Source organism: Marmota monax, unplaced genomic scaffold, assembly GCF_021218885.2.
Source record: "Marmota monax isolate L192 unplaced genomic scaffold, Marmota_monax_Labrador192_F-V1.1 WCK01_AAM20220418_F8-fsc00017, whole genome shotgun sequence".
NCBI lineage: Eukaryota > Metazoa > Chordata > Mammalia > Rodentia > Sciuridae > Marmota > Marmota monax.
Genome location: NW_026695241.1, coordinates 2,781,452 through 2,842,399, shown reverse-complemented (window position 1 = coordinate 2,842,399; position 60,948 = coordinate 2,781,452). Strand labels below are relative to the sequence as shown.

The following is a 60,948-nucleotide window of genomic DNA, read 5'->3' as shown; positions in this document are numbered from 1 at the left end:
TGAACTCGGGTCACTCTCATGCCAACCCCTAGGCACTTGCTGTGGCTCACACATTCCCCCAAATACCCACCTCAACCCACAGACTTGGCATAGGGAGGATCGTTTGTTGATTGAAAAACAAAGGCCCTTTGCCTGCCAGGGAGGGGACACTGGCAAGTGGGTGCAGTGTGGTGCAGGGTCCCCAAGTCTGAGAGGGCGAGGAGGGATCTCCAGGACGTGATGGAGCACAGGAGTCCCAAAAGCCCACAGTGGCGCTCACTGGGCACCCTTGGGACATAGTGACCATAGGGACTGAGTTAGAATGTGCCTGGGGCCTCCAGCCCAAGGAGGTTCAGCCTCAGGCCATGGTTGAGTGCTGCAGGCAGCAGGAAGACCCTTTATTTACCAGAAGGGTTAACAATCTTTGCCAAGAAGATCATGGAAGGTGTGAGTTTCTCATAGACCATCAACATGAAGGGTCTGTTCAACTTGACATTTTGTGGAGTCTCCATGGGCAGTGTCTGCGCTCCAGAGCCTGCAGCCCCTTCTGTCCCCTTCTCATCCATCTTCAGCTCAGCCTTGTGCACAGCCTGTGGGAATCAAAAGCAAGGTCAGTGCCTGCCAAGACACTCAGAGGCCATGATGGGCAGAAGCAAGAGACCAGAGAGGGAGACAACTTAGCCAAAGTTACTCAGCACAGCTGAAATGTGCCAAGGTTCCCGGCTTTTCTGCTGTCATTGTGGAATGATATTTGACAAACAGATGCAGCCTGAAGATGGTGTATATGTGTGTCGGTGGGGGGGGGGGGGTCAGTGATAACAGGGAGACAAGGGGCTAATTACCCTTCCCATAAATTTCAGGGGACCTTCAATCATGATGGTGGCAGAAAGGGTCTATGGAGTCTTAGCTCAACCTGATGGATGATTGAGAGGGAGCCAGATTCCAGATTAGCCTCTGGAGATGTCTCAGCCCCAGATCTACCCCAGTGGCCTCAGCATCTAAGACCAGGTGACAGGTTCTGGAGAATGGATGGTCCCTTGTGAGACACTGACAAACTTCTTTCTTGTCTACAAAATTCCAACAGTTTTCCTTGCAGGAAACTGGCCAGTATCCTCTGCTAGCGTCAGGGGTACCTGGATACCTCACTAGAGAAGAGAAAGGAGCCGTGGAACTCAGTGAAGGCCCGTGGGAAGGGGAAGCCGGCGGCCTTCAACATTTGGGAACTCTCCAAACTAAAGTAGAAAAACTAACAGCTAGAAAATTCTATCGGCTACGTGTTTCTTTCTTTTTGCTAGCTGGAAGATAAAGCTGGATCTGTCTTCGGATTCAAAACGGTTGGCTCAGCTTGGTCACCCATATTGCTCCGGCAGTGGCTGGAGCCTCCCTTCACCCACAGGTACCAGCCCTCACCTGCTGCCTTTGGCCACGCCCCTCCCTCCCATGGACCATCCCCCACACTCTTCTCCCACTCTGAAATCCTTCCCCTTGCCGTGCCCTTTTCACCCCAAAGTAGGTCTGCTGGACAATACACAGGACATTCAGTCAATTTTGAATTCAAGATAAGTCATGAATACATTTAACCAAAAATATGTCTCATGCAATAATTTTTATGCTAAAAAAAACCCATTATTTATCTGAATATCGAATTTAACTGAGTGTCTCCTATTGTCCCTGCTAAATCTGGTGCCCCACCTGCCCCGTGCTCTAGGCCTGGTAAATATTCCAGGACCTCATCAGTTTGTGGCATTGAATCAGCTTTCAACATAGCACCAAGAGAGTGGCAGTTCCAGTGCTAAAGACTGGAATCAAAGGCTTGAGGAGGCCTTAGGGGTTTCCCTGGACCACAGAGCTGGTCGGAGGAGAGCCAGACTCCAGCCCGGCCGGTGTGGCAGGTGGCAAGGCTGCTTCCTCCCTGGCCTGGCCCCTGTGCGGTGCCTCTGCCAGGCAGTGTGGCGCGCCCTCTGCTGGAGGGCAGCGGCAGGGCAGCCTTACCTCGCTCACTTTGAGGCTGCGGTAGGGGGATATTCGGGTGAGGTCACCGTTCTCCTCAAAGATTTTACTGATGCCCAGTTGGGAGAGAGTGTTCTTCAGGTTATAGGTACCAGAGATGTGGAGCCTGGGCACGAACACATTGACAACCCTGGGGAGGTAAAAGTGACAGGCGTGAGCAGGAAAGTCCTACTTGGGCAAAAAGAAAGATGACAGTCATCGCACACAGGACCAGGTCCTCTCTTCTTCTCTGCCTGCCCTCTGTCCCTCCCCCTGGAATCTCGTTCAGTCCTAGGACCTGGAATACCAAGAGCTGGCCAGACGACTCCCAAGTCTACCTTTCCACTCATTCATTCATTCATTCAATCATCCAGCAAATACTTATTAAGTGCCTGCTGAATACCAGATGCTGTTCTAGGTGCTTGAGATGAACCTGTGAACAGAACAGGCAAAGATCCCTGCCCCTGACCCGTGTTCCAGCAGGGAGGACAGATCATGGAATGGACACAGCGAAAAGCACTGAGGGCATATTCGCAAATGCGGGAGGCGGCAAGTGCTACAGGAAAAAAATGAAATATAAACCAAATTTCAGGGATGCTGGGCAAATCTTGAAGGAGGCAGGGACCCAGTCGAATGGGCCTTTTTGCTGAAGGGAACCTGGAAACCCAGTAGAGTTTCCACTGGAGGAGTGACGTGGTCCCTTCAGGGTTTAGAGGGACCCTCCGTCCACTCCATTAAGAGCACCCTCGTGGTATTGGGGTGGGGGTGAGTGAGGAGGTGATGCGAGGTGACCCCCCTCCATGGCAGTCAGGTGTTGGGGTCACAGTGGTGGAGGCGAGAGGCCAGGTTCCAGAGTCAGTTTACAGCAGGGCCAGCCGAGATTCCTGACAGGCTGATGGAAGGGCTCAGGGGAAGCCATAGATGGAGGACGACTCCCGGGATTTAAATTGGGCGGGTCATCCTGGGAAGGCCCTGCAGCGGGGCTCAGTACGGCAGTCTAGACGGGGCAGGCTAAGATCCTATTAGACTCCCCCGGAAAGTGGGGGGATGCTGGGGAAACAGGCAGAGTCAGGACCCTGGAGTTCAGGTGAGAGATCTGGCACCCTGGGCCTGGGGGTGGGGGGATGGTGCTGAAGCCCAGGGCGCTGCTCGCTGAGGGGGAAATCCCAACAGGAATGGGCGGAGGCCGGAGGCCATGGCGCTGAGTCCAGCACAGGAGAGGAGGAGGAGGAGCCCACGGGGAGGCAGAGCTGGTGCCGTGGGAGGAGCCCACGGGAGACAGAGCTGGTGCCGTGGGAGGAGTCAACGGGAGACAGAGCTGGTGCCGTGGGAGGAGTCAACGGGAGACAGAGCTGGTGCCGTGGGAGGAGCCAACGGGAGACAGAGCTGGTGCCGTGGGAGGAGTCAACGGGAGACAGAGCTGGTGCCGTGGGAGGAGCCCACGGGGAGACAGAGCTGTGCTGTGGGAGGAGCCCACGGGGAGACAGAGGTAGTGCTGTGGTGGGAGGAGCCAACGGGAGACAGAGCTGGTGCCGTGGGAGGAGCCCACGGGAGACAGAGCTGTGCCGTGGGAGGAGCCCACGGGGAGACAGAGCTGGTGCCGTGGGAGGAGCCCACGGGGAGACAGAGCTGTGCCGTGGGAGGAGCCCACGGGGAGACAGAGCTGTGCCGTGGGAGGAGCCCACGGGGAGACAGAGCTGTGCCGTGGGAGGAGCCAATGGGAGACAGAGCTGGTGCCGTGGGAGGAGCCCACGGGAGACAGAGGTAGTGCCGTGGGAGGAGCCACGGGGAGACAGAGCTGTGCCGTGGGAGGAGCCCACGGGAGACAGAGCTAGTGCCGTGGGAGGAGCCCACGGGAGACAGAGCTGTGCCGTGGGAGGAGCCCACGGGGAGACAGAGGTAGTGCTGTGGTGGGAGGAGCCAACGGGAGACAGAGCTGGTGCCGTGGGAGGAGCCTACGGGGAGACAGAGCTGTGCCGTGGGAGGAGCCCACGGGAGACAGAGCTGTGCCGTGGGAGGAGCCCACGGGGAGACAGAGCTGTGCCGTGGGAGGAGCCCACGGGAGACAGAGCTGTGCCGTGGGAGGAGCCCACGGGGAGACAGAGGTAGTGCCGTGGGAGGAGCCCACGGGGAGACAGAGGTAGTGCCGTGGGAGGAGCCCACGGGGAGACAGAGGTAGTGCCGTGGGAGGAGCCCACGGGGAGACAGAGCTGTGCCGTGGGAGGAGCCCACGGGGAGACAGAGGTAGTGCCGTGGGAGGAGCCCACGGGAGACAGAGCTGGTGCCGTGGGAGGAGCCCACGGGGAGACAGAGCTGTGCCGTGGGAGGAGCCCACGGGGAGACAGAGCTGTGCCGTGGGAGGAGCCCACGGGGAGACAGAGCTGGTGCCGTGGGAGGAGCCCACGGGGAGACAGAGGTAGTGCTGTGGGAGGAGCCCACGGGGAGACAGAGGTAGTGCCGTGGGAGGAGCCCACGGGGACACAGAGGTAGTGCTGTGGGAGGAGCCCACGGGGAGACAGAGCTGGTGCCGTGGGAGGAGCCCACGGGGAGACAGAGCTGGTGCCGTGGGAGGAGCCCACGGGGAGACAGAGGTAGTGCTGTGGTAGTGCTGTGGCGTTTTTGGCAAGTGGGGAAGGAGGAGCCCCAAACTGACCCTGGACCCCCCAACATGGGCACCCTGAGTAATGATGAGAAGGAGCTGTGAGGATGAAAGGATAGGAGATGGGGACAGTGACTCGAGGGGACAGTGACTCGTGGCAAAGCTTCAGGCTTTTACCTGCAGAGGGGAGATCAGAGTGGAGTGATACCTAACAGGGAAACAACAGCATTTGGGGCTCCCTGCAGGCCAGCGCCAGGGTGACAGGCCCGCCTCACACCTGCTCTGTGTTTCCTGCACAGAAGCCACTCTGTGAGCTGTGAGCCATCCCTGGGCCCCTGATCCAAAAACTAATGGCATCTGGACCTCTGATGGAGATAACTCAGTAGGGATCAGAAGCGTTGGCTGCTGCAGAGAAGCAAGGAGAGAGTTTCCAGGGCGACATCACTGAGCAGTCAGAGGACACAGGATCCCAGGTGCTAGTGGGGAGATCAGCTTTAGTGACTTCCAAGTGAAGCCAGAAAACGTGAACCAATGCTGGAAGGTAAAATGAGATTTTTAGTCTGGGGTGAGACTCTCAAATTGTATTATAAGTAAAAAGGGCAAATTCAAAGCCCCAGCAGCTCTGTGCCTAGTGAAGTTGAAGCTTTGTTTCCCCTGGGAAAACAAAAACTGAGTTTTTGCTCTGGGGAGTCAGAGCAGCAGGATTTGTAGGCTAAACTCCAACCTGTAATTTGTGGGTGTATTTTAGTTGTGCATCTGTTGATGTGGTTACTTCTCTTTTGGAGAAAGGGGTGTTTTTTTTTCCCTTTGGCCTCTCTTAGGCTGTCCAGTCTGGAGGGGACTTCAGACAAAACTCACTGGAATAGCCCACCTGCTCTCTGCTCCTGTAGAGGACAACCAGAGGTCTGGGCTGCTCCTGCCTGCACTTTAAGATAACCCGACAACCTGACAGCCAGACTGAAAGAGTTCAGAAGGTAGGAACACTGCCTGTCGGGTTCTGATGACATGCAATCCCCCCTGGGGACCTCAGGCAAGTCCCCTAGCTGATAAGAAGCTCTGGGGTTTCCTATGGAGGAGGGGGCATTACTGCCACTGGTCATTCCAGGCCACAGAGCTTAGGAGGCAGGATGTATCTGGTGAAAGGGATCCTCCTCTCATGGCCTTCTGCCAGGGAGGTCCCATCTCAAGTCATGGGGATGCTGGGAACAGTCTCATGGGGTGGGGGAGGCAGACCAGGTCCTAGGATATGGAGGGGGGCCCTGGAAGAGACCCTGAGGGCAGGGTGCACATGGATTTCATGAGAAGTTATTTAAGTTATTCCTGTCCGGTGAGGAGCTTTGTTTCCCCTGTCCCCAGGCCTCTGAGAAGGCTGGTGCCAACCTGCAGGAAATCTCAAAACATCTTTCCCACACCTGGGCAGGAATCAAAGGGAGGGCTGTGGGCCTCATTCTGAAGGCAGAGACATGGCAACAGTTTCCAGGAGCCTCTGTGTGCAGTTAGGGGTAGCTCAATGGTCACAGTACACAAGCTGCAGAGGGCCAGGGAGAGGGAACTTGCAGTCCCAGTGCTAGCACCAGAATGGCAGCCCTGTGAGAAATTGTCACCAATAACTTGGAGATGCTCTGGGGCATCAGCAAAACTGTAGTGGACCCAGCCACTGTGCTTTCAACACCGATGGCAATAGGACCACAGTCTCTGTCACAAAGCCAGAAAGTACGGGTGAACTGAGGGCCAAGGGCCTGACATTCTTCCCATATCTCACCTCCTTTCACTTTCCACACCTCTCAGGCCCCTAGAGAGGCCCCCAAGACACCCCTGTGAACTCTACAACTCTGTGGGGCACAGGCTGGAAGCTGCCCATCCCTTTGGGGCACCCCGTGTTAACAGAAGCCTGCATTTTACGTCAGGGGGTGAGCTGCCATGCGGGCTTCCCCCTGAGGATGGAGACCACGCTGCAGGACACCTGTCATTCAGTAATCCTGGGGTTCCAAGGATCTGCTGAGAGTTTTAGAGCCCTCCTCTTCAACCAATCAGAAGGAAGGGGAAAGAAGTCACATTGGTGCATGGCCTCTTCGAAGGTCCTACAAGGCTGGCACTGCTAAGGCCAAATCACAGAAGAGAACCCAGGCCTCACCCAAACCCCTATTTTTTCTCCAGCTCCCACAGCAGGGAGGAAAGGCAGGGGTGGCAGAGCCCTCCTGGGGTGACCTGCCACTCAGCTCCACCTCCCCCAACACTGGCGTGATCAGAAGCATCTGGAGCCAGAATTTCCCTGTCAGGAGCTTTCAGGTAACTAGATAGCAAAGCTGTGTTCTGCAGTTCCTTAAGGGCGCCTTGCCCCATGGATGCCCAGTCCACCCTAGCATCGTCTCTTTCTCTCTTGGTGCCTCCTCCTGGTGCCCAGTTCCCACAATCATCATAGCAGAGGCTCAGTAAAGACATCCATTGCTTCTCTCCCTTCCACACACAGCCTTAAAGTCTTAGCTCAAATTTCACCTCCCCTGGGAAGCCCTCCCTGACCTCTACCACACTCCCAGTTTTACTGCCTCTCCAAGGTCAAGTGTTTTTATGTTCTTACACTTCTCCAGTCTACCTCCTACCCTAATAGAAGTGTCTCAAAGAGGCCAGAAGAGGGCTTGGCTGTGTGGTAAGAGCTTCATAAATTTGGGATGAAAGAAATAAAGAGTGGGGGGGGGGAGCAAGACACTCCTTACACCAGGCTCCCTCTTTACCTTTTTGACATTAATCTTTTCCATCTGCCAAAAATATTCGCCTGCAAGCCCTCCTCCAATTGCTTCATTTTGCCCTCCTCGGGAAGAACGAAGGTGGCCGTGATGTTCCCACGGTAGGGGATCTCCAGGAGCGTGCAGGACAGCTGGTCGTCATAGCCCACGTCATACATGCCTCCGTGGAACATCATGGGCACCTTCACTGTTTTGCTTTTGTCCACAAAGAAATTTTCCTCTTTAGTTTCTTTTGGATCAAATCTGTGTTGCCACCTGGCTTAGGATTGAAAGGCAAAGTGAGATGAGTGTCCAGAGAGAAAGGAGGCGTCCAGATCCAAATAATCACCAGCCTCTGTCCACGAAGATTCAGAGAAAGAGGTCTGGGTATTCTAGGGCACCAGGGAAGAACTCCAGGAGGCTGCCCTCTTCCTGTGCCCCGGATACTTCCTGTGAGATGGACTCAGGTCCAGTGACATGTTCTCAAAGAAATGAGGATTAGGGATGAGGAGGTGATGAGAGCAGTAAACTGTCCTGAGCAAAGGTTCTCCTAAGGCTGAGAAAGCCTGGAGATCATGTCCCAATGTTGGGGACTGGACTGAATTAGTGTGGCTCTTTGGGAGTGACTTGAATGAAGATGCCTGGCTCTATTTCAAGTCATCCCTGAAAAAGTCACTCTCACCTGGGGCCAAGAAAACTAATGGGACACGCTGCCCTTGGGAGCTGGCTGAAGAGGAATGAACGCTCAATTCTGGGTGTTTGATCTCTCTTTCTTGATCCTGAGGATGCTTTGACCCCATCACACGTAAACTCAGATCTGTGTCTTTTCTAACCTGCTACCCTCACAGATCTCAGAATAGGTCCCTGGGAGCCAATCCCTGGGTTCAAATCCTGGCCTCACTGCTCTAAAAGCATAACCTTGATAAGTGTCTCAATCTCCCTGGGCTTCAGTGTCCTTAATTTGAAGAATAAGGATATTGACAGATACCTCATAGGTTCACTTGGAGACTTGGTGGGATAAAGCAGCCAAGCTCAATAGCTGGATATAGTGATCATTGAGTGGATGGTGGCCACCATCAGCATTATTGGTGTCACTGTTGTTCCTGAGGTGATGTAGGGGATGTAAGCCCTTTGAGAAATCCCAAATTCATTTTTCTTTCCCTCTGGCTTGGACAGACTGTGATTTTGGATTTTCCCCCCTCAGTAACCATCAATTTCCTTGTGAAATTTGGGAGAACTGAACCATGGTATTGACAGCCCTGTAGAGATCTTGTCTAAACTGAGGGGTGTTGGCCTCTGTGATTTTCACCTATTTTGGCCAACCTCTGCGTGTGCACATGGTATGTGAGTGGTCATGTGCAGAGGGGGGAACGAAGGTCTATTTCAGGTTTTCTCTTAGACACGGGGAAGTTAGGCAATCTGATGAGGAGAATAAGGTACCCCCCAAACTCATCATCTCCACCACCAAAACACAATCACCATCCTGGACGAATACTTGGTGTAGTGGAAAAATACCCAGCCCAAGGCCAAGAGAGAGGGGTTCCAATCCTGACTGTCACTGACTGGCTCTGAAACATGGATGAGTAATTAATCTGTCCCTGATTTTCATTTTTTTTCCTCATCTAAGAAATGAAGATGAGAATGTCACTCCAACCACATCAACTAGTGTCATGTTAGGATAATCAGTGATAATGAAAATGGACATATAGAGAACAATTTAGACTTCATGAAGCCCTTTTCACAAACATTTTCACCTCGATTCCCAAACACAACCAGATGGGTTATATGTAAATGGTATTCAATTTAAAGACAAAGAAAATGACTACAATGTTTATGATGACTAGCATCCACTCGATATTCACTATACCACTGAAACTTATCTAACTGCGTCTTTAAAAAGCCCTATATGGTATCTATCAATATCCTCATTCTATGAAGTGAGAGATTCATTACGTAGAAATTCAAGGTCAAGAGCAAGCAAGAGGCCAACCCAGGTTTTTAATCCATGCCTCTTGGCCATCCCCTCCTCTCCACACCAGCATGTCTCAAACCTTACCTTGAAAGTAAATGAAGTTTGCCAGAATCAGCACAGTGCCAGGGTCTATACTGCTGATCAGGTTGTTGATCAACCCCTGGGTTTTCTGACTGACATAGTTGTTGATCTGCTTCTGAGTATATTCCAAGTCCTGGAAGTTGGTGGGCACGGTTTCTGCTTCATACATATTCTTGGTCTCTCTCAGGAAGTTCCGTTGTAGCTTCAGCTTCTGATCCAGGAACAGAACGTTTCCGACCGCCAGCTTGGTGCCCTGCTTCTCCTGGTTCAGCTTGCGGATGAGGTAATAGAACCCCCGGTGAAGGTCTCTGGCGGGCATCTCCCTGAAGCTGAAACCCTGCTTAATCTCTTCCAGGGTGGAGTCCTGGGCGCCCAGGGACAGCATGGAGAAGGCAGTGGAGATGCTCAGTGGGGAGAAGAAGATGTTCTGCCTGGAGCCTCTGGAGGCCAGCTTCTTGAGCAGCTTGAAGCCAAACTCCATGTTGCGCTTTGCCAGCTCATGGGCGATCCTCTTTGCTTTCAACCCTTGGGTCTGGCTCAGCTCTCCATAGCTGAGTCGAGAGACATTGGGCGAGAGAAGCCCTTCTGTGGCGAGGAGGCCAGCCAGAAACAGGGCCAGGCCCAGTGGGAGGTTCATTGTCCTTGGGGATTGTCCTGTTGAGTAGTAGATCTCAGGTTAGCAGAGAAAATCAAAGGAGATCCACTGTCCCACCTTATCCACGTGGAAGACCAGGTGGAAGAAGAAACGCAGTGACTAACAGGGGCTGTATGTAGAGGCTGCTGAGTGCTTTGACATCCAGGATGACATTTATAGCCTCCCTATATCTCCATTTTATAAGTGAGAGACCTGGGTGTTCCCTGGCACTGCACCCTTGCTCTGTCCCTTGTCTTCCTGGTCCTGGGCCCCTCAAGAGTGATAGCTCTTGTTCACTTCCCTCCCCATCTTATGGTAGCAGCGAATCCATTCCTTTGAGGAACATCTACTCTCCACCTCATCATAAGAATGCCCCACAGTGTGGGCATGGGACCCAGAACACGCCATCAAAATTCATCCTTTATGTCACACTGATTAAGAAATCAGAGTGTGACCAAAATCAAATTAATGGGTGTCTTTCCTGGAGAATGCAAATTTCTCTTAATTATGGGGTGACTGGCTTAATGATAAAGCCCCCAAAACTGAATGTGGTCCTGACTTCTACATGGAGAGAAGACAGGGAGAGATGGAAAGAGAGAAATAGACAGTGGCACATCATGACATCTTTGGAGTCCTTGGATCAACCTTTACCGGATGCCCATCCACCTTCATTTTTCTAAGTTATAAGAGCCAATGGATTTTGATTTTAGGGTTGGATGATTTGAGTTGGACTTTTTTTTTTCCTTATAACCAAAAGGAGTGTGACTAATTTGCAGAATTGGTGCTCTTTGTGTAAGATCACGTGACCTCTAGGTGATGGACATCCTCTACAGGAGAAAGAACTCTGCCTCCAGTAAACCTCCTCCCAAGGAAGGGAAGGGGTGGTGGCATGGAGAGGAAAAGCCACATCTTCCTGGCTGCAGGAGGGCTCTCTCATCAAAAGCCTCTCAGCTCTGATACCTCCCAATGGCACTGTGAGCTTTCTGGGGACAAGAATTTTGTTGGATGTTTTCCTTCCATCTATCGCTCTCCTAAGGCTACGGAGAGCCACCAAAGCCTGATGTCTACAACGTGTGTTGATTTTTCTGGTCGAGTACACTGCTTCCATTGGCTTTTACTAATTTACATGGAAAGCGAAGGCAGATCTCTTTGCTGGGTCCTCTGTTACATCACTTACTGTGTAACCCTAACTGACATCTCCAGGAGTCTGTAATCCCCAGGAAAGGATGAGCTCCTCAGCAGGGAAGCTGTCCCTGGTTGCTTCAGACTGGTTTCCCTGGAAGCAGGTGCATGTCAGGGATTGACAGCTGTCTTAGGAGGAGGCTGCAGGAAGTGAGGGGACCAGGACCAGAAAGAGAAGGAGTAGACCCAGGATGCAGACCTGGTAACATCCAGCTCTGCTCCAATCCTCGGGTCAGGATTCTGGAGAGCTCCCTTTTGGAGTGCATCAGACAGCTGGTGACTGTGATCAGTCCCCAGGGTGCAGGACATGGCATATATAATTTCCTGGGACATTAACCACTCTCAACTCCTCCTTCAGGCCGCCCAGGTGCCTCTACTTTTAGCTCCAAGGCAGGACCTGATTGGTGGAGGGCAATCTCCTTATCCTGCTACTGATTGGTCCAGGCGATTGGCCTAATCCAATGAGGGCAAGTTCAGGGAGGGGCATGTGACTCGAGTGGTCCAATGAGGGTGAGCTTTAGAATTGTTTAGTGGTTTGCTGGGAGTGCGCCCTCAGTCTTCCCTGGATGTCCTGGGCTGCAGACTGTGGCAGCTAGGGAAGGGACTCGACACTGCCCCAGGGGGAAGGGAAAACAAGCCAGAGCACAAAGAGGACGTATGGCAGGGCTTTGCAGAGAAACTGGGGCCAGCACCCACCCTCCCTGCACGCTGGCAGTGAGGTTGAGTTACGTGGTCAAGGTCCTGAAGCCAGAAGCATCTTGACAAGTATTATGCGCATATATTTCAATGCCAGAACCATCAAGTGGGGGCTCCATGCTCTGGCCTAACGTCCTCTGGAGTTTGTGGCATTCTGGAAAGAATCTCCTGAGCCCAGGAGTTCTCTAAGCACCTCCCACTCTCCAGGACGATGTTTTGGTAAAAATTAAAAATAATTGGTGATGAGCCCAGACTCCATGGGTGATCTGAAAATAGATTGTAGGTGAGAAATGGGTAGAATCCTTAATTATGCTTCAGATAAACAAAAGAAAATAGATAATGGAAAGGAGCCAATCTCAGGAGTTCCCGGGGCTGAACTGTGTTTTCCAAAGGCTGCCTGGATTAAAAATAGAAATTTCTGTTATTCCCAGTGGATTGCCAGCCATGCCGTGTGCTGTTTCAAGTCCTCTCTACCAGTAGAGAGGCTTGGACATGTCACTCAGTAGCTGGAAGGAGGGTTGCCAGCCACCTGAGGGGCAAAGCCTGGAGCAACAGGGTAGGAGCTGGGCGTGTAAGGCAGGATGGGGCAGGCAGAAAGGCTCGGCGTGACATGAGCTGACTGGCTGTGCAGTGGAACTTCCGTGCTGACCCCCATCAAGTTGTACCTACTACAGTTTCAGAAGTGAGAACTGATCCGAGAATTAAAGTCCAGGCATTGGTCTTCTCCCACATACACATTGGGGCACCAGGCCAATCTCTTTACCCTCTAGGGTGTCTGTAAGTATCTTTGCCTATTAGCTTGAGGGTACTATGGAGTTTGGCCTCTTCCCACTAGACGCTGCTGCTCAGCTGGTTGCCTTACCCCAGGGGACGCAGTGCACTTGCTGGCTGGGTCTCAGCCTCCCTTACCTCTACAAGCCTGTATCCCAGCGGTCTCTGGGCATCCCTTCCAGCAACCCCCAAGTGTGAAGGGCCTGGCCTTGCTCCCCACCAGCCCACACTAGTCCCACTGTGGGCCTTTCCATGTCATCACAGATGCTAAAGTGACCCACATTTGCCAGATGCCTGAGCAGGCTCAATTTTTTGTTCCATCAATTAAAATAGCTGAGCAACTGGTTATTACCCAATGAATTGATAGGTTACTCTCCTACGTTGAGCAATTCTTGGTTGGGTTTTAATTTGGAATGTGTGTGTGTGTGTGTGTGTGTGTGTGTGTTTGGTTGTCACCTGAACTAAATAAAATCAAGAGGAAAAAGAACAAGATAGAAACAGAACCCTGTGGGACACCAAGGGGCACAGAGGGCTACTAAAGTAAGTGTCTCCATTCCCTGACTATTCTACCCCATGTTCCCTATTCATTTAGAAAAATAATTTCCTTCTCCTGTGACTAGATGAAACAGTGTCTCACTGACCCACAAGACAGACCCCACCCAAGTGAGAAGCCATCTGCTCTGGCAGCACAGGTGCTGCAAATCCCCACCCTGCAGAAAGGGGTCCCCATAGGAGGGATGGGGACACCACCCCCACTTCCCTCTGCCCCTCTAAATTCCCCTCTAAATGAGGTATGATAGTGGGCTTAATAATCCATCCCTCAGTGTCCATGGCGGGGGGGTGAGTTTCAGGATCCCCCAAGGACGCCAAAATCCTTGGATGTTTAAGTCCTTCCATAAAACAGCACAGTCCTTCCACGTAGCCTACATGCACCCTCCCAAGTGCTTTAAATCACCTCTACATTTCTGATAATGCCTAATGTGACGTGTTACATAAGTAGTTGTCATACTCTATCGATTAGGGAATAGGCAAGGAAAAAAAAAACTGAACATTTCAGACTTGCCCCAAATATTTTTGATCTGAGATTGGCTGGATCCCTGGGTGTGGCTACAGAGGGGTCACTGGTGAGACTTGTGATTTTACAAAGTGCTTCCTCATTTATCGCCAGCAGGTTGGGGAAACAAGATTGGGGAGCCACCAGGGGACATATTGGCTGCTAAGGTCTGCTCCTGCACAGAGGTGGGACCCCTCACTTCAGGGGAAAGGCCTCCCCTGCCTCCCCCCACCCTTGCTAATGTCTAGTCTCCTACCTCTCTCCTCTGTGATGAAGCTGGCTGGCCAGGAAAAGTTGTGTGACATCCTTCCTCAAGCCAATGGGACAATGTATAGAAAGCTCAGACAAGTTCCCATCCCCAAAGTCTTCAGCCCAACAGAGCGAGCATCAAGCAACCAGAATGTTCCCTTGGACACATCAGTCATTCCTTCCTACACCGAGGAAGGAACCCCAAGCCCTCCGAGACCCCAGCTTATCTCAGACTCTTTCTGGAGTCCCTGATAAAGTGCGTAGAACTTGGGTACACTCATTGTCCTCCCTGGGGCTCAAAGAAGTGAAGGGACTTTCCTAGAGGTGTGCCTTGGCCTCTCAAAATAAGACTGAACCAAAGCCCTGAACTTGAAGAGACATCCCAGGTATGGTCTGTGGTCTACCCATTTTAAAAGATTGAAATTGTTTTAAGATGAAAATTGTTCTACACATTTTAGAGATTAAATAATTATTTTTCAAAGCAAGTTTAGAGCTAAGTAGTGCTACGGTCCCTCCTCTTCCCTCTGTGGGAAGTGGGAGAAGCCCCATAAAAGAATTCTACTGACCATCGCCATATCTTTTATATTCCTTCCTGGGAAACACAGGATGGAGCCTCCCCACTTATTAATTTGCCCCGAGGATTTCTGTCTTTTTAGGAAATACTTTATGTGCTGTCACTGGAGCCAGGTAGTGGGACCCTGTGACAATGCCCAAGGAATGGCCCACATAGATGCTGCAGAATAAGCAAACAGGGAGCTCTCACACCTGAGAAGAGAAGCCCAGACCAGCCCCACAGACTCCTCCAAACCCTCAAGAACTTTCCACCTCTTTGCCTGGCTGGTCCTCCTCCCCTGCAGTGACTTCATTCTAGAATGAGGGAATACAGGGGCTGAAAAGTCTGAGTGGCCATTAACTTCAGGCCCACTTGTGCTATAAAGGGGCAGCCCAGGCCCAGCGTGAACAGAGACTAGCGTCACAGTGTGTTGCAGCCGCGGGTCAGCATGGAATCCAGTTAGTGGAGGCAATTCCTCAAAAACGCTCTAAACAGGCAGCTTAGCCTCACTTTCCATGATCTGGTGGGTTGATGGATACAGCCTGTGTCCTGGGAAGAGCTGAAGGTACACAGACAGCTCACGTACAAGGCTGACCATGGCCAGAGCCAGAGGTCAGAGGTGGACTCCAGTTGGAAGGGCCGCCTCACCTCTCAAGACCACCTCCGTCCTTACACCCCTCAGGCTGTCCCTAGAAGCCCATGGGAATGCATCTGGGCCTCCATGGAGGCTGCCCTGCAAACTCCCCCAGGGGAGTTCCCCAACTGTGGGAATTCCCCTAGAATTTTCTTCAAGACACCCTCCTTGGACAGTACTATCCATCCCCTCAATCTGAGCCAACTTCCTGAGGAATACACAGGAATCCCTGGTTTTTTCCACAGGGAAGGTTTCATACTCACAGCCTCCAGGAGGAATCTGCTGGGCTGGCCAAATGGATCTGCCCTTCTTGCTTTATTATTTATACTTCCATGGCCTCCTGGAAAGATCAAGTGCAGGCCAATAGAATTAGCTGGCCTGAGTGGGCAGGCGGTGGGGTTCCAGGAGCAATGGCCACACCACTTCCCCGGGGGCTTCTCCTCGCACAGGAGGCTGCGACCACGCCCACTGGGCTGGGGCTTTCTGAAGGAGTCCATTCAGGTCTTTTGCAACCACTCTGTTTCCCAACCGCCATCTGGGTCTGGAGACTGGAGTATTCTACAGGTGGAGCAGGCTGTCGTCCTGACAATGACTCTACAACCCCCAGATCACCTTTGTCATCCAGGGAAGTGTGACACCTGGGGGTCCTTCTCCCTCATCCCTCGTTGCTGCTTGTGTGATTTCTCTTGGGCTTCAAACTCTCAGCTCTGTCACTGTAGCTCATGGGGAGTCATTCTGGGAAGAAGGACTGAGGAGCGACGAACAGAGGGTTAGGGGCATGGTTTCCCTCAGGGGCAACAGGAATCCAGGTGCATCAATGCTAGTGATCATTCCAGAAATCCAGGAAGTCTCTGCCTATTGTGTTTTTTGTTGTGCTGAAGTGATGAGGCCACAGTTGGGTTTTGTTTCCTTCCCTGGCTTCTCTGCATTTTCCAACTTGTCCTTAAGGAGCAGGTACTACATAGAGCTAACTTTCAAGCATTTAAAATGAAATGAAATTCTTATGTTTAGTTGTATCGCCTACAGAGGCACATGTGGACGGTGCTAGAACCTCCCAGGCCCACTGATCCTGCGGTGGAATCACAGTGCCTCCGTGGGCCGATTTTCAGTTGTTTTCATAATGAACTCCAGTGAGCAGAGAAACCACTCAGGTTCTCCTGTCCCGGAGCTGTCACAGGACCCAGCACCACGAGGCCCCAGAAGAGGTGTACGCGTGGTTTTCCTCTCTTTGGAATGCTGCTTTTAGCCAACACCTAACTCTCACCCCAAAAGCCATATAGAAAAGGTGATCCAGTGAGGACTTCTTGGAAGGAGGTGGCCCTGGCTCAGGCCATACCTGGTTCAGCTTTGAACCGAAGAACCTGTGACCCAGACCAAAGAGGTTGTGTGCATGAGGGGCTCCAGAGCCCCCAGGATCTGAGAGAGACTGGAGGCCCCTGAGCACCCCTTCCTCACTCAGGGAGCAAGGCTCGCCTGTCACAGTGTGTAGGGGTCACATGTGACCAGACTAGCTGAGCAACCTCAGTGCCCAGGCTGCAGATGGGCCCCAGGTGGAAGGATGGGCTGAAGCCAGGGCAGGTGGTCCCATCGCGGCAGAGGCTGCCAAGGTAGAGGACAAGGGCCAGCCAGGTGGATGCTGACCCAGAATCTGGGCTGCACTCTTGGCTTGGGAGGAAGAGTCCTGCCTGCTAATGACAGGGCGAGGCCTGTGTGAGTCCTGTGGTCCCCGCCCGCCAGCCTGTCTCAAACCCTCTCACAGCTCCAGGACAACTCCTACAGGAGGCATGCAGCGGCTGTCCCAGGCAAGGATGCCACTGGGTGACACAGGTGGCACTGAGGATGGCTGAATCCAGACAATGCTCAAAGGCCAGTAGGATGCAGGCAGAGGGCAGCCCCAGGTGGACTGCAGGCCACACAGGAGCTAAGTCTTGGTGAGGAGCTGCCCACCCAGGCAGGCAGAGGAGCTTTGCAGGATGGGAGGGGTGGAGAGATGGCCATGGGAGGCCCAGCCCCCTCCCAGGGCCCATCAGGGGACCTTGGCCTAGACTTGAGGCCAATACCTGTAGATGGAAAGATCAGAGCCCCATGGGTGTGGGCCTGGTGTCTGTGGGGGCTAGGAGGGTGCAGGTGACTGTCCAGCCTGGGGTTCTGCTATAAATTGTGGATCAGAGACACTGGCCTGAGGCCCAGGAGGGGCCTGATGTTTCTCTTACATCACTGCCTTGTGTGGGGTGAGAGGAGAGCTAGGAATCTTCAGTCTCACCCTTCCTCCTCGTTTCTCCCAGGTACAGAACCTATGCGTAAACTAGGGACATGTTCATATGCCCCAGATTGGCTCCGAGAGCCTGGATCCGGTGGAACACAGGAGAACAGGATATAAGCCATACCTGGTAAAAGAAAACCGCTGATCTCACCTGGGAAGCCTTCGTAGATGCGGCTCTGCTGAGGGAGCTCTCGCCCTCGGTCCTGACCCGCAGAACTCCTTGCTGCACAGACCAGCGAGTCCGAGAACCGCAGCCCAGAGGAAGCCAGAGAATGGTGCCTGCTGAAACCTGGTGAGGGAGCTCTAATGAGCTTCTCTGGAGGATTCTGGTGAACATCAGAGTTGGGAATCTCTGCTCTAAAGCAAGGAAGTCCCACAGATGCTTATGGAACCACCCAGTACATCTATAAAGCACTGAGCTTCTCCCCCCTCCAGGTAGCAAGACAGGCTGGAGAGCCGTGGTGATGGAGACCATGAGGTGCTGGCGGGAGTGGACCAGGGAACACTCTGAGAATCCAGGACAGACCACCCCGGAGGAGCCCCCTCATGCTGGCCACAGCACCACTGCAGCTCAGCGGGGAGAGGCTGGTCCTCTCAACGAACAGTGCTAGAACCCCTGGATGTCCACTGGGGGGAACTCACCGTGACCTTTTCACTCTCTATATAGAAATCAATGTAAGAAAGTACAAGCCTGAGTGTGAATGGCCTTGGATTGGCCTATGCAAAACCAATGACATTCATCGTTTTTTTTTTGTTTGTTTGTTTGTTTTTTACCGAAAGCCCCAAGATTATCAAAACAGTCAACTTCTAGGAGAAAATATAGTAGACTATTTTCTTGACCTTGATATGGGCAAAAACTTCCTAAATAGCACAAAAGAAGTACTAACCATAAAAAAAAATGTATCAGTTGAACTTTATTAAGAATTTTCTTCATCAGAGTGCCCCCAAGAGCCAGGCACACACTTATAATCCCAGCTACTTGGGAGGTTGAGGCAGGAGGATTGCAAGTTTGAGGTTAGTCTCAGCAACTTAGCAAGACCCTGTCTCAAAATTTAAAAAATAAAAAGGACTGGGCATGTAGCTCAGTGGTACAGCACCCCTGGATTCAGTCCCCAGTGGGAAAAAGAAAGGAAAGAAAAGAAACTCACCTAAGAGAGGTCAAAGGTAAGTCAGAGACTGCGGATGGTACTTACACCTTGTGATAAAGGACTCAGGCCTGATTTTAGATCAATAAGAAAAAGACAATGTTAAAAATAGGCAAAGATTTGAATAGCTCCTTCACAAAAGAAGGGATCCCAGTGACCGTGAAAAGGTGCTTGACAGTCATCAGGAACATGCAAAATAAAACCACAACAAGATACCATGACACACCTAGGAAAATAGCTGAAATTAAAAGGGCTGACGGGGCGGGGTGGAGCAAGCGTGCCCTGTTCTTGTACAGCAGGTGGGGGCGTGGCCCAGCACAAATGCTTTGGAAAATTGCTTGGCAGGAACCACAAACACAGTTGCTTGCCCTTTAACCCATTCCTCACACCCCAGGGCCCATCCCAATTAAAATCGGGCTTGTGGGTTCATGGAGACCCTTCCTTTGTTGAATTAAGCTCCAACTGGGGAGCTTAACCGATACATAATGCTAATGAACAAATGATTGATTTTAAGAGAAAATTAACATCAGCAACAAGTTCCTGGTGACCTGCAAGAAATTTTAGTACAAAAATAATGAAAACCTTTCCAAACAAAAATCTAAGCTAATAAGAAAAAATGGAAGAGAAATATAATAATAGATCACGACAATTTAGGAAGCATTTTGTAAACAGAAAAAGCAAAATCAAAAAGGAACTCACAGGGCTGGGGTTGTGGCTCATGGTAGAACGCTTGCCTGGCATGTGTGAGGCATGGGGTTCGATCCCCAGCAGCACATAAAAATAGAAAACAAATAAAATAAAGGTATTGCATCCATCTGCAACTAAAAATAAAATCATATATTAAAAAAGGAACTCACACCCAAGCCAGCCTTTCAAAAGGTGAACAATATTATAAATGTTATGGGAAACAAATGGCTCCAAAAATAAAATTGGGAAATAAAACTTAAAAGAATTGGAGGAAATCTGCTTATAATGTTAAATGAGAAAGAACTTCATAAATACAAACACACAAGCCAGAAATCAAAGAAAACATGCACATATTGTTCTTACAGAATGTCTTAAACTCTACAGCGTGCACAAGATCAAAATGCATGGGAAACTGGAGCACATGTGCAAGATAAGGCACTAATGTTCTCAGCAATGCAAATGCTTACACACAGTGATGCTACCGCATTCTCAGAGCAAAGGGGAAGAGTGTGGGAAATACACTTCAATTTTCTTCCTCCTCCTCCTCCTCCTTCTCCACCTCCTCCTCCTGCTGCTCCTCCTCTTCTTCTTTTTCATTCCCTTTATCTTGTTTTCTCCTTCCTTTTGGAAGTCATGTTGCAGTGCACTTTCCTACATAGTTAGTAGATACATTTACTGATGGATTTTATGTGTTTTTCACAGTGACTCTTCTTCTGATCCTGCGCTTCTAGATCCATTTTGCATATGAGAAAACTGAGGTTCTGACAACCATATTTATTAGCAGACCTAGGACTTGGAAAGCAGGTCTCCTGGCTCTGGAATGCTCATTCAAGCATGGCTCTCCAAGGCCATAAGGCAAGCTGTGGCCGTGGCATTTTGACAGTCAACACTGACTCATACAACTGCTGCCCAGATTGGCGCTCCAGGCCCTGGGCCAGGCATGGAAGGGACACAGGCTGTCTGTCTGTCTGAGTGATCTCCTGGGCCCTTGGTTGTCTCTCCTAAGACAGAACACTCCCTCCACCCTCTCTCAACTTGGGCTGACCCCACAGACCCTCTTTTCTCCTCGGGTTGCTTCCTTGACCTCCCCAGATCCCGGAGCTCCCTTCTCCTGGTCCTCTTTCTGCCCCAGTCCTGCAGCCTCCGGGTTCTGCTGTGTTCCCCTCGACTCCCAGCCCCACATGCCTCCTCCACAAACTGGGTGGGCTTCTGCCACACCTGCTGATCCTGCCTCTGCGGTCTCCTTCCACCCTCACCCCCACTGGCTCAGTAGAGGCCTTGTGGACTCCACACCCAGATAGCCACACCCTGGACTTCACTTCCTCACCCTTGGAAGGCTCAGCCCTGCTTTTTTCCTCCCATCCCACCCAAGTGCCTGGGCACCGTGCTAGATACAGGTGGGTGCTGTGTAAAACCTTTGAAGGGGGCTTGGCTTGCAGAACCCCAAGTGCTTGGCACCCAGTATACCTCTTGGAGTTAGATGAAGTGCACTGCTCAGGAAACAGGTGACACCCTCTAGTCCACCCCCGATTCCGTGGACTGATCCCTGTGATGTCTTTGGGTGGAATCATACCTCCGCATTCCTTCCTGGGGGCAAGGGAGGAGTAGGTATGAGTCCCTAGCACTGCTGTGTTATACCAGCTGCCTGGCACAGATGTTCACATGGCACCAGCCCCTCCTCCCAGGAGCAGGCTGACAGCAGGCAGTTGGCCCCCAACCCCAAGCTCTGACAGGTCCCCGCACAGGGGGCCTGGGTTAGGATTCAGAAGACCTATAATGTACCAAGTGACTGGGGAAACCATACTTTGCTCTAGTTCTCAGTTTATCCACCTGCATAATGGGCAACAGGAAATTGCATTGGCTCTATGGCTTTCTGAGGGGGCCGACCTTTTGGAAGTCATGCTGTCAATCAGTTTCACTTAAACTAATACAGACCCAAGTCTGGGCTAAATGTCATTCTAGCCAGGGCTAGATTCTGGGATAATAACAGAATATGTAAGAATAGAACACTCCAGGAAAATAATATGGGAGGAAATTTAAATTGAAAATTTAATTAATTGAAATTGCAAAATAAAAAGTCCTTGTTTGACTACAGTTTTGAGTTAAGACCATCAATTTGATTTTAGCAGTGTGCATGGTTACGTGTGCACACATACACATACACAAACTCATACACACACGCACACGCGCACACACACACACACACACATACACATACCTGTGCAGGCACTGTGCAAAAATCTAACTTTTAGTCAAAGCAGATTGCACAGCTGAAGTCTGGGATAGTGAGTGGGATGTTGACTAGCACATGGCTATCCAGTGGAGGCACATCCTCTTGAGAATATCTTAATGTAAAAAAATTAAATGTGGATACCTCTAGTGGAAAAAACTTGGGAGAAGTTAGAGGGAAAACTGGGGTTGTCCCCACAATCCCACCTAAAGCCATCACCTAGCTTCGGGAGGGCTCGGCCTGATCCGATGGTTCGCGCAGCTTGGCACGGAGCAGGGCTGGCCCCATCTCTGAGCCACTTGGCTGCCCGGAAACCACACCCATCTCCCTCACGTGCCCTCCCCTTCCGCCTCTTCTGCTTCCTTCCAAGTTGGCAAAACTAGAGTTGAAACATGGATCAAGTGTCTAGAACATGCCAGAAGTCAGCCACATGTGGGGCAGAGAAAAAGAGCCCCAGGTCCCCTCCCTCATGAGCTCATGGACCAGGAAGGGACAGACTGCTGCTGGTTCTGGGCACCAGTTCCCCGTCAGACGCCCAGAAGTCCCTGGGCGTCTGCGAGCATCTGCGAGCGATGCTCCTTAGTGACCCAGGAGGGAAGGAGGACTTCCTGGAGCAGGCCAGGTCAGTCTGTCTGAAGGGAAGGCTGAGCTTCCCTGCTCGGTTCCAGCAGCCCAGCATGCTGGAGAGGTGGCCTTGGCAAAGCCACAAAGGCTACAGGAAGTCGCGGGCAGGGTCAGCCTTCGGTGTCCTCCCTCTCTAAGACCCTGAGCGAACCTAGGAATGTTCCAGCACAGATACAGCCAGCGCAGGCTGGTTCCCTCCAGTCTTCCTCCCGGAGCCTTGGCGGCCCCCTGCCAAATGCCACATGCACATTCCACCTGCCTGGAAACTGGGCCAGCAGTAAGGTGGAGCCCTCCGGTGTCACAGACAGAGGAACAGACATTCCACGGCGTTCCTGGCCACGTCCCTCACTTCTTGGCAAACTCTCCTATCACACTGACCCAGGGCCAGAGAGGGGAGAAGAGGAGCAGGTCAGAGACGAGGCGGGGGAGAGGACTGGACAGGGAGGGGCAGGGCTCACGCCGGACCCCGATGCAGGGACACGTGGAGTTCAGCAAGGTCCTCCAACCTGGCCCAGGCAGCCGCCTCAGAGGGACTGAGCGGGGAGGGAGGTCCCACCGTCACAGCAGGCTTACTGCTGCATCCGTGCATCTGCTGAGCCACCCCACCCAGGCGATGTCACCTCTCTGTGCCCCACTGTTCCCCTCTGTCTGATGGGATTACTGAGGTGCTCATGTCACCCCCTTTCCCAGGTGCTAACGATGCTATCAAGCACAGTGGCTGATTCGAAGGAAGCAAATTAAAAATAATTAGTAATAATCCTCGTAATAGTGATATTGGTGAGTGATTAATAGTGGTAGTCATGATGATGCGGGCAGTGAGCTGTATGGAGCTGTATGTCCCCTCCTGTACGTAGTCCATGTGTGTTATGAATCCTGCCACAGGCCCTGGAGAAGGCCATCAAAAAGATGTGCACTTTAAACACATAACCAGACTGCAGGAGGAGAAGCTAAGAGAGCTGAGATTGGCAGAGGAAAAGAGGTTCCCATTTCCTGCACGTCAGTTAAGGGCGGGGAAAGCTCATTTCTGAGTTTTCAGGAAAACAGAAGGGCCCATCCCAGGGCTGGGAAGCCAAGCAGCCTGGGGAGAAGGGTAAAGAAACGTGCAGACGGATGTGTCTGTTCCCCAGGATGCTCCATGCACTCTCGGATGGGCTCAAGACCAGCCACCAGCCAGTAGCACAAGAGTGAGGAACGGCACCCAGGGCACTCGGGATGCAGTCATCAAATATCTCACCCTGCAGGTAGGCGGGAAGATTCCCTTCACCCGTCCTTGTTTCCAAGACTGTCCAGGATGCGAGGAAGAAGGCTGGCGAAACCAAGCAGCGCAGCTAAGTAGGTCACATTTATTGCAAAGCTCTTCTCTGAGCTGCCAAAGCTCACGGATACCAGATGGCCCTTTCAGAGAGGCCTGCCTCTGTGACCTGGGACTAAACAAAGATGAGTGCTTTGGAGAAAGAATATACGGATTGAAAATTATTCTTGCTAAAATGTAAATGACTGATATCAGGAAAGCAATGGGAGATACCAGAAATCGGAGGGAAAGATTACGGAGCAGACAAATGGAGAGGTGCAGACCAGAGAATTCTATCTGGAATCAGAAAACCAGATGTGCTACTTCCCAGCCTCCTTGGTCTCCCGGGATCTTGATCTCCTCACCTGTGGAGCTGGGGAAATGCTTGTAAACTGAGTGACGGAACTGATGACAATGAAGGAACAATATAAACCACCACCGTTCACGCACAGGCTGCTCTGTGATTTGGGGATTTCACTAGGTCCCCAACAACTGGACCAGGGCTTTCATTTATTTCCCTTTAAAAAAAAAGTAATGGATGCTCAGATGGAAATCTGTGATGTAGGATTGAAGTCGCGTCCTCCAGTGAGGTTTTCGGGGGTCGGGTGAGCTGGCTGGTGGGGACTGCAGCCGTGCACCAAGTTTCTGATGTGCCTTGAGTCCAGGGGTGATTCTCCCCCTTGAGGGAGCAGCCCACAAGCCATTTGGTGGCTCCCAGGTCCTGGCTGCTGAACGGTGGTGTGGCTTGAGAAGGGTAGCCTGGTGCAGAGCCGTCATGTCTCGGTGCCCAGCCTGCTCACCTGCAAGAAGGGCTGGGTGACATAATCACCCCACGGCTGGGTGACATAATCCCCGTCAAGCCCGGGGGCTGTGCTGGGCACACAGTGCTCCACGGCGGTTGATTTTGTTATTATTGTCATTATCATTTTATTATCATCACACATAATTTGAATTATTGCTCTGAGATGACACGGATGATGGAATGGGTTGTTTGGGGCAGTGGCTCTGGAGCTCTGGAAAGCAGAGTGTCTCCACAGATGGGGCCACATCACCGCCCCACACCTCCCTGCTCCCAGCCCCAGCTGGCTCCGCCCGGCAGGCTCTGGCAGCCTGGAGCACGCGGGCTCAGGTGACAGGCATGTGCCGCAGGAGTGTGGGCAGAGCTGGACGCCAGAACCCCAGGCGGGCACCTCCAGCCCAGCCCTTGACCTCAGTGACTCACATGCCAGGCATGATGGCGGAGGTGGCATGAGGTTCAGAGCTCCACAGGAGGGGCACAGTGGGCAGGCAGGGTGGCTGGGGACCCCGTGGGGGATTACAGGTAGCTAGCTCTCAAGGGCTAGATTTGGACATCAGGACTTGGGTGGGGTCCTCACAATTTGAGTCCGTACAGCGTCCAGGATCGGGGTCTGCAGGTGGGACCAGATGTTCTCTGAGCCCTCAGGTCTATTTCCAGGAACTCGATCCTGACCAACATAGATGTCTAGAGGGCCGGCAGGAAGTAGAGGGCAGGGTGAGTCCTGGGTGGTAGCAGTTGGTGATGGAGACATGCCTAAGTGGTGAAGTGGTTTGTTTTTTTTTTAACTTTATAAAAAATTTTATTTGTTCTTTTTAGTTATACATGGTAGTAGAGTGCGTTTTGACATATCATACATGCAGTATAACTTCCCATTCTTGTGGATGTGCATGAGGTGGAGTTACACTGGTCATGTATTCATATATGAACACAGGAAAGTGACGTCCAATTCATTCTACTATCTTTCCCATTCCCTTCCCCCTACTCCCCCCCTCTCTCATCTGGTGAACCTCCACTCCTCCCTCCCTCACCCCAACACCTCCTGCCTGTTGTGGGTCATTATCTGCATGTGAGAGAGAACACTGGCCTTTGATTTGGGGGGACTGCCTATTTCACTTAGCATAATAGTCCCCAGGTCCATCCATTTACTGGCAAATGACATAATTTCATTCTTCTTTATGGATGAATAACATTCCATTGTGTCTATATGCTACATTTTCTTTATCCATTCATCTGTTGAAGGGCACTAGGTTGGTTCCACAGTTTGGCTCTTGTGAATTGAGCTGCTGTAAACATTGATGTGGCTGTGTCCCTGTAGTAGGCTGATTTTAAGTTCTGTGAGTATAGACCAAGGAATGGGATAACTGGGTTAAATGGTGGTTCAATTCAAGTTTTCTGAGGAATCTCCATACTGCTTTCCAGAGTGGTTGCACCAACTTGAAGTTCCACCAACAATAGATGGTGAAGTTTTGAATCCATATTCATTGGGGTCAGGGCTTTTGTGGCCGATGGATGGACCTCAGCCCACAGAGTAGGGCGAGACAAGGGCGTGGAGAACAGTTTGACTGAATGTCAGGACCAGGATGTGACCCCAGAGAGGCAGAGGCCAGGTTGAATGGGTGTAGGGTACTCTCTATGGCCAGGGAAATGGGACTTAGGTTGGCAGCCACCTTGGCCACCTGAGTTGGGTTCAGCTCAGATTGGAGTGATCTGTAACGCAGAGCAGGCTGAGGGTGACCCCCTGGTGGATACGCGAAGTGTGTGTGTGTTCCTGCAGGAGAAGCAGAGGACCAAGTGGAGGTGACAGCCACAAGCAGAAGGAGAGCCCAAAGCCACCTGGGTGGCCCCAGGACGGCTTCCCAGAAGAGGCTACCAGTTCCACCTGTGTGCCCCAACCCTGCCCCTGCCCTGAGGTCCAGAGGGGCACCCAGGGAGGGCCTCCACAGGTCCTGTTCTTCCTTTCTGAGTGACTGCCTTAAAATAACATTCTCATGGCCATTTGTCTACCCCCAGTTCCTTCCTTCTCTGGTTTCCACTTTTACACCACACCAGGAGTTTTTCTGTGAACACAACTCCTATTTGATTATTCTCCAGCTCAGAAGCCTTCCATGGCTCCCTACTGCTCATGGAAGGAATCTTCTTAACTTTTCATCTAAGGTTCCCTGCAATATGACCTCTGCTTGAAGACCCTCTTCAAGCTTCTACCCATGCTGAAAATAGTGGAGAATTGGCCATTTATCCTAAATTCTACAAAGATCCTGCCCTGTGCTTTGGATTAGGCTCTGCCAGGAAGCTTTGGTGTCTTTGCCTTCCTTCTGAAGCCAGGCCTGGCCTCCCAGGGCCTGCTCACATGCCCTTCACCCGCCAATCGAGGGCTTCCTGCCTGCAGGGGGTTCTTCCTCCCCCTCACTGGGCTATTGCCTTGTCCTGGGTGCTACATTAGTATGTATTCTTAACATTTTTGTTCATTATTCTCTCTCCCTAAACAGAATTCAAGGGAGCTAAATCTAAGATGGAGAGTGTCCTGCCCCGCCTTGCTCTTCCCCCACACGAGGACCTTGTCCTCCTCCCTTCGTGTTCTCGTTCTGGCTGGGGGACTTGTCCAGCTATTCTCTGCCTGGTGAACCCCAGAGAAGCTCCCCCAGGGTTTCAAGAGGCACCCAAGCTCTCTCCATGGCGCTGTCCCACCCACAGCTCTCTGCGCGTCTGAATTGGCCCTCTCCTGGCTGCTGGTCTTCCTGCCGGGCCCTTGGCTCCCATGTGCAGAGCCTGGGGCTTCCAGCTGCTGTAGCCCTGCTGCCCAGGAAGGACCATGCAGGAGGCCCCAGATGTGTTGGCTGAAGGCAAACCCAGAGCTGGGGAGATGGGGGCAAAGCTGCATACACCTCCAGCCACAGCCACTGGGCGCTGGTGGGCGGAGGGCAGTGTGTGGGAAGGTGCGTGGTGCAAGGTCGGGCAGCCATGGCTGAACACCATCTCTGCTCCCAGCCAGTTAGCTCAGCCCTGGAAAATCACCACAGTGTCCTCATTCTGCAGAGTCTGGATAAGACTCCAGGGATCAGGGGGAAGAGGAGAAGAGGGGCGTGCAGGCCAGCTCCGTCCCATCTCCCAGTGGGGAATCCATCAGCTCACAGCCACCGAGTCGGAGGCCCGCAGCAGGTCCCAGCTGGAGATGGCAGTGCCTCAGAAAGACCTTGGCTGTGGGTGCCAGGATGTGATGCTTCCAGAACTCTCCATGTTCCCTCATCTCTGCCAATTCACAGCCCGGCTTTACTGTCCCCTGCACACTGACTTTCTCCATGGCAGCCAGACCACAATGTGAGGTTCCTGCAGGGAGGAGGCCCCCGGGGTGGAAGCGGGTGAGGATTTTGGGGAAGGCTGCCAGCCCAGGTCTGGTGGTCAGCCCCAGCCACTTCTGGTCAGCAGGGCATTTGAGGGGGCAGGGGCTGGGTCTCCCTGCAGTCCTATGATGCAACAACCCCTGGAAGGTGCGGCAGCTCTTCCCCTGGCTTGGGAAGTGGAAAATCCCAGGGAGGGGCCACGGAGGCACGGATGCTGCTTGGTGAACACAGGTGTGCCGGCAGGGGCAGAAACAGCCCCCAGGCCCCGGCGCCAGCAGAGAGCGCCAGGCTGTGCCTTGCAGTCCCGCTGCCCACTTCCCTGGTGGCCGGTCTTGATCCGGAGCTGTGCAAGGGATGAGAATCCTGAGGAGCGTCAGCCCTTCCTGGCTAAGTCGACACCTCCTGGAGCTGCCACTTGAGCTCTTCCAAGGTCCACACCTTACAGTCTCTGCCTGACCCGTGTCCCTACCCCCACAGCCCGCGTGGTCCCTGTCTGGGTTGGGTGTCCCTCCCTGGACCACATGCCTCTGGACCCAGAGTCAGGCAGGAAGGTGATAAAAGAGCAGCTTCTGCAAGCACCTGAGCCGAGGTGGTTTCTTGGGACAGGAAGGCTACGACGGTGTCACCTCAATCATCATTCACACGTTATCCATTAAAGTGATAAAGTGGGGGAAACGTGGGCGAGGACCTTGTATCAAAGAGAAGGACGCCAAACCTGTGGGTCACGAGCAACCATGAACTTGTCCTTCTGGGGCACGGCACATGGCTCTCTGGGTCCCAAGGACCACAGCCAGTCCTATATCCTCAGTGTGAACGTGAGCACCTGCCACCCCCACACTCCGCCACAGGCTTCAGGTAGGGGACCGTGTCCAGTACAGCCCTGCCCCCAGGTGTGCCTGTCACAGCAAGAGTGCCCACGCACACTGGGGCTGTGTGTGAGCAGCACCCCTCCTGGGTCCCCCCTCCGTCTCCTCCGGGCAATCAGGGCAGCTGTCCCCGTCCCTACGGCAGACATCTTCCACGCTTCTGGCTACGGTGCTCTTTAAATCCACTCACAAACCTCTCTCTGGCACCAGCCGTGTGCCAGCACCGTGCCTGCCCCTGCGGAGCTGAGTCTGGAGTGAGGGAGAATAGAAAGTCACCACATTGTCCCTGTGAGGCTAAGTATTTGGATGCTGGATGCTGGGAGGTGCCTACATCCCTCTGAGGGCTTCTCCTTGGCCTTCCCATACATTGTATGGCTCTTCTTTTCCAGTCTCCCACATCCCCTTTCCCAGTGTTGGAGTGTGTGCCTTCCCCCCAGGGCTGAATTCTTTCCAGACTTTGGGAGAACCTGGGCATCCTGGCTTGGGCCTTCTGCTCTGACCTGGAGCTGCTCCGTTTTGGACGAAGGAACTGGTTCCCAGAGCTGCCAGCTGCTATTCCTCACACCTGCCCGCCCCCTGCCCCTTCCCATACCAGAGGACACCAGGCAGGAGTCTGGCAAGAACGACCCGCCCAGACACCCCAGGGCCTCTGTGATCACCCAGAGAGCTCCGCCCGTGACGCCCGAGTCCTCCAGAGGCAGGTCAGGCTGCAAAGCTGCTTGGAAATGTGTGGGTGGGGAGGGGCCCGCTTGGGTCTCCCAAGCCTCCATGGCCCTGCTTGGGAGAGGAGGGGGGAGTCTAAATAAATGGTGTCCCCAGAGCAAATCGAGTTAAATGTTAGAAACATCCCCAAGTCCTGAAACACCCCAGGCCTGGCTGCAGCTGCAGCTGTGTTTCTCTTAGACGGTGCCAGGAAAGCAAAGATCCTGAGGCTTGATGCCACACCAACCCGGCTGTGAGTCCTGGCTGCAGTCCTGATTGGCTGGATGTGTCTGAACAGCATGTTTAGCTTCTCCTCAACCGTCAGCCTTCCTGAAAATGGACACCATGTACCCTACAGGGCTGCCAGGAAGAGTGATTATGTAAATATTGAGTTGAAGGCTCCAAGGCTATTTTTACCAATAATAGCCAAGTGGATTCTCACGGCCTCTTAGGCTTGTTGTGGAGATCAATGAGGCCATTTGAATGTATTCGGTGGTTTTGTTCTTGGCTTGTATCCCTTGAATCTTGTACATGATGGTAAATAATTATCTGTTGAATAAATGAATGAGTAAGTATCATTTCCTTTGCTAAAATCGCTTGCCTATGACAGAAAAGCCAAGTTTGTTAAATAGCAACAGTCAGAAGGGCTGTAATTGCAAGGTCAATACCTGCCACTCCCGATTCTCCAACTACCAACCTGTTCAGTTTCTTCTCCCCTGTTCACACTCGGAAAGAGCCAGAATCCTTAGCCTTCACCCTAACAATCCTGTCCTTTCTTTATACACTCTGGGACTTATAACACCTGCTTCTTACCCACCTGGCCAGTTGTTATCCAGCTTCAAAATCCAGTTTAGATATCACTTTTTCCAAGTGGTATAATGGTGGTGATGGTGTCAAAGTAATGGTGGTTAGGGTGATAATGGCTGGCGATGGTGATGGTGGAGATAACGGGTATGGTGGGCGGTGATGGTGATGATGGAGATGGTGGTAGTGGTGGTGGTGGTGGCAGTATTGATGGTGATGATGGTGATGGTGGTGATGGAGATGGTGGTTGTGGTGGTGGCGGTCATGGTGGTGTAGTGGTGATAGTGGTGGTATGTTGATAATAATGCTTGTGGTGATGGTGTCAATGATGCAGACACTAAATGAATCCTGACCCTAATAATTATTTAATTGTGATCAAAAAGATAAAGTACTGTATTATATTCCCTTTCTTTCTTCTAAAATGCAACACATTTTAATCTCTATGCATTTCATCTTTGACCTGTTCCCAATCCTCTCTCTGAGTGAGAATAAAGGCATTGAAGGTCCCTTTGATAGTTGGATAAGAGGAAACAGCAGAGCATCCCAGACAGGAACAGAGCTTTAAAAAATGGGGCTCAGGTACTGGAGAAGGAATTTCCTCCTTTATGCTGTCCTTCAAACCAGCCATCTGTTCCCTCATTTATCCATTTCTAAATTTTCATGACCACCTTCTTTATGCCTGGCTCTGTGGGGAGCGCTGGGAATCGGTGCTAAGCAAAACTCCCTTGGGGTCGCCCCACATGCAGGATTCCCTTGGGGAAGTACAACCGCTCCCCGTCCTTCTATCTGGAATCCAGTGATGGAAATGTCTGCAATCCAACACTGGCTTGCATGTGTGACAGTCTGATGACCTAGATAATTAGTGCCCCCAAATAGATATTTAATAAAAGGGGAAAAAAACAGAACACACAATTCCTCAACTGAACTCTGTTTTGTTTTAAGAGACAAGGTTTTGTTCTATCACCCAGGTTGGCCTCAGACTCCTGCCTCAGCCCCCTGAGCAGCTGGGACTACAGGCATGTGCCACCAGGCTGGCTTTTCAGCTGCTGTCTTAAGTGGTAGGAATCGTGGTGACAATCCAGGGTGCAGAAATCTGGGGGTCTTTGAGATTTTAGACTTGGCCCTTGAAGGAGGCGAAAGGGCAGGGAGAAGCAGGCAGGGGCAGCTGGGGGTCCTGGAGGACAGAAGCCCCTCTGGAACGAGACGGAGGCCCAATGCTCAGCAGAGGCAGGCCAGTGGGGACAGGAGGTGCTAGTGTGGCATGTGCACTTCAAGTTGGTATGTGCCATCGCGTGGCTCCATCTCTGATCCTGGGGACACAATGTGCCAGCAGCTCCGTCGTCCACCCTGGAGGATGACAGAGGAGGTCAGCAAGGGTTTCTTTGGCTCACTTACCTCTGGGGGACTAGGGTAGAAAACAGATGTTTTTGTCACCTCTTGAGTGACTGATCCTTTCCATCCTTCCCAGTGGTTTCTAAACAGACTCCCCAGGTCCACATTCTCTTGAACTCTGCTTTCCTTTCCTGTAAGTGGGATTTTAGTTTGGGGACACTTGGGTAAGATGGATCTCTGCCAAAGCCCGGCCTCCTGGCTCCCCAGTCCGGTTCCAGTTTCCCAGGCAGCCCCTGCCTCGCTCTGGTTCCCTGCTGGATCCAAAAAGAGAACAAAAAGGCCTTGATCCTTGCTTGCAAGAGCCTTTGGGAAAGAGCCTGTTTTCTCAGCAGAGCAGATCAGCAAGTAGCCGCCCTTGGCCACTCACCAGGGCCCACCCGCTGCCTTCCCAGAAGCACCCAGGCTGCAGCTGAGCTCTGGCCCCTTCCCATCAGGGTCCAGAGGCTCCTGGCTGGGGCTGCCCTTGTTCTACAGCTCCCTCCAGCCCAGCTGGAGAAGGGCACAGAAAGAAACTCCTCAACCCAGTTCCACCCCCCACAGCCTCCCCAACTTCCACCCGTCAGAAGAGGCTGCACCCTTCTCTCCCGCACACTGCCTGTGACAGGGACCCCAGATGGCACTCACCAGCTGCCCGCCTTCCTGGTTTCCATCAGCACTGCCACAGCCCCATGGCCCTGGTGTCCAGCCTGGAGCTGGTGGGGTATGGGGGTCACCGTGTCTTGGGGACAGGGCTCAACAGACAGCCTCCAGCTCTCGGCTTCTCAGAGGTTGCCCTTCCCAGGACAGGTGGCATCTAGGGACTGAACAAGATGGACATTTAAAGGTCTGGCCATTTTAGGCCAACAGGGGACTCAACTCGGTGATGGTCCCTCCACAGCTCAGGGGGTGGCAGGACTTGGTGAGGTGGGATTGCAGACCCTTTTCGTGAGACTCCATCTCTAATGATGTCTCTAATGGTGTCTTCCTCTTCTGCGGCTGTAGCCACAGACCAGGGCTGTGCAGTTTAGAAGCAATAGAAGTTCATTTGGCTCTCAGTCCTGGGAGCTGGGAAGTGCAAGAACACGGTGCGCCATCTGGGGAGGGGCTCGTGCTGCTGTGACCTGACACGGCATGTGACACAGAGGGAGTGGGAGGGTGTGACGCATGACAGACCAGCCCACCCTGTGATGACCACCCACTCCTGTGGACGGCCTGTTACCTTCATGGCAGGTTAGTCCACGTGTTTGTGCACCGAAAAGACAAAGTCGCGAGTTTAAGTGACGAGACAGACGCGGACACACAGCTTTTGTAAACAGAACGTTTCTGCTTTTAAGAGAACATTACACTAAAAAGTGGAGTCATTTGTGTATGTTGACACCTTAAGAAGTGACATGAAATGTTGTCATTGAACAAAACATTGCAAATTCATCAAATATAAAAAAATTAAGCAGGTACCGGAGACACCCTTGTTTTCATTAGCTAGAAACCCTTCATCTGGAAACTCCCCACTTCCCATCCGCTGGCTCTTTATCATCAGCGTGGCAGCTGCCACACAGTAGTGTCCCCAACCTGTATGCAGTTGGTTCAGGGGGAGTTCTAGACCAGGTGAGTTCTAGTTCAGAATAAACTATTTAAGAAAGAGTCTCATGTATGAGAATTTGTAATGAATCAAATATAAGGAAACCCTAACTTCCCCGGTTGCAAGGAAGAGCATCCTGTGTCCCTAGAGGGTCAGATCCAGGACCCCTGCAGGTGCCAACCCATGGATGCTCGTGACCCTTATGCAAAATGGCGTATGATTGCACAGAACCCCACAATTCTTCTGTACCCTTTAAATCATTCCAGATGACTGACAATATGATATGTGAATATCGCAGTTGTTTTGCTGTATTATTTTTATTTGTGTTTTTAAGAGTTTTGTTTCCACTAATCACTTGAGATAATCACTTTTGAGGCAAAAAAAAAATAGGAATTTGGAAAACGTATTTCTGGCCTTATTGTAGATTGAATAGGGGGGAAGGTACACGGGCAACTAAAAAATAAATAAATAAATAATTTTTTTCAAGTATTTTTGATCCATAGTTGGTTGAGCCCCCGATGTGGAGACTGTGGATACCGAGAACTTCCCCAGGAGCCAGTGGCAGATGAGGTACATGCAGTTACCTCGCTCCCTTCTCACCCCCTCCAGGATGTGACCAGGTTGTGGGTCACTCTGCCCATTTTAGAGAGAAGGGCACTGAGGCTCAGAGGTTAAGTGACTTGCCCAAGGTCATGAGCTGATTAAGCAAAAAGCCTGGACCCCCTCAGGCCCCTTGGACTCCACCCCTCGGCCCTCTCCTGCCCTTTGGGGGTCACAGAGAGCAGATTTCATGCACACCAGGGTCTTACAGAGCTTGCAGCCTTGGCCACACTGGGGGACTGAATTCTCTCCCATGTTGGTGTGAAAGATCGTGTTAGGTGCTGACTTTTGAATCATGGGCCCTGCTCCTCACCTTGGATCAGCCTCTGGAACCAAGAGGGCTGGCCTTGCAGAGAGGACCTGGGAGAGCAAAGCCTTATAGAAAAAGCCTGTGGAAACCCCTCCTCATCTGGCACAGCTGAGTTCCCCAGGGACACAGCACGTCTCACAGGCACCAGGTAACTCTACCCAGAAAACTAAAGAGACAGGGCTTCGTGGAAGGGCAGCTGGGGGGAGGCCACACCCTCATTAATGACAGTGCTTGGCTGAACTGAAATCTAGGTGGGGACTCGTTCCATTTATTTGCTCATGATACAACCACCTATCCCAGTTCTTGATCTTCGTTCCAGAGACCACAGAACTGACCAGTGTCAATAAAAGAGACAGATTCAAAGTGTCCAAGATGCTCTTGAAAGTGCTTTGGAGATAATAAAATTATAACAGCCCTTTGATAATGTCATCTGATGCAGTTTTCTCAATAACCCCAAGAGGTGGCTATTCACCCATCTTATAGTAGGGATCGTGAGTCACCTTGGAGCACAAATCAGAGATTATACAGATATAAGGAATAAATGTTCATGTCAGCCACTAATCCAGATGCCCCGACTCCAGACCAACCTCTGAACCACTGTTTGGTACACAGGCTCTGCAAATGCCCATTCAAATACATAGAGTTATGAAGGATGAAGACAGCTGATCAAAGATGAAGTAGTCTGCACATATTCGTTCATTCTCCAAACATGAATCTAGCAATGTGTTTTTTTGGCTATCTGTGTGTTAAACTCTAGAACAGCAAAGATGAGTTAGATATCTCTAAGCTCTGGATGATCCCCCTAAGAGACTGGGAAACACACCTGCCAATAGTAAGATAAGAGACTAGTTGGTTTTGTTGATAATCTAGAATTGATGTCAGCTGTATTTGAAAACAAATTAGCGATTGGTGAATTTTTATATTTTTAACAAATAAGTCAGGATGGATGAGGGTATGCTGCAATAACAAATGAACCCAGCATTTCAGGGGCCTTCAATAACAATGGTTGGTTTGTTACAGGGCTCCTTTCAAATTAAAAGCCCTGAATTGTTTTCTTTCCCTCTCCATTTCCTGGTAACCTGTATTTTCTCCATCCCAGCTTCCACATTCTGAGAATGGAAACAGAATCTGACCCCGATGGTCCAGGCAGGTGTCAAGGAAGGAGGAATCGTAATGTACCCCTAGGCTAGCACAGCCTAGCTAAATCAATATATGTGTATTTCTTAACCCTTGTTCCTATAAACTGTAACCTTTCTGTAGAAGGGGAGAAACAGATTAGCTATCTTCCCATTTTAGGCCAAACTGTGACTAAATTAATTTTCCTTTTTATGTCATTTCCTCTTATTTCAGATGAGGGTGGGTGACCAAATCCAGTCATCTGGGACCCCAGCAGCCTCTGGCGTGGGCCAGGGTAAGAGGTTCTTGATGAGGCCACAGGTCGGTCATAGACAGACTGCTGGCCTGCATCTTCACTCTGGATCCAATGCTTTCCTAAGACAGCAGTATCTGCTCAGTGGTGAGAAAATTGTCACAGGCTATGGGTGGCACATGACGTCTACTCCCAGAGGTGACATGTGTCACTCTGTGTGCGTTTCATTGTCCAGCGTCAGAGCCTGATCTTTTCCAGGGGGTTGGGGGTTGGGGTGGGGGGTGAGCAAGCAACAGGTTCCAAAGCACTGAAATTCTTTGGGAAAAAAAAATGAAATAGTTCAGAAAATTCTTGTGGCTGCATGTTTTGAAGTTTACAGATACAAGAATTTTTCAGGCAGCAGGTTTACGTGGCTTTCAGCAACACTCCAAATACCTATTTTCAAGAGATGAGGTTATTTTTCCTCCTTTGAGAAATGCTACTTTTTCCCTCATAATGAAAAGCTACCTTTCACATTAAAAAGAGATTCTTTACTGGGAATAAATCCACATGGAAATGAGATCCACTCATTTTCATTGTAAAAAAAAATGAAGTCAACACTTTTGGAAAAAAAAAAAAAACTTGTAGGTGAAAGAAGTGTGGGATTCAAACTTTCCTGGACTTGGTGCAAGATAGGCAGAAATTTTCCATGTGGTATCAGGGCTTTCCACATAATCCCTCATTTGTGAGGATTCAAGTTAAGGCATTCTTTTAAAAAAATCACCATATTAATAATACCTTCTCAAATCAGGACTTTAAAATAACCCCTTCTATCATCATAAAGAATTTAAAAAGACCTCTCTTTAACAAAGTCTCACACACCAATGATGTCACGTACCTTGCTCGCAGACGCCATATGAAGGAGCCTCACGGGTCCTGCTTCTTCCATAAACCCACCCACTCCTCTGGACATTTCAGTCTCAACAAATGTGCATCTGCGTCTACCTTATTTTTTTCCCATAAAGACTGTTTTGTCTTTTTTTTAAGAGAGAGAGAATTTTTTAATATTTATTTTTTAGTTTTTTTTTTTTTGGTGGACACAACATCTTTGTTTGTATGTGGTGCTGAGGATAGAACCCGGGCCGCACACATGCCAGGCGAGCGCGCTACCACTTGAGCCACATCCCCAGCCCCCCATAAAGACTGTTTTGACTTGAGAAGTAATGTAGTGTTAAAAAATACATATCCCCCAGTACATCTTTCTTTTAGAGTTTTCCCCAAAAATAATAGTTATTTAGGCCTCGTGCTGAAACAGAATCCGAGAATCTAGCAAATGTCATAACATGAGGCGTCTCAGACTCTGTGACACAGAAAGCCACCCACGGGCAAGCTTCTCATGCAGTCTCCGGTTGATTCTTTTTTTTTTTTTTAATTTATTTTTTTATTGGTTGTTCAAAACATTACAAAGCTCTTGACATATCATATTTCATACAATAGATTCAAGTTGGTTATGAACTCCCAATTTTACCCCAAATACAGATTGCAGAATCACATCGGTTACACATCCACATTTTTACATAATGCCCTATTAGTAACTGTTGTATTCTGCTACCTTTCCTGTCCTCTACCATCCCCCCTCCCTCCCCTCCCATCTTCTCTCACTACCCCATCCACTGTAATTCATTTCTCTCCTTGTTTATTTTCCCATTCCCCTCACAACCTCTTATATGTAATTTTGTATAACAATGAGGGTCTCCCTCCATTACCATGCAATTTCCCTTTCTCTCCCTTTCCATCCCACCTCATGTATCTGTTTAATGTTAATCTTTTCTTCCTGCTCTTCCTCCCTGCTCTGTTCTTAGTTGCTCTCATTATATCAAAGAAGACATTTGGTATTTGTTTTTTAGGGATTGGCTAGCTTCACTAAGCATAATCTGCTCTAGTGCCATCCATTTCCCTGCAAATTCTATGATTTTGTCATTTTTTAGTGCTGCGTAATACTCCATGGTGTATAAATGCCACATTTTTTTTATCCATTCATCTATTGAAGGGCATCTGGGTTGGTTCCACAGTCTAGCAATTGTGAATTGTGCTGCTATGAACATCGATGTAGCAGTATCCCTGTAGTACGCTCTTTTAAGGTCTTCAGGGAATAGTCCAAGAAGGGCAATAGCTGGGTCAAATGGTGGTTCCATTCCCAGCTTTCCCAGGAATCTCCATACTGCTTTCCAGATCGGCCGCACCAGTTTGCAGTCCCACCAGCAATGTACAAGAGTACCCTTTTCCCCACATCCTCTCCAGCACTTGTTGTTGTTTGACTTCATAATGGCTGCCAATCTTACTGGAGTGAGATGGTATCTTAGGGTGGTTTTGATTTGCATTTCTCTGACTGCTAGAGATGGTGAGCATTTTTTCATGTACTTGTTGATTGATTGTATGTCCTCCTCTGAGAAGTGTCTGTTCAGGTCTTTGGCCCATTTGTTGATTGGGTTATTTGTTTTCTTATTGTTTAATTTTTTGAGTTCTTTGTATACTCTGGATATTAGGGCTCTATCTGAAGTGTGAGGAGTAAAAATTTGTTCCCATGATGTAGGCTCCCTATTTACCTCTTTTATTGTTTCTCTTGCTGAGAGAAAACTTTTCAGTTTAAGTAAGTCCCATTTGTTGATTCTTGTTATCAACTTTTGTGCTATGGGTGTCCTATTAAGGAATTTGGAGCCCGACCCTACAATATGTAGATCGGCACCAACTTTTTCTTCTATCAGACGCAGAGTCTCTGATTTGATATCTAGGTCCTTGATCCATTTTGAGTTAACTTTTGTGCATGGCGAGAGGAGGGGATTCAGTTTCATTTTGTTGCATATGGATTTCCAGTTTTCCCAGCACCATTTGTTGAAGATGCTATCCTCCCTCCATTGCATGCTTTTAGCTCCTTTATCAAATATAAGATAGTTGTAGCTTTGTGGATTAGTCTCTGTGTCCTCTATTCTGTACCATTGGTCCACCCTCCTGTTTTGGTACCAGTACCATGCTGTTTTTGTTACTATTGCTCTGTAATATAGTTTTAAGTCTGGTATCGCTATACCGCCTGATTCGCACTTCCTGCTTAGAATTGCTTTTGCTATTCTGGGTCTTTTATTTTTCCATATGAATTTCATGATTGCTTTTTCCATTTCTACAAGAAATGCCATTGGGATTTTGATTGGCATTGCATTAAACCTATAGAAAACTTTTGGTAATTTCGCCATTTTGATGATGTTAGTTGTGCCTATCCATGAACAGGGTATATTTTTCCATTTTCTAAGATCTTCTTCTACTTCTCTTTTTAGGGTTTTGTAGTTTTCATTGTATAAATCTTTCACCTCTTTTGTTAGGTTGATTCTCAAGTATTTTATTTTTTTTGAGGATATTGTGAATGGAGTGTTTTTCCTCATTTCCGTTTCAGAGGTTTTGTCGCTGATATACAGAAATGCCTTTGATTTATGCGTGTTGATTTTATATCCTGCCACTTTGCTGAATTCATTTATTAGCTCTAATAGTTTCTTTGTAGAGCCTTTTGGGTCTGCTAGGTATAGAATCATATCATCTGCAAATAGTGATAATTTAAGTTCTTCTTTTCCTATTTTTATGCCTTTAATTTCTTTCGTCTGTCTAATTGCTCTGGCCAGTGTTTCGAGAACTATGTTGAAGAGAAGTGGAGAGAGAGGGCATCCCTGTCTTGTTCCAGATTTTAGGGGGAATGCCTTCAGTTTTTCTCCATTCAGAATGATGCTAGCCTGAGGCTTAGCATAGATTGCTTTTACAATATTGAGGTATGTTCCTGTTATCCCTAGTTTTTCTAGAGTTTTGAACATAAAGGGATGCTGTACTTTGTCGAATGCTTTTTCCGCATCTATCGAGATGATCATATGGTTCTTATTTTTAAGTCTATTGATGTGGTGAATAACATTTATTGATTTCCGTATATTGAACCAGCCTTGCATCCCAGGGATGAATCCTACTTGATCATGGTGTACAATTTTTTTGATATGTTTTTGTATCCGATTCGCCAGAATTTTATTGAGGATTTTTGCATCTAGGTTCATTAGAGATATTGGTCTGTAGTTTTCTTTCTTTGAAGTGTCTTTGTCTGGTTTAGGTATCAGGGTGATGTTGGCCTCATAGAATGAATTTGGAAGTTCTCCCTCCTTTTCTATTTCCTGAAGTAGCTTGAAAAGTATTGGTATTAGTTCTTCTTTAAAGGTTTTGTAAAATTCTGCTGTATACCCATCCGGACCTGGGCTTTTCTTAGTTGGTAGTCTTTTGATGGTTTCTTCTATTTCCTCAATTGATATTGGTCTGTTTAGGTTTTCTATATCCTCCTGACTCAATCTGGGCAGATCATATGACTTAAGAAATTTATCTATGCCTTCACTATCTTCTAATTTATTGGAGTATAAGGATTCAAAATAGTTTTTGATTATCTTCTGTATTTCTGAAGTGTCTGTTGTGATATTGCCTTTTTCATCCCGTATGCTAGTAATTTGAGTTCTCTCTCTTCTTCTCTTCGCTAGCATCGCTAAGGGTCTGTCGATTTTGTTTATTTTTTCAAAGAACCAACTTTTAGTTTTGTCAATTTTTTCAATTGTTTCTTTTGTTTCAATTTCATTAATTTCAGCTCTGATTTTAATTATTTCTTGCCTTCTACTTCTTTTGCTGTTGTTTTGCTCTTCTTTTTCAAGGATTTTGAGATGAAGTATGAGATCATTTATTTGTTGGTTTTTTCTTTTTTTAAGGAATGAACTCCAAGCAATGAATTTTCCTCTTAGAACTGCTTTCAATGTGTCCCATAGATTCCGATATGTTGTGTCTGTGTTTTCATTTATCTCTAAGAATTTTTTAATTTCCTCCTTGATGTCTTCCATAACCCATTGATCATTCAGTAACCTATTGTTCATTCTCCAAGTGATGTATGCTTTTTCCTTCCTTCTTTTATCGTTGATTTTCAGTTTCATTCCATTATGATCAGATAAGATGCATGGTATTATCTCTACTCCTTTATATTGTCTAAGAGTTGCCCGATCAGGGGATTCTGACAGGTGATTCATGGTGGGAAGGAGCCCCCACATCTTATTGAAGCCCTTGATCTCCCTGGGCCCTCTGAGAACCTGGGATTATGATCCCCAGTCAACAGAGGGGAAACTCGGCTCAGAGAAGCTAAGGCTTTCCCAAGGTCACTGACAGGAGGCAATGGAAAGAGGCTCTCTGGTCCACCCTGACAGCACATGAGGGCTGGGGAAGGGTCCTCCAGGGAGGGCCATCAGCCAGGGATCTGGTGTGCGTTGATGGCTGTCCTCCCCAAAGTGTGTCCACATCCTCACTCTGGGACCTGTGCTTGTGGGCTTATTTGGAAAAAACCTTTTGACATAAGTAAGGACTCAAGACAAGATCATCAGAGAGACATACAGGAGAGGGCCACTTGGACAGGACGGCTGGTACTGCAGTGACATGGCCACAAGCCGAGGAATGCCTGGTGGGCACCTTCTGTGGTTTCAACACTTTATGTGGTAGCCCTGGGAATCTAACACAGGGTCAAAGCCCAATTCCAGGACCTTGTTCTGAGGAAGAAGTCAGGTGGTCATGCTGTGGACGTCCCCCTGGCACTGTCTTCAGAGGCTGAAAAGGTGTTCACGAGTGAATGGGGAACCCAGCGGTACGGGACCGTCCAAGCACAGCACGGCTGTTCCCACAGAGGGGATCTCAGGATGTCTGGAAGGGTCTGTTAAGTGGGGGGTGCTCATAGTCCAATGGGGTGGGTCAGCAGGGCGGGATGCTGCCAGAATGACACCGAACCGTATGAAAAAGCAGGCACTCAGCTGTGTTTGACCCACAGCATCCAGAGTGATCTGAAGCCCTGGGAAGGCCCGTCTCCCACTGTGTGTGTGGGGGGAGGGGTGGTCAGGGATGATGGGGGGGGGGGGACAGTGTCCTAATTAGCAGAAGCAGGAGGCAGCTTCCCAGGCAGGGGAAAGGACAGGAGTGAGGCCAAGCAAGCCAAGCCACTGTTCTAGGTGCCAGCCCTGCGTCCCCAGTTGCCCCAGACCCTGGCCTGGCCTGGATGCCCTGGGCAGGACACACAGCAATCTGGAGGCTCCCCCTGTAGTGGCGCCCACCCGGCTAGGCCTGGGACACGGCTGCTTTCCTTCTCACTAGCCCTGACGGAGGGACACTACCCTGGGTGATGCACACCCAGCCAGGGACTCTGCCCCAAGGCAGGAGCTGTCCCTGAGGAAGAAGTCGGGCTGGTCGTGCTGTGGTCCCCTGCTCTGTCCTTCCCGAGTGTGTCCACCCCAGAAGCAGGAGGTGGGTGTGCAGCCAGTAGGACCACACAAATCCACAGAGAGAAGCTCCTTCCACTTCCCACGTGAACAGTGAGAACGACCCTTTTGACTTTGATCTCTAGAAGCTTAGAGGCCAATGGCCTCGTGACACCTTGAAGCTTGTAGCTACACCCCCTGTACCCCTGCTGTACACACAGCCTTCCAGCGGCCACTTTCCGGCTTGGTGACGTGGCTGTGGCTTCACAGTGAGACCTGAAGTCAGGAGGAGAAACTCCTCAACTTTGTTCTTCCTTTTAATAATTTCTTTGATCAGCATTCTGGTTTAATTTACATTTTTCCTGATTGCTTGAGTCTGATGTTTAAATGTAAAACTTTGAAATTTAAATGAGGGAAGGTCCCAAGCCATTTCGTATTCTTTATGGCACCACAGCAGTTGGGTCCTCCCAAGAAGGCAGAGCTGGGAAAGATCGTGAAGGTCTTTTAGCCAAATCTATACAAAAAATCACTGCCTGACGTGTACATTTTTTAAAAAAACCTTATTTGAAATTAAGGGTTCATATTTAGAAATTGGGATATTTTGTATTTTAAACAATTTTAATTTCTGACTTCCTCAGGACAATCGGGAGACGGCTGGAGTTGTTAGACCAGGCACAGGGGTTCATCCTCACCTCGGGTATCCACCGTCTACCACCCAGCTAGCACGGCCCCTAGTGCTGTGGATACACTTGGTCCTGGGGAGGTGACAGTCTGGTGGCTGGCCTCACAGTCCTGTTAACAACCTGCTCCTAAGATGGTCCCGTTGCAACTTCTCCAACCAATTCCATTCACAGAAAGGGACACTGAGGTCCAGCACAGGAGAGTAAGTTGCTGATGGCCACTCGATGACCCGTGGCAGACACAAAAGGGGAGCCCCGGCCTCCTGATCTCCACTCCTAGGTCAGTGGTCTGAGCAAGGCTCCCGGCCTTGGTGACTGTGGAGCGTTAGCCCTTCCTGTCCCCCAACCATGATCCTCTTTAGCATCCTGCCTTCCCCGTGGACCCCACCTCTCTCAGGGTTGCCAGGACCCCCTTGTCCCCACAAGGTGGGGGGGGGGCGGTGTCCAGGTTGGGCTGCAATCAGCCAGGCTGTGAGGAGGGTCCCCTCCTGCCTCCTGCTGAGAGGGACGAACATGGTGAGCAGCTGCTGTCCCCTGATGAATCACAACCCGTGGAGCCCAACTCCACCATCTGAATGACCCTCCTTAAGCTGGTGGCCGTTTTGGAAATCTGATCCAATGACGCTCTCAGCAGGAGCAGCCACTGCCATCTTCTCCATCTCGTGGTGGCACAGTCGTTTCAGCTATGCACGATGGTCGCTCAGCATCCCTCGGCATCCCACCTGTTGGAGGTCACCAGCCTCCCTGCCTCTCCTCCCTGGCCGGTCTCCTCTCTGTGGTTGCCCTCTTCCTGCAGAGTGAGGAGGAGGGACCAGAGCTTTCTTTGCCAGGTTTCCATGGCAACAGGAGCTGTGGCTTCCAGTGAGGCTGTGGCTGCCTCTGCTCATCTCCCTGGCGTCCCTCAAGTGCTTTGGCCCTGACTTCCTGTGTGGCCTAGACAACTGGCATCTCCCCGGCCTGCAGCGTTTGGCCACACTGGTGTGTAGAGCTTGTCTCTCATGGAGGCCTTGGTTCAAATGCCACCTGCTCTGATTGGACTTCCCTGACTGGCTGTCCCCGTCACTCTTTATCCCCTTTCCTCCTGGCTCTCACCACAAGCAGAAACCCTGTTATTTGTTTACCGCCATCATCCTGCCGAGAAAGTCCCATGAGGGCAGAGACTGCCCTGCTCAGTGCTCAGCTTCCAGAGACTCGCACAGTCCCTGCCACACGGTGGGCACCGTCAATGGCTAGTGATGACGTCAATGGCTAGTGATGAGGTCAATGGCTAGTGATGACGTCAATGGCTAGTGATGAGGTCAGTGGCCCTATGCTTCATCCACAGATCTCAGCCTCCTCTTCCGTCCACGGGAACATCATTTACCCACTGGGTGTGACACTGGGCTGCTCAGCATCTGCCGGGTGGATTGCTTTGGAGTTCTTCACAAACAAAAGGGAAACAGAACAGCCTTTTAAAAAGATTCTTCAGTCTGGGACTGAAGGCCAAATCCATTGCTTATAACAAATGACCCCAAACCTCAGTGCCTGAAAGCAGTGACCTTATGTGCTCAGGATCAGGGCTCGGGGGCTCAGGCAGGGCTCAGCCAGGTCTCCTCCATCTGGGCTGCCTGCCGTCATGCACTGGCTAATCAGGGGGCTGGCTGAGTGGACTGTATGAAGGCTCCTCTGTGTGTCCAGCTCTTTCTCCATTTGGTCAGCTTGGGCTTCCTCCCAATGTGGTGGCCCCAGGGGACTCAGACTTCTTGAGTAGCAGCTGACTTCCAAGAAGAGTTCCAGCATGTAGAAGCAGAAGCTGCATATCTCAGGCTCAGCCTGGGACTTGACCCAGCGTTCCTTCTGCCCCCTATCAGTACAACAAGCCTAGGGGCCCCAGACTCCAAGAGGGGGAAATAGCCCCCACCTTTGGTGGGCGGAGCAGCAAACCTTAGTTCATCTACCACAGAGACCAGGCCCCAGTGGAAGGAGCCAGGGCACGTGGGCGGGACCTCGGCTGGTGCCACTAATTGGAGGATTACAACTATTCACAGGAAGTCTAAACCTGATGATGGGCCAAGAGGTCAAGGACGGTTTTGCTGAGCAAATAAATGCTAAGGAGGGGCACCTCAGCCCAACTTGGTTTCATTATTTGTAAACTGTGCTGGACACTAGGCTCGTCACACTCCTTGTGGTCACAAACAGAGCTGATGACACACTTTGAATTGCTTAAATAAATGAGCAAGAAGAATGTGTAGTATGGCTACTGGGGAGACTCACAGAACGTGAAACAGCTGGATCCCAGGGAAGACAGCGGGGGACCAGCTGTGGGAGTCTGTGGACCACCTCTCCAGGCTCCGCCGTGGCTCAGCACATAAGGCTGCTGCTCATCCCGCCTCCCAATTCCACTTCCCAGGACAGGGACTCATTTTCCTCCTGTTCAGCTGAATCACCAGCTCTAGCCTGGGATGAAGGGCCAGTCCTGGTCAGCACTCAGGAACTGACCACTGTATCAGGCGCAGATGCTGGAAAAGGAGATGGTTGAATTGAGACAAGAGAGACTCCTCTCAAAGTTGGGTTTGAATGTCAAGATGGGTGACACCACGCAAGCACCCAGAGGGTTTGATAAAGCCTCACACCCATATTGGGGGGTTTCCGGGGCGAGCAGGCCTGGCTGCTGGGGCTGGTTCAAAAGTGGATCAAGAGAGCCAGGAAAGGCGACCAGGTGGGGGTTTATGTTGGTTTTGGGTGACATGGGGGTGAGGATTCCTAAGCATGGTTTGAACCAGTCGCAGCACCAAAGGAAGGGGTCCTGGGCCTTCTCTCAGCAGACCCAGGTTGAGGACACAGGGACCAGGGAGGGATGAGGCAAAGACCTGTCTGCGGTCAGAATCAAAACACAGAATCAGTCTGCGTGGCAAGAGCCTGCTGTGACCCTTGGTGTCTCTGCATAGCTTATAAGACTGTTCCTCCCCTGTTCCCTCCGCCCACTCTGCTCCGGACGCTCACACGTGGGAGGCTCTGGGCTGAGGGCAGAGGCGGCAGGAGGCAGGTGTTCTGCTGCACTGAGCTGCAGTGGCTCTGAACCCACGGAGCCCCCAGCAGAGCCTGGGAGGGAGGGAAGCAGGGTGGGTATGCAGAGCTGGCAGGACGTGGCTGCCCTGGGAGCAGAGATCCCCAGCCCGCCCTCTCAAATAACCTGCCTGGATCAGACAGAATACGCCCATGGTCAAGGTGTCACGTGCTCTGCATGGACAGAATTGATGTCCTTCAAGCAAATCACACTGGAACCAACCAAAGGCCACCTCCTCCAGGAAGCTGCTCCTGTCCTCCCTTTCCACCCCCTGCTCCATGGCTGCTGGCCTTCCCTGGGGTGACCTCAGTTGCCACCTCTGCTCCCTGGGGTCCAGGGGCCTCCACTTGGTCTCACACCTGCTCGGCGTTGCATCTGGGTTACCAAGGCCAGGCAATGGCCTTCTTCATTCTTCTTGACCCAGGCAAGATGGAGCCGCTGGAGAGGCACTGACTCTAGAGGTGCCAACAAGGTGGAGCCACTTCTGCAGAAGAGGTAAGGAGCGTGTGATTGGGGCTGAATCCACAGAGCCACCACAAAGGTACCTCGTCCTAAGAGCCAAGGCCAGAGGAAGGGGCAATGAGCACATCGTGAATGACCCCCTGCCCATTCTCTAAGACTCCCTCTGGGTCGTCTAGCTTTTGTAGGATTTCACCCTCATTGGTGAAGGGAACCACACCAGGAGTTAGGCCACCTGGGTTCCGGGCAAAGCTCTTCTGTTACAAAAGAACAAAGCCTTGGGTCAAGTGGCTTTGCCTCTCTGAAGAGTGGCCAGTGTACAGTGGGCATAGATACCTCCAAGCAGATAGGGCCAAGCGGGCCTAAGTCCATCTACCCACCCAAGGTCATAGCAAGACAGCTTCCCTTCACCCTGGGAACCAGGTGGAAAAGGTTCCAACAACATGTAAAAAAGGCCCAGCTGAGGCCACGGGCAGGTGGAAAAGTCACCCAGTGCAGTGGTGGAGGGAACCCCACCCATGGAACTCAGCTGCCCCAGAGCATGAGCCACCCACAGGACCCCCACAGAGGCCCAGGCCTCCTGTTCCAGGGAGACACCTACACCCATCTCCTGTGCACCCCAGAATGCAGCCTCTGCAGAAGATGAGATCCCATGCAGGTGCTCCTGGAGGGCAGCCCCGGGGGCCGAGGAGCCCCCCACAGCCTCTATGGCACCCTCATTTGAGGGGCAGCAGGAGCCACAGGTGTCTGTGGGAGCAGACTTGCAGTAGAGGCAGTCCCCAGTGGCTTTGCAATTCCAACGGTGAACCCAACGCCCATCAGGCATTTCTGCAGGAAGCTGGAGCTCCGCGTCCCTGGATTCTCCACCTGGGGCTCCCGTGACCTGGGTCAGATTCTGCCCAAGCTGGGCTTCAGGGACCTGTTCCCCCAGTCAGCTAACCTCTGTGGCATCTCCAAACAGCAGAAACTGTGGGTGTCCAAAGTCAGTCAACCCTGGAGACCTCTGTGGGGAACTCTGTCCCTTGGAAGCAAACAGGTGGTGGGTGCACTCCCTACCACTAGGTGGCATCAAAGAGCCTGGGTCTGTTTGGTCATTCACGAGCCTCCAGATCCAAAACACAACCTGCCATGTGCTGGCCATGCGGTGGCTCCATCCGTCCCTTGAGAGATGGCTCCGGTCAGGTCTGGGAGATGGCATCTGCGTAGATCACGGTGACAGAGAGCTGTGAATGCAATGATGGAGATGGCAGGACAAGCCCAGGCCAGGCCGGTGTGCGTGGGAGCGATGTTTTAGAGGAAGGAGACCTTGACTTCCACTGAGGGGTGCAGACACGCACCAGAGGGTACAGTCTGAGAGATGACTCTGGGGGCCCCTGGTTCCAGCTTTACTTGTCCTCAGCTGCACAAAGGACATACTACTACTGACCTCATAGGATGGCTGTGAGGGTTACATGAGACTCCCTCAAACACATACCCACGGGACACTGGGGGCTCCGTTCATGACAGCTGTCATTACTGTGCATTACTGTGCCAGCAGCCACCCAATGTGTAGAGTCCCAGCAGGTGGCTTTGGGAGCCTGGCACAGAGGTGCTGATCACCTGCAGCTCCGGCCTCCCACCCTGGCCCTGCCCAGCCACCCTGCCATCCTGTCTGGGAGATGACACCTGTGGTTTCTCTCTCAGAGCTTCACAAGGCCACCCTGGGAGTGAGTGAAGTCCGCAGGGAGGCAGCAGTCACCACGGCACCTCTGTCAACACCACGGGCTCTGCTTCCTGTCGGCCAGGAGCAGCCAGCGGGTCCTCTGTCTCAATTGGCCCTTCCCCGGGCGGCCTATTTCACCAGCACCCAGGGTGTCCCCTCTGGGCAAGATGGTCAACCCCAGAGAACGATAGCCCCCCACCCCAGGAGAGGCCTGCCTGTTCCCCGCAGGCTGACGTGGCCGGGAGCACTGAGGGTGAGCAGCTGCGTTCAGAGTTGGGGATGAGCAAAGAAGGGGCCTGGAGGGCAGGGCGGAGGCGTGGGCAAGGGAAGGTGGCCGGTAGTGGGGAGCCCTCCCAGGTGGGCACTCGAGTAAACCACGTGCTGACCGTGAGTCCTGAAATAGGGGACTGTCAACAAACGCGCCCTTCTCCTGTCCCTCCGGGGCTTGCCCTGCACCCTAGAGCCCTGCTCCTTTAGGTGGGCATGGGGAGCACCAGGTTGCAGGGGGTCATCCAGGCGTGGGGGGAGGGGAAGCCAGCTGCCCCGTGGGGTTGGTGCCTTGTTCCAGAGCAGGGCTGGGAGGCCGTGGAGGCTGGATGGAGGCCTGGAAGGTGGGATAAGAGACTCCCCTGCCTGTGGCCATGGGGTGTGCCTGGAGACTCCCAGGACAGAGGGCTGTGTATGCGACAGAGACACGAGTCGGCAGCCTGGTTCACACCTGGGCTCTGCAGAGATGGGCTCTGGGACCTCCAGCACATCCCCCCTCTTGGGCCTCAGTTTCCCCCTGGGTACCGAAGCCTGCCCCCGGTGACACAGCTCAGAGCTCTTCAGTGTGCCAGTGCACGGGGTGAGTTCTCCCAGGAAGGTCCCCTCCGCTATAGGAGGAGGCAGGGTAGCCGGAAGTGGCTTTGTTTACAGCCAACCTCAGTAGTTTCTGGCAAAAGCATTCCCTGGGTAGCGTCCCTGGATTTACTTGGGCCAGTGGGTCAGAGGGAGCCTGGCCTCTCTGAATGTGGACATGGAGTTCCAGGGACAGTTAGAGCAGAGACCGACCAGCCAGCAGGCCCCTCTCCTGTCTTTCTGGGCCTAACTCACCTTCTGCTCTGAGGTCCAGAAGAAGAATGCCCACAGCGCTTTACCATCAGCTGCTCAGCCTCTGAACACGAGCCAATGGGCCATTCTACTCCCCCTTTGCACAGTCAACATCATGGGCTCAAATCCCAGCTCGGCTGCTACAGAGCTGTGTGATCAGAGGAAGTTATCCAACCTCTCTGGGCCTCAATATCTCCATCTACAAGATAGAGATGACGATGGTTCCCTGCCTCTGGGAACCACTGCAAAACTATACACTTAATATGCGTGTGACATCCTGAGACGATGCTCTGGGAGCATCAGCTCCACAATTCTCACCACGATCCTGTGGCCCCGGAGCTGCCGCCTCTGAGTGGTAATCTCTTCCCATCAAGCCAGCTGCCCTGGGACCCCAATCCTTCTCATTTGGCACTTTTCCTACTCAAAATATTCATGTAGGATCCCAGCAGGAGTTTCCCCAAACTGGAGATGTTCTGAGGGCCCTTCTCCTGACACTGGTCCCAGAAGTTCCTACTTGAGCTTCCAGAAGGTTCTAGATCAGCACCCACTTCTCCATTTCCCTCCTTTTCTCCTGGTAGATCCCGTAGGGACACAGTCCCTCGTGTCCTGTGATACCAGCTGCAGAATGTCCTGCTGTCTTCTCAGGTTGCCTGCAGCTTCTGTCCTCCAGGGCTCTCTCATGTGGGTCCCCGTCTCCGTCTCCCAAGGTCCCACACAACCGCGCCCTCTCCTCCTTGTGTCGGGCTGTCATTCTGCCATAAACACAGCTGGCCTGTCAATCACGCTGCCCACTAGATGAGGTCTCTCAGAGGCAGTCCCTGAGCTCGCTGCTGGACGTCGGAAGCGCTGGGCTGAGTGCAAGGTCACCGGCTCTTTGCTCTGCATCAGTACCCGTGACACCCCTTGGCCTGGAATTGATTGGGCAAATATTTGGCCCAGTTCCTCAGATTTCAAAATGACCTTTTAGAGAATTAAAATAAGTAAATGAAGATTCCGTGCAGGAGAACCTGTTCCTCCAGAGCAACGGGGCCCTCTTGTGTCTGTGGCCGCCTGTGGGGCGTCTGATCTGAGTGGCCCTCGCTGTGTGCCCAGGGTGGCCGACTCCTGGGAGTCCGCAGTCAGCACGCAGAGGAGCGGACGTGCCTGTGAGCACGTGGCCCTCCTCCAGCAGGAGAGCAGAGGCTCTGCACTGTGCAGAGGGAGGTCATCTGCCAAGGTGAGTGGCAGTGGTGCCCTTTGTCAGGCACGAAAGCCCTGGATTCCAGCAGAGGGTGCCGGCGTGCACGCGTCTTGTGAGCAGTGCACAGAGGCACGCAGCATGGCTTCCTCCTGGGCCTCACGCTCGGGTTCAGCCAGCAGTGAGGAGTGGGGCCGGCGAGCTCCAGACAGGAGGACAAATGTCTTTCCCGCTCTGACACTCTTTATCCCCGGCCACCAAGATGTGTGGGGCTTCTCCACCACCTCAGCCACACCCCTGGGGCGTCTGCTGTTCAGCTCATTCACAACTTTCCACCAGGAGTCAGGGTCCCACCCATGGGCAGGGGTCTCAGTCCCTTAAGGCCAGTTCCAAGCAGGAGGTTGTCACCTAAGGTCTGGCCAGATGGCTGCAAACTGGGGTCCTATAACCCCTTTGTCAGGTTCAGGGAATTAGCTGGGAGGGCTCACAGGGCTGGGGGACACACTTACTTATGTCCCCAGAATACAATATTAATAAAGGACAGAGATGAAGAGCCGGATGAGACAGACAGAAACACACAGGGCGAGGAATGGGGAAGAGGCTGGAGCCTCCATGCCTCCCTGGCTCTTCCTCTCCAGGCACCTCCGCCTGACCCGTTGTCCCAGGTTCCCAGTCCCTGTCCCTTCATGAGGGCTTCACGGAGGCTCCCTTGCAGAGGCAGATCAAGGACATGGTTGGCCACTGGCAACCAACACAACCTGCAGCCCTCTCCCCTCCCGGAGGCCCAGGCTGGGGAGGAGGTGGCCCACTCTGCCAATCCTCCATCCCCAGCTTGGTTTCCCTGGTAACCAGACACCAGGCTTCCCCTTCTAGAGTCAGAAGCCCTTCACACCCAGGAACCCCAAGGGATTTCAGAGCTCCGCCCCAGAGCTCCCGTCACTCAGGAAACGGCCAAGTTCTCTCGGGAGCTCTGAGTCAGGAGCAGGGATCAAAAGCAAATGTTAGAGCAGAGGATTCTCCAGCTCCGCGGTGACAGGTGTGTAAAGACCTGATGGGGACAGAGTACGAATATGTATTTCTTACTGTGTCACAACTCCCAGGCTGCCACCCGGACAGCTAGAGGGACCTCTCCAGGGCAGGAGTGGAGCCTGGTGTTTGCGGTCAGAGGAGCTCCGTGGCTGGCCACCTGGGCCCTTGTCTGAGATGGGCAGATGCAGAACGGACAGTCCAGGCTCTGCACACCTGCCATGCACGAGGTCAGCGAGTGCTCGGGGGATATCGGGGGCCATGGAGCCCAGAGCACAGAGTCTGCACCTCGCCGATACACGGCCATTTCTTCTCTCACACTCTGGAGGCCCCAAGTCTGTGCTCCAGGGTTGGCATAAGGAGGATATGGGCCATGACTCTCCCTAGCTCCCAGGGTCGCTGGCAATCAGGCCCTGCCAGCATCTGCACGGGCTCCTCCATCCCCACTCTCACCTTATTTTAACTTATCTCCCTCGGTTCAAATTTTCCTATTTAAAAATAACAGAGGTTGGGCTGGGGATGTGGCTCAAGCGGTAGCGCGCTCGCCTGGCATGCGTGCGGCCCGGGTTCAATCCTCAGCACCACATACAAACAGGGATGTTGTGTTCGCTGAGAACTAAAAAATAAATATTAAAAACTCTCTCTCTCTCTCTCTCTCTCTCTCTCTCTCTTTAAAAAAAATAAAAATAAAAATAACAGAGGCATATGGGGTCAGGGGCCCACCCTGCTCCACCGTGACCCCATCTTAACTAACCCTATCCCCCAGGGACCCCATTTCCAAGTAAGGCCACCTTCTGAGGTCCTGGGAGCTAGGACTTCCACATAAGAGGGGGCAGATTCAGCACAGGACACTGGGTGTGGCACTTGGTTTTTCCCTGTGCCTCAGCCTCAGCTGTGAAGGAAGGCAGCCGCTCCCTCCTGCCCACTGAGCCCACCCTGTGGCCTCTGGGGACCCTGACTCCTCACTTCCTGACTAAAGATCCTGCTGTATCTGACCCTGACCGTGGCCTCCTGCCTCCTTCCTTGGAGTCAGCCGCTCCTTCCCCTGCATCTCTGTCCATCGGTGAGCCCTCCTTCCTCTACGCAGGGCCTTTGCCAGGGCCCACAGTTCCCTCCCTGGTCCCCTCTCTGATCCTCTTCATCTCTCCCTTCACCCTTGTCCCCACCTCCACTCCTGCCTCCCACACCTCCTCTATACCTACTCACCTGCTGCCCACCCACCCCTCCACCAGAAAGTACCACAGCCCATGTTCACCAGGCCCAAAGCTGGACTCATGAGCCCCCAAGGCTGCCTGCCCTCCGCTCACAGCGCCCACGCTCCCCCGTCCTCAGGCCTCCTCCTTACATCTGCCACTATCTGCAGGTCCAGGCCAGGCTCTCCCACCTAGAGGAGCCCAGCACTTCCCCTTGGTCCTCTCAAGCAAATGACAGCCAAAGAGGTCTGTCCGCCACCCCTGCCTCCTTCTCTGGTGTGTGGGTAAAGTCTAACCTGCCTCTGGCCAGCAGGACTCCCAGGCCTCTGCTCCTGAGGTGGCCCCGCTTCTCTGGGATCCTCTCACCCCCTCCTCCCAGCTGGCTCTGGGCCTGCACTTCTGGTGCTGCTGCCCCGACTCCTGCAGCTGCCAGCCTAAAGCCCAGTGCCACCACCTGGGGGTCCCCATTGCCCTCTCCAGCCCGTGAGAAGGGCCTTCCTCCCGGGGTCGCTGTGGTGCTGGTTAGAGCGTCGTCGGGCTCCGTGCTCTCATTTGCCTCTTTAGATCAACATCTTCTGGAATCCAGGGTAACTTCTGGAACATGGTCAGCACTCAGCAAATACTGGATCAGATGGAGGTTTTGAAGGACAGAGGATGGACGGAAGGGAGGATGAGAGGCAGGAAAGAAGGAAGGATTAGTAGGAAGGGCCAGGGGTACTGACCCAGGCAGGCAGGCAGGTGACAGGCAGGGGCCCACAGCAGGATCAGAGCAGATGCTGCAGGCAGGAAGGTCAGCCCCTCAGTGTGAGAAGACGAGACAGGGACCATGGCTAGATCAGGAGCTTGGCCAAGCCACATCCCAAATTAGCCAAGAACCAGGAAACCGGGGGTTCACCCCTCCTGGCTTGACAGGGTCGTGGCCTGGTTTAGTGCTGATTGTCCCACATCCTGGGAAATTCCTCAGTCCCAAGCAAAGTGGGCTGAGTGGTCCCCTACTAGGACCAAGACTAGTGTCCAGTTCATAGCAGGAAGGGCCCCCCAAGCTCCTGGGCTGATGTTCCTCAACCCTCCAAGGCCAGAGTGGGCCCAGGCCAGTACGGGGAGCAGAGGGCAAGCAGAGCCAGCCTCCTCCGACTGAGCAGAACTGCAAAGGCCACCCACGCTCCTTGGCTCTGCTCCCAAGGACCCTTCCACTGCCAGCCCTCCCCAGGCTCTAGGAGCCCATCCTGGCCACTGGCCCTCCTACATCCTGGCCACTGGCCCTCCCTATTCACTGTCCCTAGGTGCTGTGGATGGAACCGTGTCCTCCCAAAGTTCGTGTGAGCCCTAATCTCCAGGTGACAGGATTTGGAGAAGCCCTTAGGAGGTACGAGGGGCAAAGGAGGTTGTGAGGGTCCAGCCTCCAGAACCGCAGAGAAACTTCTTTCTGTGATCTAAGCTGCCCAGTGGGATGCTGGGTTAGGCAGCCCCAGTGTGCTGAGCCCTGAGACCCCCAACCCCCCCTTCAAAATTGACCCGCCCTCAGCCCCATTTTCTCAGGCCCTTTCTGAGGGGCCGTGGGGAGTTCTGGGTTACCACAGGTTGCTCCCAGTTTCCCACGGTATTCCTTCAGAGGTTGGCTTGGAAAATCGTACCCGTGGCATCGCTCAGCCTTGGACGGTCACAGCGTGAGCAGCGCCCCAGGGTGCTGCATGGCCCCCTCTTTCCCAAAGCAGTTTCAGCTGGGAACTGTCTGGACTCCTTCTCGCTCCCTGTTGCTAGTGTGACCAAATGTCACAAAGGCAGAGGATTACACAGGACATTTATCCTCTTATTGCTGGGAGGCCAAAGTAGATCTCGTTGGGCCACAGTCCAGATTTGGGCAGGGACGCTTCCTTCTAGAGGTTCCAGGGGAGGGTCCTCTTCTTCTTCAATTTCCAAAAGCTTCCTCACTACTTAGAGAGAGACCTCCGTGACCCCTGGTTCCTCCCCCTGCCCTCGTCACCACACCACCTGCTTCTAACTCCACCTCCTGCATCTCTTTCTCTAAAGACCCAGTGATTACGTTTAGGACCCACCTGGGTGACCATGACACTCTCCCCATTCCTAGATCTTTACCCTAATCACACCTGGAAAGTCCCTCTGGTCGTAGCAGGTGTCACACACAGGTTGGAGCATGGAGGGCGCTGTGCACAGGTCACCTGGTGGGGCCTGCTCTCTCCACAGTGAGCCTGAGGTCAGGGCTCCCAGGGCTGCCGAGAAAGAGAGAACCCACAGGGCTCCGGGAGGAACTTGACTCTGGTTTAAAGTGTCCACACGGCCAGCCCTGCAGTCCCGCTACTCAGGAGGCTGGAGCAGGACTCCATGCTAAAGCCCAGCCCAGACAATTTAATGAGACCCTTCCTCAAAATAATAAAACTGTGAAACATAAAATGGGTGGGGTGGTCGCCGAGCAGTGGCGCGCTCCTCTAGCAGGCTCGAGGCCCTGGTTTGGATCCATAGTACTTCAAAGAAGGAAAAAAAATCTAAAAAGTGCCCATGAATACGAGTTCTTAACACTGCAGAGTGCCCTAACTGGCCTCAGAACCATGGTGTGTAGGAAAGGAAACGTCTTGCAGGGTGTGGGGACCGGCTGGCTGAACATGCAGGTCATATGTCCCAGGTGCCTCCTGTCCTCTGCTTTACTGGGCCCTCTCGACACCCGCCTGTACCCACCTTCCTGGTGGTGGTCACACGCAGGGCCCTATGGTGAGAGGAAGCCCCAGGCCTGCAGACCTGGAAGCACCACGGCCTGAGCCAGCACCCTGCATGGACATCTTGGGAACACTGGTCAAAGAGAGGGGCAGAGAGGGCCCCAATTTCAAGGTAGAAAAGGACAGATCAGCTGAGCCACAGGAATCCCTGCTTCAGCCCTTTTCTGAGCAAACAGCAGGGTCCTTGAAGTCAGCCTGGGCACTGGGCCCTTCATTCCCTAATTTGGTACATGACCTTGAACAATTCCTCTGTCCTTCTGATCCTGTGGAGGTGTTGATGCAATTGGGTGGATACAATGACCACAGCATCACAGCCATTGTGAGACTCTCATTGCCACCAGAATGGGGACTGTCCCTGATCAGTAAGTATAGCAGGCTAGTGGGGAGGTGGCTCAAGCCAGTCCCCTGGGTCCACAGGCAATGGCTGCAGAAAACAAAGAAATGGAGCCTGGCCAGGGGAGGGTGGCCAGCGGAGGACTTTTCCCTGCTCTGGAGTGCAGCAGCTGATGACCCGACATTGCTGTCCCTCCAGGTTTATGGTGGCCCCAGTAGGCTTGGTGACACTGGGTGGGTGGCCTGGTAGGAGCTTCTGTGCAGGCCGCTTCCCTGTGGCCAGAGTGTTGGCTGGAAGCCTTCTAGGGTAGGATAGGCAGGACCTGGGCGGCGCCAGGGGAGGGGACAGGGCTGCTGTGGTCAGTGACAAATGCGGGCTGCAGTCCTGCCTGACCTCTGCTCTGTCCTGAGCCCTAAGGACTGCCACCCTGCTGTGTGCACACTAAGCTGCAAGACAGAGTGAGTACGGACACTGTGGCTGTGGTCTCGCGGGCCTGAGGCTGCGGGGAGGGACCCAGGGGCACTCTAGAGTATCGGGTCTGGAGGGCTCAACATCTCTCGGGAGTCTCAGAGGGACGGGAAGGGCCCTCCACAGTGCTGAGAACAAGAGGGGGCCACCCGAGCTGCAGGGGAAATCCTCCCAGTGGCGCGACCTTGGGCTGCACCCTGAAGCTGGCCAAGCCTCCGTGTCCCCACAGGTGGGAGGGAGGTAGTCACAGCCCTTGCCCGTGTGACTGAGGCACAGCCCCAGGGGCAGTGCCCACCAGCCACACCTGGCTGGAACGTAGATCAGTGTGGTTGTCACCTTTGGAGGGGCCACTCCGGTCAACCGCTAGGTTTCTGCTCACCCTGCGATGCCCAGGACAACACCCCCACCCCCACAAACAGAATGCTCCTGCTCTGAGTGTCAACAGGACAAGATTGAGAAACCCTGACCCAAGGCAGTGGCGACAAGCTGTCTGCTGGATGGGGGCCGCTCCCTCACGTCGTCCACTCGAGAGCCTCAGGAAAAGTTGCTTCCCTAGATAAGGCGCCTGGTGGAGGCAGCCTTGGGGAGGGCGGGCGGAGGCTCGGGAGCTCCAGGAGCCTTGGAAGTTTGCTAAAGAACCCAAGCCGAGCAAGGTGAGCGGGGTGTTCAGGTTTTCTAAGGATGGGCTCTCGGCAAGGAATGCCACAGTGAGGGGCCGCAGCTCCCTGGGCCAGTGTCCTCATTCATCGGTTGGAGCCTAAAGCGTGGAGCGTGGAGAGGCTGGGACACCTGGGGGTGGAGGACGTGTTCATGACATTGACCAAGGTGACGCACACGGCGTCTTTGGTCTCCAGGCTCCGGCCCTGTTCTCTAGGGATGCAGGGCTGTTGGTCAGTTAGACCTCAACAGAGAGGGTGTTAAAATATAAGGCCCAGCTGAGCCACGACTTGGGGTCGCATGGCTGGAGAGCCCGGAGCTGGGGTGGGCCCAGCAGCAGCTCGCAGCCTGGCTGTGTCCACCCCAGTGTCCATCTGGCATCTGCTACCTCTGAGGAGGAGGGGGGTCCAGGCTTACGTAACTGGTGGAGCTCTGGGAGAAACATGAGGAGCCATTATGGGAAATAATAGGGGGAGGGAGAGGTTCAGGTGTGGGGGGAATGTCACCAAGGGTGACATGAAAGCAGAGCGTGAACCTGTGCAGAAGCAGCCTTGGGGGGGACGGTCAGAAGGGAACTCTAGAAGAGAGTGGTGTGGGGGAGGGCCCAGGGCAGGACAGAGACTGCTGGGTTGGGGGAGTCTGGAAGGGAAGCATTAGGCCTGGGGACTCACGTGACCCAGGCAGAGCAGGTCAAGGTGAGGTTGACGGGGGCCAGCGCAGCCAGGACACACAGGGATCCTCAGGCCACATACAGTGGGCAGCAGTGGTCTTCTGTGGCCGGGGGAGCTGGGCCAAGGCCGTGAGGGAAGGAGCTTCTGTCCCATGCCGTGTGTACAGTGGCCCCCGGGCACAGAGGGGAGGCCACTAGTGGTCCAGGTGGAAGCAGGGTCTCCCCTTAGGGTGGTGGGGAGAGTGGAGAGAGGCAGGGAGGTCGGAGGCCTATGTGGAAATAGAAATCCACAAGCCTTGCTCATGGGCTGCAGACGGAAAGGTCCAGGTTGCTTCTCCCATGAAGCCCTACCCAGGTCTTCAGGGTCTGGAGGAAGCGCCGTCCTCGTCAGATCCACGCCCTTGTCCCTTCGTGATTAGCAGATGCTGGAAAGACCCTCCTCACCTGCACACTTCTCTCGGCTGAGTCTGGAACCAGACCGGGTGGGACCTTGTTGCCCAATTTGGAATGAAAGCCAGCAGATTTGACGTCCACGTATCGTAGGGGATCAGTGGAAAACAGGGCAGAGCCTCCTCCCCTTCCCCCTGCACTGCCACATACCTCAAGCTTGAAATTGCAGGTGAACTTGAGTGGTCTCCTCTCTTCCTCCTGCAGGAATGTTAATGTCAGGGTCCGGGCTCTCCCGGCACATAGCGGGGCTGGTCTGCGGCCAGGGAGGCTCCCTGGGCCCGCTCAGAGGACCCAAAAGGCTATCAAAGCCACGTATTTCCACCAGAGGCCCAGGAACTTGATGGCGAAACCCAGGCTTTATAACCATGAAGCTCAAACACACCCTGAGGCCTCCACTTACAGAGAGACTTCTCTTCACACCACGTTGCAGGGGACGAGCCCTTGAGAGGGGACATTGGGAGTGAACACGTTTGTTCCACTAAGCCTCAGTTAATTCACTATAAGATTGGGGCTAATAACACTTAATTTTGGAGAATATTTTATGTAGTAATTGTAGTGCTTCATAAATAGTGGCCTTAATAAAAGGGTGGGCCCAAATGGAGCAAGACTTCTGGGTCCCAATCCTGTGGCCCAAGGGAACCTGAGTGAACCTGGGACCCTCCACCCCATGAGCAGACCTTGCTCTCCCAGGAGACCTAGGGACTTCTCACTCTCAGGTCTCTGGTGTTCAGGGGTTTGGGGACATGGTGGGGGCAGCTGTTGGCCACAGCACCTTCCAGTCCTGGTGTTGCTGATGAAGAATGCAAGGGTTGGGTTGGGTGGCCTGGCCAGCTGCCTAGCAGCCTCACGAGGGCTCTGCCCACACAGGATGTCCCCTGTTCCTGGCTGCTCCAGCCATGGGGTTATCAGCTCTGTGCTGATCTGCAGGGGACTCAGCCAAATGGTTTCTCTAGGGCAACTCGATCTGCAGGAGAGGGCACACTGTACTATAGATAGACTAGTTTAAAGGACACACAGTAGTACACAGCCACCTTGTCCCTCACAGACCTCCAGAGATGGCCGTCACTGTGGGAACAGGGAGGGAGAACAGCCTAGAATTTGGGAGTATGTTCCTGAATTATCTGCAGATTAGGGCTATCGCAGCGGCTGCTGAACCAGGATCAAAGATGCAGGAGGCTGAGACTCCAAGACACAATCAGGGTCAGAACTGGTCTAAGTCCACCCCTTGCCAGTCAGCAGGAGGCTCCTCCTTGGACCTTGGATTACCCCTCTGTAAGATGTAGAGAGAGCCCACCTCCCTGGGGGGGTGTGGTTGAAGGAGTTGATGACAGCAGAGCACCTAGCAGAGGGTGGGCAATGCCCCCACCCCCCACCCCGTGGCCCATGACTGCAGAGGCTGCTGCATTTGGCTCCCCACGGCCAGACATTCTGCAGGCAGAACATTCTTCTCTGAGCCCAGGTGCAAATGGGAGAGGAGGGCTGGTCAGGATGACCTACCTGAGCCCTTCAGCCTTGTTCAAAGACGGGCCTGTGGTCCTGGTCCGCCTGATGCCCCAACCTATTCTTGTCCCAAGGTCTCCCCAAGTGGGCCACTCGGTAGCAGTTTCCAAAGCTGCAGTTTGGGTTCCTTTAGGGTTTGGCTTTGTCTGGGTCCTGTGACTGGCCGGCTGTCTCTGCTCACCCTGGCTCTAGGGGACCTGATGACCTGGTATTTGGAGAATAAACCTAGCAGGGAAGGACTTGCTCCAAGAACAGTGTGCAGGATGTAGATGCTCCCCAGGGCTGGCCGAGCTGCCTCCAGGCACAGCTGAGGACATGGGGTGCCAGGTGTCAGGTGTCAGGTGGAGCTTTGGCCAGACAAGCCATTCAGATGCCTCATATTTGCATAGCACTTGCTCCCTGGGAGGCTCTGCTCCCAGAACCCCATGGGCCAGTGCTGCTTCTACCCTGACTCACAGTGGGGAGGGTGGCTTGGGGAGCACTGGCCACCCAGAGTCACAGTGTGAAGTCCTAGTAGGCTGAGAGGTGAACCAGGCAGCTGGCTCCAGAGCGGGGCTCCTCACCACTATGGAGGTAGAAGGAGGACTTGGGGCCACAGCCAGATGGGGGGCACAGGCAGGAGGGAGGACAGGAGCAGAGACAGAAGGCCTGTGAGCAGGAGCAGTGGACCACCCTGCAGGACTTCACTCTTGGTGTGTCTGTGTCCTGACTTCCCTATCCTCACCTTTTTTTTAAAAAAAAAAAAAAAAAAAAAAAGAACACAGTCTTGTTGGCTTGGGGCACACTCCAGTGACTTCATTTTAATGCCATGAGCTCTTTAAAGATCCTTTCTCCAAATACAGTCACATTGTGAGGTGTCCAGGGTCAGGAATTTTATGGGCACTTTTCAGATGCTGATGAAAGACGGGGAGGTCGGAGGCTCACAGTAAGAGTGCGGAGTTTTTCAGGAGGAGACGTGGCTCTCTAGGGACAAAGGTGGCCTGTAGCAGCCCTGGCAGACGGATCAGTACCATGATACCCTGACCACCGGGCTCAGGGGACATGCAGTGGCCAAGCCAGCAGGGCAGAGGCCCAGCGGGAGGAGCTGGTCTGAGCTCTCAGAGGGACCGGAGCCTTGCCAAGCGCTGGGCCATGATACCCCAGGGAAGGTCAGAGGCTTCTCACCCCTGGAAACCTCCCCGATGCCCACCACCGACGGGAGCCTTGATGTGAACGAGAGGCCAGGCGTCCCGTGCTGGCAGGCCCCTGCCTGTCCTCGGGTCTGCACTTGCTCTGCCTTCTCCTTCCTGGCCCTATCGTAGATGTCCACATCCCCGGTCCAGCCCCTCCAGCCATAGCGCCCTCCACAGGCCCTCACCCCTGACCTCATGGGTACTGTCACTCCTCTTTGAGGCCACATGGACCCAACCGGAGGCTGGGTGATGAGTGGTGACAACTCTCTAGAATGTCAGCTTCACCTGTCTCTCTGCCCACAGCTCCAAGAACTGCTGCCGGCGCCCTCGCTGAGAACACCTTCCCACATCCCCTCCAGGACAGCGGCAGCCGCCATGAAGCTGGTCCTCCTCTTGTGCCTGACGCTGATCAGCCCTCAGCTGGCCTCCCTCCGACGCCACAACTCTCGTGAGACAAAGAAGAAAATCAAGGAACCCGCTGTCCATGACACAGTGGCCCCCAGCACCAGGGAATTCACCTTTGACCTCTACAGAGCCTTGGCTTCCAATGCCCCTGGACAGAACATCTTCTTTTCCCCTCTGAGCATCTCCATGAGCCTGGCCATGCTCACCCTGGGGGCCTGCTCCAACACCAAGGCGCAGATCCTGGAGGGCCTGGGCCACAGCCTGCACCCCGGCTCAGAAGAGGAACTCCACAACACCTTCCAGAAGCTTCTGCAGGAGCTCAGTCAGCCCAGAGAGGGCCTCGAGCTCAGCCTCGGCAACGCCCTCTTCATGGACCCTATAGTGAGCGTTCAGGAGGGCTTTCTGAGGGCCATGAAGACTATGTACCAGGCAGACATTTTCCCCACCAACTTTAGGGACTCCACAGAAGCCCAGAAGCAGATCAATGACTATGTGGCAAAGAAAACCAAGGGCAAGATTGTGGACTTGATCCAGAACCTCGACAGCACCCACATCATAGTGATGGTGAATTACATTTTCTTTAAAGGTGAGGTTACAAGTTCCAGTTTGAACCAGAACTTTCTCTCTTTCTGCTGCTTTAGCCAGAACAATACCCAATTCCCTCCACCTAAAGAAGCCAGTGAGGCAGCTTTAGTGCTTCGTCCCAGCGGGAGCCCCTCTGGCCCACTGATAGAGGTAGAGCCGTTATCTCCCTGGATTTCCTGAAAACGCCCCTGCTCTCCAACGGCTCATCTGCTCCTCTTTGCAGATGCTGAG

General features: G+C 52.5%; 2 protein-coding genes and 1 long non-coding RNA gene across 7 annotated transcripts in view; 2 read left to right on the top strand and 1 right to left on the bottom strand.

The window, feature by feature from the left end:
* Positions 1-326: 326 nt before the first annotated feature.
* On the bottom strand, positions 327-15,534 carry Serpina12 (serpin family A member 12). The gene is made up of 5 exons (XM_046441099.2): positions 15,380-15,534; positions 9,347-9,997; positions 7,300-7,570; positions 1,972-2,119; positions 327-569 (listed from the first exon to the last, which is right to left on the bottom strand). The coding sequence occupies exons 2-5, from the start codon at positions 9,978-9,980 to the stop codon at positions 378-380; spliced, it is 1,245 nt and encodes a 414-aa protein (XP_046297055.1). The 5' UTR covers positions 9,981-9,997; positions 15,380-15,534; the 3' UTR covers positions 327-377.
* Positions 15,535-22,162: 6,628 nt separating this feature from the next.
* LOC124090388 (uncharacterized) lies at positions 22,163-29,636 on the top strand. The gene is made up of 2 exons (XR_006851085.2): positions 22,163-29,060; positions 29,263-29,636. It is a non-coding gene; the product is annotated as an uncharacterized LOC124090388 (long non-coding RNA).
* A 25,123-nt stretch (positions 29,637-54,759) lies between these two features.
* Positions 54,760-60,948, top strand: part of LOC124090158 (plasma serine protease inhibitor) — a 9,414-nt gene continuing 3,225 nt past the window's right edge. For 3 of the 5 annotated variants that reach the window (XM_046440554.2, XM_046440555.2, XM_046440551.2), the window contains exons 1-2: positions 55,134-55,268; positions 60,031-60,718. In XM_046440554.2, coding sequence (XP_046296510.1) covers positions 60,103-60,718 — 616 coding nt within the window. In that variant the 5' untranslated portion in view covers positions 55,134-55,268; positions 60,031-60,102. Of the gene's footprint in view, positions 54,839-55,133; positions 55,269-55,757; positions 55,932-60,030; positions 60,719-60,948 lie in introns of those variants that run through there. The other 2 variants (XM_046440553.2, XM_046440552.2) reach the window with 2 other exon arrangements.

Coding starts and splice junctions, on each gene's coding strand:
- Serpina12 (XM_046441099.2), bottom strand. CDS start 9,980: ATGAACCTCCCACTGGGCCTGGCCCTGTTTCTGGCTGGCCTCCTCGCC. Junction 7,571..9,346: donor AAACTTCATTTACTTTCAAG/GTAAGGTTTGAG, acceptor TTCAATCCTAAG/CCAGGTGGCAACACAGATTT. Junction 570..1,971: donor GCAGCCTCAAAGTGAGCGAG/GTAAGGCTGCCC, acceptor TGATTCCCACAG/GCTGTGCACAAGGCTGAGCT.